Raw genomic sequence first — 72,089 nt, 5'->3', positions numbered from 1 at the left:
TAAGGGACTGTTCTTATTCCCTTCTTTTTGTTTAATGAACAATTATCCAAATAAGCCAATCCACATTGTTGATTTTCTTGGACTCGGATGTCACGCAGGTAGCTATAATCTCCCACGTGGTAAGGTCAATTGCTGCTGTAACCACAAATGCACGACTGACTTCTGTTGTTGATTTCATTCGTTTGTTATTTTCTTCAATGTTTCTCATTCTAACACTTTTCATCGTATTGCACAGGGACGAAAGCTTGACACACGTGTCTAAGGAAACCACTTTGGTATAAGGAACTGTTCTTACTTCATTCTTTCTGTATAATGATCAATTATCCAAGTAAGCCATTCCACATTGTTGATATTCTTGGACTCGGATGTCACGCAGGTAGCTATAATCTCCCACGTGGTAAGGTCAATTGCTGCTTTAACCACAAATGCACGACTGACTTCTAATGTTGATTTCATTTGTTCGTTATTTCCTTCAATGTTTCTCATTCTAACACTTTTCATCGTATTGCACAGGGACGAAAGCTTGACACACGTGTCTATGGAAACCACATCGGTATAAGGGACTGTTCTTATTCCCTTCTTTCTGTATGATGATCAATTATCCAAGTAAGCCATTCCACATTGTTGATTTTCTTGGACTCGGATGACACGCAGGTAGCTATAATCTGTAACGTGGTGAGGTCAATTGCTGCTGTAACCACAAATGCACGACTGACTTCTGTTGTTGATTTCATTTGTTTGTTATTTCCTTCAATGTTTCTCATTCTTACACTTTTCATCGTATTGCACAGGGACGAAAGCTTGACACACGTGTCTAAGGATACGACTTTGGTATAAGGGACTGTTCTTATTCAATTCTTTTTGTTTAATGAACAATTATCCAAGTAAGCCGTTCCACATTGTTGATTTTCTTGGACTCGGATGTCACGCAGGTAGCTATAATCTCCCACGTGGTAAGGTCAATTGCTGCTGTAACCACAAATGCACGACTGACTTCTGTTGTTGATTTCATTCGTTTGTTATTTTCTTCAATGTTCCTCATTCTAACACTTTTCATCGTAATGCACAGGGACGAAAGCTTGACACACGTGTCTATGGAAACCACATTGGTATAAGGGACTGTTCTTACTTCATTCTTTCTGTATAATGATCAATTATCCAAGTAAGCCATTCCACATTGTTGATTTTCTTGGACTCGGATGTCACGCAGGTAGCTATAATCTCCCACGTGGTAAGGTCAATTGCTGCTGTAACCACAAATGCACGACTGACTTCTAATGTTGATTTCATTTGTTTGTTATTTCCTTCAATGTTTCTCATTCTTACACTTTTCATCGTATTGCACAGGGACGAAAGCTTGACACACGTGTCTAAGGATACGACTTTGGTATAAGGGACTGTTCTTATTCAATTCTTTTTGTTTAATGAACAATTATCCAAGTAAGCCGTTCCACATTGTTGATTTTCTTGGACTCGGATGTCACGCAGGTAGCTATAATCTCCCACGTGGTAAGGTCAATTGCTGCTGTAACCACAAATGCACGACTGACTTCTGTTGTTGATTTCATTCGTTTGTTATTTTCTTCAATGTTTCTCATTCTAACACTTTTCATCGTAATGCACAGGGACGAAAGCTTGACACACGTGTCTATGGAAACCACATTGGTATAAGGGACTGTTCTTACTTCATTCTTTCTGTATAATGATCAATTATCCAAGTAAGCCATTCCACATTGTTGATTTTCTTGGACTCGGATGTCACGCAGGTAGCTATAATCTCCCACGTGGTAAGGTCAATTGCTGCTGTAACCACAAATGCACGACTGACTTCTGTTGTTGATTTGATTTGTTTGTTATTTCCTTCAATGTTTCTCATTGTAACACTTCTCATCGTATTGCACAGGGACGAAAGCTTGACACACGTGTCTATGGAAACCACATTGGTATAAGGGACTGTTCTTATTCCCTTCTTTCTGTATAATGATCAATTATCCAAGTAAGCCATTCCACATTGTTGATTTTCTTGGACTCGGATGTCACGCAGGTAGCTATAATCTCCCACGTGGTAAGGTCAATTGCTGCTGTAACCACAAATGCACGACTGACTTCTAATGTTGATTTCATTTGTTAGTTATTTCCTTCAATGTTTCTCATTCTTACACTTTTCGTCGTATTGCACAGGGACGAAAGCTTGACACGCGTGTCTAAGGAAACCACATTGGTATAAGGGACTGTTCTTATTCCCTTCTTTCTGTATAATGATCAATTATCCAAGTGAGCCATTCCACATTGTTGATTTTCTTGGACTCGGATGACACGCAGGTAGCTATTATCTTTTACGTGGTAAGGTCAATTGCTGCTGTAACCACAAATGCACGACTGACATCTGTTGTTTATTTCAGTTGTTTGTTATTTCCCCTTATGTTTCTCATTCTAACATTTTTCATCGTATTGCACAGGGACGAAAGCTTGACACACGTGTCTGAGGAAACCACTTTGGTATAAGGGACTGTACTTATTCCCTTCTTTTTGTTTAATGAACAATTATCCAAGTAAGCCGTTCCACATTGTTCATTTTCTTGGACTCGGATGTCACGCAGGTAGCTGTAATCTCCCACGTGGTAAGGTCAATCGCTGCTGTAACCACAAATGCACGACTGACTTCTGTTGTTGATTTCATTCGTTTGTTATTTTCTTCAATGTTTCTCATTCTAACACTTTTCATCGTATTGCACAGAGACGAAAGCTTGACACGCGTGTCTAAGGAAACCACTTTGGTATAAGGGACTGTTCTTATTCCCTTCTTTTTGTTTAATGAATAATTATCCAAATAAGCCATTCCACATTGTTGATTTTCTTGGACTCGGATGTCAAGCAGGTAGCTATAATCTCCCACGTGGTAAGGTAAATTGCTGCTGTAACCACAAATGCACGACTGACTTCTGTTGTTGATTTCATTCGTTTGTTATTTTCTTCAATGTTTCTCATTCTAACACTTTTCATCGTATTGCACAGGGACGAAAGCTTGACACACGTGTCTAAGGAAACCACTTTGGTATAAGGAACTATTCTTACTTCATTCTTTCTGTATAATGATCAATTATCCAAGTAAGCCATTCCACATTGTTGATTTTCTTGGACTCGGATGTCACGCAGGTAGCTATAATCTCCCACGTGGTAAGGTCAATTGCTGCTTTAACCACAAATGCACGACTGACTTCTAATGTTGATTTCATTTGTTTTTTATTTCCTTCAATGTTTCTCATTCTAACACTTTTCATCGTATTGCACAGGGACGAAAGCTTGACACACGTGTCTATGGAAACCACATCGGTATAAGGGACTGTTTATATTCCCTTCTTTCTGTATGATGATCAATTATCCAAGTAAGCCATTCCACATTGTTGATTTTCTTGGACTCGGATGACACGCAGGTAGCTATAATCTGTAACGTGGTGAGGTCAATTGCTGCTGTAACCACAAATGCACGACTGACTTCTGTTGTTGATTTCATTTGTTTGTTATTTCCTTCAATGTTTTTCATTCTAACACTTTTCATCGTATTGCACAGGGACGAAAGCTTGACACACGTGTCTAAGGATACGACTTTGGTATAAGGGACTGTTCTTATTCAATTCTTTTTGTTTAATGAACAATTATCCAAGTAAGCCGTTCCACATTGTTGATTTTTTTGGACTCGGATGTCACGCAGGTAGCTATAATCTCCCACGTGGTAAGGTCAATTGCTGCTGTAACCACAAATGCACGACTGACTTCTGTTGTTGATTTCATTCGTTTGTTATTTTCTTCAATGTTTCTCATTCTAACACTTTTCATCGTAATGCACAGGGACGAAAGCTTGACACACGTGTCTATGGAAACCACATTGGTATAAGGGACTGTTCTTACTTCATTCTTTCTGTATAATGATCAATTATCCAAGTAAGCCATTCCACATTGTTGATTTTCTTGGACTCGGATGTCACGCAGGTAGCTATAATCTCCCACGTGGTAAGGTCAATTGCTGCTGTAATCACAAATGCACGACTGACTTCTGTTGTTGATTTGATTTGTTTGTTATTTCCTTCAATGTTTCTCATTCTAACACTTCTCATCGTATTGCACAGGGACGAAAGCTTGACACACGTGTCTATGGAAACCACATTGGTATAAGGGACTGTTCTTATTCCCTTCTTTCTGTATAATGATCAATTATCCAAGTAAGCCATTCCACATTGTTGATTTTCTTGGACTCGGATGACACGCAGGTAGCTATTATCTTTTACGTGGTAAGGTCAATTGCTGCTGTAACCACAAATGCACGACTGACTTCTGTTGTTGATTTCATTTGTTTGTTATTTCCTTTTATGTTTCTCATTCTTACACTTTTCATCGTATTGCACAGGGACGAAAGCTTGACACGCGTGTCTAAGGAAACCACTTTGGTATAAGGGACTGTTCTCATTCCCTTCGTTTTGTTCAATCAACAATTCTCCAAGTAAGCCATTCCACATTGTTGATTTTCTTGGACTCGAATGTCACGCAGGTAGCTTTAATCTCCCACGTGGTAAGGTCAATTGCTGCTGTAACCACAAATGCACGACTGACTTCTGTTGTTGATTTCATTCGTTTGTTATTTTCTTCAATGTTTCTCATTCTAACACTTTTCATCGTATTGCACAGAGACGAAAGCTTGACACGCGTGTCTAAGGAAACCACTTTGGTATAAGGGACTGTTCTTATTCCCTTCTTTCTGTATAATGATCAATTATCCAAGTGAGCCATTCCACATTGTTGATTTTCTTGGACTCGGATGACACGCAGGTAGCTATTATCTTTTACGTGGTAAGGTCAATTGCTGCTGTAACCACAAATGCACGACTGACTTCTGTTGTTGATTTCATTTGTTTGTTATTTCCCCTTATGTTTCTCATTCTAACATTTTTCATCATTGCACAGGGACGAAAGCTTGACACACGTGTCTGAGGAAACCACTTTCGTATGAGGGACTGTACTTATTCCCTTCTTTTTGTTTAATGAACAATTATCCAAGTAAGCCGTTCCACATTGTTCATTTTCTTGGACTCGGATGTCACGCAGGTAGCTGTAATCTCCCACGTGGTAAGGTCAATCGCTGCTGTAACCACAAATGCACGACTGACTTCTGTTGTTGATTTCATTCGTTTGTTATTTTCTTCAATGTTTCTCATTCTAACACTTTTCATCGTATTGCACAGAGACGAAAGCTTGACACGCGTGTCTAAGGAAACCACTTTGGTATAAGGGACTGTTCTTATTCCCTTCTTTTTGTTTAATGAACAATTATCCAAATAAGCCATTCCACATTGTTGATTTTCTTGGACTCGGATGTCACGCAGGTAGCTATAATCTCCCACGTGGTAAGGTCAATTGCTGCTGTAACCACAAATGCACGACTGACTTCTGTTGTTGATTTCATTCGTTTGTTATTTTCTTCAATGTTTCTCATTCTAACAATTTTCATCGTATTGCACAGGGACGAAAGCTTGACACACGTGTCTAAGGAAACCACTTTGGTATAAGGAACTGTTCTTACTTCATTCTTTCTGTATAATGATCAATTATCCAAGTAAGCCATTCCACATTGTTGATTTTCTTGGACTCGGATTTCACGCAGGTAGCTATAATCTGTAACGTGGTGAGGTCAATTGCTGCTGTAACCACAAATGCACGACTGACTTCTGTTGTTGATTTCATTTGTTTGTTATTTCCTTCAATGTTTCTCATTCTAACACTTTTCATCGTATTGCACAGGGACGAAAGCTTGACACACGTGTCTAAGGATACGACTTTGGTATAAGGGACTGTTCTCATTCAATTCTTTTTGTTTAATGAACAATTATCCAAGTAAGCCGTTCCACATTGTTGATTTTCTTGGACTCGGATGTCACGCAGGTAGCTATAATCTCCCACGTGGTAAGGTCAATTGCTGCTGTAACCACAAATGCACGACTGACTTCTGTTGTTGATTTCATTCGTTTGTTATTTTCTTCAATGTTTCTCATTCTAACACTTTTCATCGTAATGCACAGGGACGAAAGCTTGACACACGTGTCTATGGAAACCACATTGGTATAAGGGACTGTTCTTACTTCATTCTTTCTGTATAATGATCAATTATCCAAGTAAGCCATTCCACATTGTTGATTTTCTTGAACTCGGATGTCACGCAGGTAGCTATAATCTCCCACGTGGTAAGGTCAATTGCTGCTGTAACCACAAATGCACGACTGACTTCTAATGTTGATTTCATTTGTTTGTTATTTCCTTCAATGTTTCTCATTCTAACACTTTTCATCGTATTGCACAGGGACGAAAGCTTGACACGCGTGTCTAAAGAAACCACTTTGGTATAAGGGACTGTTCTTATTCCCTTCGTTTTGTTTAATGAACAATTATCCAAGTAAGCCATTCCACATTGTTGATTTTCTTGGACTCGGATGTCACGCAGGTAGCTATAATCTCCCACGTGGTAAGGTCAATTGCTGCTGTAACCACAAATGCACGACTGACTTCTGTTGTTGATTTCATTTGTTTGTTATTTCCTTCTATGTTTCTCATTCTAACACTTTTCATCGTATTGCACAGGAACGAAAGCTTGACACAGGTGTCTAAGGAAACCACTTTGGTATGAGGGACTGTTCTTATTCCCTTCTTTTTGTTCAATGAACAATTATCCAAGTAAGCCATTCCACATTGTTGATTTTCTTGGACTCGGATGTCACGCAGGTAGCTATAATCTCCCACGTGGTAAGGTCAATTGCTGCTGTAACCACAAATGCACGACTGACTTCTGTTGTTGATTTCATTTGTTTGTTATTTCCTTCTATGTTTCTCATTCTAACACTTTTCATCGTATTGCACAGGAACGAAAGCTTGACACAGGTGTCTAAGGAAACCACTTTGGTATAAGGGACTGTTCTTATTCCCTTCTTTTTGTTTAATGAACAATTATCCAAGTAAGCCATTCCACATTGTTGATTATCTTGGACTCGGATGTCACGAAGGTAGCTATAATCTCCCACGTGGTAAGGTCAATTGCTGCTGTAACCACAAATGCACGACTGACTTCTAATGTTGATTTCATTTGTTTGTTATTTCCTTCTATGTTTCTCATTCTAACACTTTCCATCGTATTGCACAGGAACGAAAGCTTGACACAGGTGTCTAAGGAAACCACTTTGGTATAAGGGACTGTTCTTATTCCCTTCTTTTTGTTTAATGAACAATTATCCAAGTAAGCCATTCCTCATTGTTGATTATCTTGGACTCGGATGTCACGCAGGTAGCTATAATCTCCCACGTGGTAAGGTCAATTGCTGCTGTAACCACAAATGCACGACTGACTTCTGTTGTTGATTTCATTTGTTTGTTATTTCCTTCTATGTTTCTCATTCTAACACTTTTCATCGTATTGCACAGGGACGAAAGCTTGACACGCGTGTCTAAGGAAACCACTTTGGTATAAGGGACTGTTCTTATTCAATTCTTTTTGTTTAATAAACAATTATCCAAGTAAGCCGTTCCACATTGTTGATTTTCTTGGACTCGGATGTCACGCAGGTAGCTATAATCTCCCACGTGGTAAGGTCAATTGCTGCTGTAACCACAAATGCACGACTGACTTCTGTTGTTGATTTCATTCGTTTGTTATTTTCTTCAATGTTTCTCATTCTAACACTTTTCATCGTATTGCACAGGGACGAAAGCTTGACACACGTGTCTATGGAAACCACATTCGTATAAGGGACTGTTCTTACTTCATTCTTTCTGTATAATGATCAATTATCCAAGTAAGCCATTCCACATTGTTGATTTTCTTGGACTCGGATGTCACGCAGGTAGCTATAATCTCCCACGTGGTAAGGTCAATTGCTGCTGTAATCACAAATGCACGACTGACTTCTGTTGTTGATTTGATTTGTTTGTTATTTCCTTCAATGTTTCTCATTCTAACACTTCTCATCGTATTGCACAGGGACGAAAGCTTGACACACGTGTCTATGGAAACCACATTGGTATAAGGGACTGTTCTTATTCCCTTCTTTCTGTATAATGATCAATTATCCAAGTAAGCCATTCCACATTGTTGATTTTCTTGGACTCGGATGACACGCAGGTAGCTATTATCTTTTACGTGGTAAGGTCAATTGCTGCTGTAACCACAAATGCACGACTGACTTCTGTTGTTGATTTCATTTGTTTGTTATTTCCTTCTATGTTTCTCATTCTTACACTTTTCATCGTATTGCACAGGGACGAAAGCTTGACACGCGTGTCTAAGGAAACCACTTTGGTATAAGGGACTGTTCTCATTCCCTTCGTTTTGTTCAATCAACAATTCTCCAAGTAAGCCATTCCACATTGTTGATTTTCTTGGACTCGAATGTCACGCAGGTAGCTTTAATCTCCCACGTGGTAAGGTCAATTGCTGCTGTAACCACAAATGCACGACTGACTTCTGTTGTTGATTTCATTCGTTTGTTATTTTCTTCAATGTTTCTCATTCTAACACTTTTCATCGTATTGCACAGAGACGAAAGCTTGACACGCGTGTCTAAGGAAACCACTTTGGTATAAGGGACTGTTCTTATTCCCTTCTTTCTGTATAATGAACAATTATCCAAGTGAGCCATTCCACATTGTTGATTTTCTTGGACTCGGATGACACGCAGGTAGCTATTATCTTTTACGTGGTAAGGTCAATTGCTGCTGTAACCACAAATGCACGACTGACTTCTGTTGTTGATTTCATTTGTTTGTTATTTCCCCTTATGTTTCTCATTCTAACATTTTTCATCGTATTGCACAGGAACGAAAGCTTGACACAGGTGTCTAAGGAAACCACTTTGGTGTAAGGGACTGTTCTTATTCCCTTCTTTTTGTTTAATGAACAGTTATCCAAGTAAGCCATTCCTCATTGTTGATTATCTTGGACTCGGATGTCACGCAGGTAGCTATAATCTCCCACGTGGTAAGGTCAATTGCTGCTGTAACCACAAATGCACGACTGACTTCTGTTGTTGATTTCATTTGTTTGTTATTTCCTTCTATGTTTCTCATTCTAACACTTTTCATCGTATTGCACAGGGACAAAAGCTTGACACGCGTGTCTAAGGAAACCACTTTGGTATAAGGGACTGTTCTTATTCAATTCTTTTTGTTTAATAAACAATTATCCAAGTAAGCCGTTCCACATTGTTGATTTTCTTGGACTCGGATGTCACGCAGGTAGCTATAATCTCCCACGTGGTAAGGTCAATTGCTGCTGTAACCACAAATGCACGACTGACTTCTGTTGTTGATTTCATTCGTTTGTTATTTTCTTCAATGTTTCTCATTCTAACACTTTTCATCGTATTGCACAGGGACGAAAGCTTGACACACGTGTCTATGGAAACCACATTCGTATAAGGGACTGTTCTTACTTCATTCTTTCTGTATAATGATCAATTATCCAAGTAAGCCATTCCACATTGTTGATTTTCTTGGACTCGGATGTCACGCAGGTAGCTATAATCTCCCACGTGGTAAGGTCAATTGCTGCTGTAATCACAAATGCACGACTGACTTCTGTTGTTGATTTGATTTGTTTGTTATTTCCTTCAATGTTTCTCATTCTAACACTTCTCATCGTATTGCACAGGGACGAAAGCTTGACACACGTGTCTATGGAAACCACATTGGTATAAGGGACTGTTCTTACTTCATTCTTTCTGTATAATGATCAATTATCCAAGTAAGCCATTCCACATTGTTGATTTTCTTGGACTCGGATGTCACGCAGGTAGCTATAATCTCCCACGTGGTAAGGTCAATTGCTGCTGTAATCACAAATGCACGACTGACTTCTGTTGTTGATTTGATTTGTTTGTTATTTCCTTCAATGTTTCTCATTCTAACACTTCTCATCGTATTGCACAGGGACGAAAGCTTGACACATGTGTCTATGGAAACCACATTGGTATAAGGGACTGTTCTTATTCCCTTCTTTCTGTATAATGATCAATTATCCAAGTAAGCCATTCCACATTGTTGATTTTCTTGGACTCGGATGACACGCAGGTAGCTATTATCTTTTACGTGGTAAGGTCAATTGCTGCTGTAACCACAAATGCACGACTGACTTCTGTTGTTGATTTCATTTGTTTGTTATTTCCTTCTATGTTTCTCATTCTTACACTTTTCATCGTATTGCACAGGGACGAAAGCTTGACACGCGTGTCTAAGGAAACCACATTGGTATAAGGGACTGTTCTTATTCCCTTCTCTCTGTATAATGATCAATTATCCAAGTGAGCCATTCCACATTGTTGATTTTCTTGGACTCGGATGACACGCAGGTAGCTATTATCTTTTACGTGGTAAGGTCAATTGCTGCTGTAATCACAAATGCACGACTGACTTCTGTTGTTGATTTGATTTGTTTGTTATTTCCTTCAATGCTTCTCATTCTAACACTTCTCATCGTATTGCACAGGGACGAAAGCTTGACACACGTGTCTATGGAAACCACATTGGTATAAGGGACTGTTCTTATTCCCTTCTTTCTGTAAAATGATCAATTATCCAAGTAAGCCATTCCACATTGTTGATTTTCTTGGACTCGGATGTCACGCAGGTAGCTATAATCTCCCACTAGGTAAGGTCAATTGCTGCTGTAACCACAAATGCACGACTGACTTCTAATGTTGATTTCATTTGTTTGTTATTTCCTTCAATGTTTCTCATTCTTACACTTTTCGTCGTATTGCACAGGGACGAAAGCTTGACACGCGTGTCTAAGGAAACCACATTGGTATAAGGGACTGTTCTTATTCCCTTCTTTCTGTATAATGATCAATTATCCAAGTGAGCCATTCCACATTGTTGATTTTCTTGGACTCGGATGACACGCAGGTAGCTATTATCTTTTACGTGGTAAGGTCAATTGCTGCTGTAACCACAAATGCACGACTGACATCTGTTGTTGATTTCAGTTGTTTGTTATTTCCCCTTATGTTTCTCATTCTAACATTTTCATCGTATTGCACAGGGACGAAAGCTTGACACACGTGTCTGAGGAAACCACTTTGGTATAAGGGACTGTACTTATTCCCTTCTTTTTGTTCAATGAACAATTATCCAAGTAAGCCGTTCCACATTGTTCATTTTCTTGGACTCGGATGTCACGCAGGTAGCTGTAATCTCCCACGTGGTAAGGTCAATCGCTGCTGTAACCACAAATGCACGACTGACTTCTGTTGTTGATTTCATTCGTTTGTTATTTTCTTCAATGTTTCTCATTCTAACACTTTTCATCGTATTGCACAGGGACGAAAGCTTGACACGCGTGTCTAAGGAAACCACTTTGGTATAAGGGACTGTTCTTATTCCCTTCTTTTTGTTTAATGAACAATTATCCAAATAAGCCATTCCACATTGTTGATTTTCTTGGACTCGGATGTCACGCAGGTAGCTATAATCTCCCACGTGGTAAGGTCAATTGCTGCTGTAACCACAAATGCACGACTGACTTCTGTTGTTGATTTCATTCGTTTGTTATTTTCTTCAATGTTTCTCATTCTAACACTTTTCATCGTATTGCACAGGGACGAAAGCTTGACACACGTGTCTAAGGAAACCACTTTGGTATAAGGAACTGTTCTTACTTCATTCTTTCTGTATAATGATCAATTATCCAAGTGAGCCATTCCACATTGTTGATTTTCTTGGACTCGGATGTCACGCAGGTAGCTATAATCTCCCACGTGGTAAGGTCAATTGCTGCTTTAACCACAAATGCACGACTGACTTCTGATGTTGATTTCATTTGTTTGTTATTTCCTTCAATGTTTCTCATTCTAACACTTTTCATCGTATTGCACAGGGACGAAAGCTTGACACACGTGTCTATGGAAACCACATCGGTATAAGGGACTGTTCTTATTCCCTTCTTTCTGTATGATGATCAATTATCCAAGTAAGCCATTCCACATTGTTGATTTTCTTGGACTCGGATGACACGCAGGTAGCTATAATCTGTAACGTGGTGAGGTCAATTGCTGCTGTAACCACAAATGCACGACTGACTTCTGTTGTTGATTTCATTTGTTTGTTATTTCCTTCAATGTTTCTCATTCTAACACTTTTCATCGTATTGCACAGGGACGAAAGCTTGACACACGTGTCTAAGGATACGACTTTGGTATAAGGGACTGTTCTTATTCAATTCTTTTTGTTTAATGAACAATTATCCAAGTAAGCCGTTCCACATTGTTGATTTTCTTGGACTCGGATGTCACGCAGGTAGCTATAATCTCCCACGTGGTAAGGTCAATTGCTGCTGTCACCACAAATGCACGACTGTCTTCTGTTGTTGATTTCATTCGTTTGTTATTTTCTTCAATGTTTCTCATTCTAACACTTTTCATCGTAATGCACAGGGACGAAAGCTTGACACACGTGTCTATGGAAACCACATTGGTATAAGGGACTGTTCTTACTTCATTCTTTCTGTATAATGATCAATTATCCAAGTAAGCCATTCCACATTGTTGATTTTCTTGGACTCGGATGTCACGCAGGTAGCTATAATCTCCCACGTGGTAAGGTCAATTGCTGCTGTAATCACAAATGCACGACTGACTTCTGTTGTTGATTTGATTTGTTTGTTATTTCCTTCAATGTTTCTCATTCTAACACTTCTCATCGTATTGCACAGGGACGAAAGCTTGACACACGTGTCTATGGAAACCACATTGGTATAAGGGACTGTTCTTATTCCCTTCTTTCTGTATAATGATCAATTATCCAAGTAAGCCATTCCACATTGTTGATTTTCTTGGACTCGGATGACACGCAGGTAGCTATTATCTTTTACGTGGTAAGGTCAAATGCTGCTGTAACCACAAATGCACGACTGACTTCTGTTGTTGATTTCATTTGTTTGTTATTTCCTTCTATGTTTCTCATTCTTACACTTCTCATCGTATTGCACAGGGACGAAAGCTTGACACGCGTGTCTAAGGAAACCACTTTGGTATAAGGGACTGTTCTCATTCCCTTCGTTTTGTTCAATCAACAATTCTCCAAGTAAGCCATTCCACATTGTTGATTTTCTTGGACTCGAATGTAACGCAGGTAGCTTTAATCTCCCACGTGGTAAGGTCAATTGCTGCTGTAACCACAAATGCACGACTGACTTCTGTTGTTGATTTCATTCGTTTGTTATTTTCTTCAATGTTTCTCATTCTAACACTTTTCATCGTATTGCACAGAGACGAAAGCTTGACACGCGTGTCTAAGGAAACCACTTTGGTATAAGGGACTGTTCTTATTCCCTTCTTTCTGTATAATGATCAATTATCCAAATGAGCCATTCCACATTGTTGATTTTCTTGGACTCGGATGACACGCAGGTAGCTATTATCTTTTACGTGGTAAGGTCAATTGCTGCTGTAACCACAAATGCACGACTGACTTCTGTTGTTGATTTCATTTGTTTGTTATTTCCCCTTATGTTTCTCATTCTAACATTCTTCATCGTATTGCACAGGGACGAAAGCTTGACACACGTGTCTGAGGAAACCACTTTCGTATAAGGGACTGTACTTATTCCCTTCTTTTTGTTTAATGAACAATTATCCAAGTAAGCCGTTCCACATTGTTCATTTTCTTGGACTCGGATGTCACGCAGGTAGCTGTAATCTCCCACGTGGTAAGGTCAATCGCTGCTGTAACCACAAATGCACGACTGACTTCTGTTGTTGATTTCATTCGTTTGTTATTTTCTTCAATGTTTCTCATTCTAACACTTTTCATCGTAATGCACAGGGACGAAAGCTTGACACACGTGTCTATGGAAACCACATTGGTATAAGGGACTGTTCTTACTTCATTCTTTCTGTATAATGATCAATTATCCAAGTAAGCCATTCCACATTGTTGATTTTCTTGGACTCGGATGTCACGCAGGTAGCTATAATCTCCCACGTGGTAAGGTCAATTGCTGCTGTAATCACAAATGCAAGACTGACTTCTGTTGTTGATTTGATTTGTTTGTTATTTCCTTCAATGTTTCTCATTCTAACACTTCTCATCGTATTGCACAGGGACGAAAGCTTGACACACGTGTCTATGGAAACCACATTGGTATAAGGGACTGTTCTTATTCCCTTTTTTCTGTATAATGATCAATTATCCAAGTAAGCCATTCCACATTGTTGATTTTCTTGGACTCGGATGACACGCAGGTAGCTATTATCTTTTACGTGGTAAGTTCAATTGCTGCTGTAACCACAAATGCACGACTGACTTCTGTTGTTGATTTCATCTGTTTGTTATTTCCTTCTATGTTTCTCATTCTTACACTTTTCATCGTATTGCACAGGGACGAAAGCTTGACACGCGTGTCTAAGGAAACCACTCTGGTAAAAGGGACTGTTCTCATTCCCTTCGTTTTGTTCAATCAACAATTATCCAAGTAAGCCATTCCACATTGTTGATTTTCTTGGACTCGAATGTCACGCAGGTAGCTTTAATCTCCCACGTGGTAAGGTCAATTGCTGCTGTAACCACAAATGCACGACTGACTTCTGTTGTTGATTTGATTTGTTTGTTATTTCCTTCAATGTTTCTCATTCTAACACTTCTCATCGTATTGCACAGGGACGAAAGCTTGACACACGTGTCTATGGAAACCACATTGGTATAAGGGACTGTTCTTATTCCCTTCTTTCTGTATAATGATCAATTATCCAAGTAAGCCATTCCACATTGTTGATTTTCTTGGACTCGGATGACACGCAGGTAGCTATTATCTTTTACGTGGTAAGGTCAAATGCTGCTGTAACCACAAATGCACGACTGACTTCTGTTGTTGATTTCATTTGTTTGTTATTTCCTTCTATGTTTCTCATTCTTACACTTTTCATCGTATTGCACAGGGACGAAAGCTTGACACGCGTGTCTAAGGAAACCACTTTGGTATAAGGGACTGTTCTCATTCCCTTCGTTTTGTTCAATCAACAATTCTCCAAGTAAGCCATTCCACATTGTTGATTTTCTTGGACTCGAATGTAACGCAGGTAGCTTTAATCTCCCACGTGGTAAGGTCAATTGCTGCTGTAACCACAAATGCACGACTGACTTCTGTTGTTGATTTCATTCGTTTGTTATTTTCTTCAATGTTTCTCATTCTAACACTTTTCATCGTATTGCACAGAGACGAAAGCTTGACACGCGTGTCTAAGGAAACCACTTTGGTATAAGGGACTGTTCTTATTCCCTTCTTTCTGTATAATGATCAATTATCCAAGTGAGCCATTCCACATTGTTGATTTTCTTGGACTCGGATGACACGCAGGTAGCTATTATCTTTTACGTGGTAAGGTCAATTGCTGCTGTAACCACAAATGCACGACTGACTTCTGTTTTTGATTTCATTTGTTTGTTATTTCCCCTTATGTTTCTCATTCTAACATTCTTCATCGTATTGCACAGGGACGAGAGCTTGACACACGTGTCTGAGGAAACCACTTTCGTAAAAGGGACTGTACTTATTCCCTTCTTTTTGTTTAATGAACAATTATCCAAGTAAGCCGTTCCACATTGTTCATTTTCTTGGACTCGGATGTCACGCAGGTAGCTGTAATCTCCCACGTGGTAAGGTCAATCGCTGCTGTAACCACAAATGCACGACTGACTTCTGTTGTTGATTTCATTCGTTTGTTATTTTCTTCAATGTTTCTCATTCTAACACTTTTCATCGTAATGCACAGGGACGAAAGCTTGACACACGTGTCTATGGAAACCACATTGGTATAAGGGACTGTTCTTACTTCATTCTTTCTGTATAATGATCAATTATCCAAGTAAGCCATTCCACATTGTTGATTTTCTTGGACTCGGATGTCACGCAGGTAGCTATAATCTCCCACGTGGTAAGGTCAATTGCTGCTGTAATCACAAATGCACGACTGACTTCTGTTGTTGATTTGATTTGTTTGTTATTTCCTTCAATGTTTCTCATTCTAACACTTCTCATCGTATTGCACAGGGACGAAAGCTTGACACACGTGTCTATGGAAACCACATTGGTATAAGGGACTGTTCTTATTCCCTTTTTTCTGTATAATGATCAATTATCCAAGTAAGCCATTCCACATTGTTGATTTTCTTGGACTCGGATGACACGCAGGTAGCTATTATCTTTTACGTGGTAAGTTCAATTGCTGCTGTAACCACAAATGCACGACTGACTTCTGTTGTTGATTTCATCTGTTTGTTATTTCCTTCTATGTTTCTCATTCTTACACTTTTCATCGTATTGCACAGGGACGAAAGCTTGACACGCGTGTCTAAGGAAACCACTCTGGTAAAAGGGACTGTTCTCATTCCCTTCGTTTTGTTCAATCAACAATTATCCAAGTAAGCCATTCCACATTGTTGATTTTCTTGGACTCGAATGTCACGCAGGTAGCTTTAATCTCCCACGTGGTAAGGTCAATTGCTGCTGTAACCACAAATGCACGACTGACTTCTGTTGTTGATTTCATTTGTTTGTTATTTCCTTCTATGTTTCTCATTCTTACACTTTTCATCGTATTGCACAGGGACGAAAGCTTGACACGCGTGTCTAAGGATACGACTTTAGTATAAGGGACTGTTCTTATTCCCTTCGTTTTGTTTAATGAACAATTATCCAAGTAAGGCATTCCACATTGTTGATTTTCTTGGACTCGGATGTCACGCAGGTAGCTATAATCTCCCACGTGGTAAGGTCAATTGCTGCTGTAACCACAAATGCACGACTGAATTCTGTTGTTGATTTCATTTGTTTGTTATTTCCTTCTATGTTTCTCATTCTAACACTTTTCATCGTATTGCACAGGAACGAAAGCTTGACACAGGTGTCTAAGGAAACAACTTTGGTATAAGGGACTGTTCTTATTCCCTTCTTTTTGTTTAATGAACAATTATCCAAGTAAGCCGTTCCACATTGTTCATTTTCTTGGGCTCGGATGTCACGCAGGTAGCTGTAATCTCCCACGTGGTAAGGTCAATTGCTGCTGTAACCACAAATGCACGACTGACTTCTGTTTTTGATTTCATTCGTTTGTTATTTTCTTCAATGTTTCTCATTCTAACACTTTTCATCGTATTGCACAGGGACGAAAGCTTGACACGCGTGTCTAAGGAAACCACTTTGGTATAAGGGACTGTTCTTATTCCCTTCTTTTTGTTTAATGAACAATTATCCAAGTAAGCCATTCCACATTGTTGATTTTCTTGGACTCGGATGACACGCAGGTAGCTATTATCTTTTACGTGGTAAGGTCAATTGCTGCTGTAACCACAAATGCACGACTGACTTCTGTTGTTGATTTCATTCGTTTGTTATTTTCTTCAATGTTTCTCATTCTAACACTTTTCATCGTATTGCACAGGGACGAAAGCTTGACACGCGTGTCTAAGGAAACCACTTTGGTATAAGGGACTGTTCTTATTTCCTTCTTTTTGTTTAATGAACAATTATCCAAGTAAGCCATTCCACATTGTTGATTTTCTTGGACTCGGATGACACGCAGGTAGCTATTATCTTTCACGTGGTAAGGTCAATTGCTGCTGTAACCACAAATGCACGACTGACTTCTGTTGTTGATTTCATTTGTTTGTTATTTCCCCTTATGTTTCTCATTCTAACATTTTTCATCGTATTGCACAGGGACGAAAGCTTGACACACGTGTCTGAGGAAACCACTTTGGTATAAGGGACTGTACTTATTCCCTTCTTTTCGTTAATGAACAATTATCCAAGTAAGCCGTTCCACATTGTTCATTTTCTTGGTCTCGGATGTCACGCAGGTAGCTGTCCCACGTGGTAAGGTCAATCGCTGCTGTAACCACAAATGCACGACTGACTTCTGTTGTTGATTTCATTCGTTTGTTATTTTCTTCAATGTTTCTCATTCTAACACTTTTCATCGTATTGCACAGAGACGAAAGCTTGACACGCGTGTCTAAGGAAACCACTTTGGTATAAGGGACTGTTCTTATTCCCTTCTTTTTGTTTAATGAACAATTATCCAAATAAGCCATTCCACATTGTTGATTTTCTTGGACTCGGATGTCACGCAGGTAGCTATAATCTCCCACGTGGTAAGGTCAATTGCTGCTGTAACCACAAATGCACGACTGACTTCTGTTGTTGATTTCATTCGTTTGTTATTTTCTTCAATGTTTCTCATTCTAACACTTTTCATCGTATTGCACAGGGACGAAAGCTTGACACACGTGTCTAAGGAAACCACTTTGGTATAAGGAACTGTTCTTACTTTATTCTTTCTGTATAATGATCAATTATCCAAGTAAGCCATTCCACATTGTTGATTTTCTTGGACTCGGATGTCACGCAGGTAGCTATAATCTCCCACGTGGTAAGGTCAATTGCTGCTTTAACCACAAATGCACGACTGACTTCTAATGTTGATTTCATTTGTTTGTTATTTCCTTCAATGTTTCTCATTCTAACACTTTTCATCGTATTGCACAGGGACGAAAGCTTGACACACGTGTCTATGGAAACCACATCGGTATAAGGGACTGTTCTTATTCCCTTCTTTCTGTATGATGATCAATTATCCAAGTAAGCCATTCCACATTGTTGATTTTCTTGGACTCGGATGACACGCAGGTAGCTATAATCTGTAACGTGGTGAGGTCAATTGCTGCTGTAACCACAAATGCACGACTGACTTCTGTTGTTGATTTCATTTGTTTGTTATTTCCTTCAATGTTTCTCATTCTATCACTTTTCATCGTATTGCACAGGGACGAAAGCTTGACACACGTGTCTAAGGATACGACTTTGGTATAAATGACTGTTCTTATTCAATTCTTTTTGTTTAATGAACAATTATCCAAGTAAGCCGTTCCACATTGTTGATTTTCTTGGACTCGGATGTCACGCAGGTAGCTATAATCTCCCACGTGGTAAGGTCAATTGCTGCTGTAACCACAAATGCACGACTGACTTCAGTTGTTGATTTCATTTTTTTGTTATTTCCTTCAATGTTTCTCATTCTAACACTTCTCATCGTATTGCACAGGGACGAAAGCTTGACACACGTGTCTAAGGAAACCACTTCGGTATAAGGGACTGTTCTTATTCCCTTCTTTTTGTTTAATGAACAATTATCGAAGTAAGCCGTTCCACATTGTTGATTTTCTTGGACTCGGATGTCACGCAGGTAGCTATAAGCTCCCACGTGGTAAGGTCAATTGCTGCTGTAACCACAAATGCACGACTGACTTCTGTTGTTGATTTCATTTGTTTGTTATTTCCTTCAATGTTTCTCATTCTAACACTTCTCATCGTATTATTGCACAGGGACGAAAGCTTGACACACGTGTCTAAGGGAACAACTTTGGTATAAGGGACTGTTCTTATTTTTTTTTTTTTTAATCAACACTTATCCAAGTAGGCCATTCCACATTGTTGATTTTCTTGGACTCGGATGTCACGCAGGTAGCTATAAGCTCCCACGTGGTAAGGTCAATTGCTGCTGTAACCACAAATGCACGACTGACTTCTGTTGTTGATTTCATTTGTTTGTTATTTCCTTCAATGTTTCTCATTCTAACACTTCTCATCGTATTGCACAGGGACGAAAGCTTGACACACGTGTCTAAGGAAACCACTTTGGTATAAGGGACTGTTCTTATTTTTTTTTTTGTTTAATCAACACTTATCCAAGTAGGCCATTCCACATTGTTGATTTTCTTGGACTCGGATGTCACGCAGGTAGCTATAATCTCCCACGTGGTAAGGTCAATTGCTGCTGTAACCACAAATGCACGACTGACTTCTAATGTTGATTTCATTTGTTTGTTATTTCCTTCAATGTTTCTCATTCTAACATTTCTCATCGTATTGCACAGGGACGAAAGCTTGACACACGTGTCTAAGGAAACCACTTCGGTATAAGGGACTGTTCTTATTCCCTTCTTTTTGTTTAATGAACAATTATCCAAGTAAGCCATTCCACATTGTTGATTTTCTTGGACTCGAATGTCACGCAGGTAGCTATAATCTCCCACGTGGTAAGGTCAATTGCTGCTGTAACCACAAATGCACGACTGACTTCTAATATTGATTTCATTTGTTTGTTATTTTCTTCAATGTTTCTCATTCTAACACTTCTCATCTTATTGCACAGGGACGAAAGCTTGGCACACGTGTCTAAGGAAACCACTTTGGTATGAGGGACTGTTTTTATTCCCTTCTTTTTGTTCAATCAACAATTATCCTAGTAGGCCATTCCACATTGTTGATTATCTTGGACTCGGATGTCACGAAGGTAGCTATAATCTCCCACGTGGTAAGGTCAATTGCTGCTGTAACCACAAATGCACGACTGACTTCTGTTGTTGATTTCATTTGTTTGTTATTTCCTTCAATGTTTCTCATTCTAACACTTCTCATCGTATTGCACAGGGACGAAAGCTTGACACACGTGTCTAAGGGAACAACTTTGGTATAAGGGACTGTTCTTATTTTTTTTTTTGTTCAATCAACAATTATCCAAGTGAGCTATTCCACATTGTTGATTTTCTTGGACTCGGATGTCACGCAGGTAGCTATAATCTCCCACGTGGTAAGGTCAATTGCTGCTGTAACCACAAATGCACGACTGACTTCTAATGTTGATTTCATTTGTTTGTTATTTCCTTCAATGTTTCTCATTCTAACACTTCTCATCTTATTGCACAGGGACGAAAGCTTGACACACGTGTCTAAGGAAACCACTTTGGTATGAGGGACTGTTTTTATTCCCTTCTTTTTGTTCAATCAACAATTATCCAAGTAAGCCATTCCACATTGTTGATTTTCTTGGACTCGAATGTCACGCAGGTAGCTATTATCTCCCACGTGGTAAGGTCAATTGCTGCTGTAACCACAAATGCACGACTGACTTCTGTTGTTGATTTCATTTGTTTGTTATTTCCTTCTATGTTTCTCATTCTAACACATTTCATCGTATTGCACAGGGACGAAAGCTTGACACACGTGTCTAAGGAAACCACTTTGGTATAAGGGACTGTTGTTATTCTCTTTTTTTGTTTAATCAACAATTATCCAAGTAGGCCATTCCACATTGTTGATTATCTTGGACTCGGATGTCACGAAGGTAGCTATAATATCCCACGTGGTAAGGTCAATTGCTGCTGTAACCACAAATGCACGACTGACTTCTAATGTTGATTTCATTTGTTTGTTATTTCCTTCAATGTTTCTCATTCTAACACTTCTCATCGTATTGCACAGGGACGAAAGCTTGACACACGTGTCTAAGGAAACCACTTTGGTATAAGGGACTGTTCTTATTTTTTTTTTTGTTTAATCAACACTTATCCAAGTAGGCCATTCCACATTGTTGATTTTCTTGGACTCGGATGTCACGCAGGTAGCTATAATCTCCCACGTGGTAAGGTCAATTGCTGCTGTAACCACAAATGCACGACTGACTTCTGTTGTTGATTTCATTCGTTTGTTATTTTCTTCAATGTTTCTCATTCTAACACTTTTCATCGTATTGCACAGGGACGAAAGCTTGACACACGTGTCTATGGAAACCACATTGGTATAAGGGTTTGTTCTTACTTCATTCTTTCTGTATAATGATCAATTATCCAAGTATCCATTGTTGATTTTCTTGGACTCGGATGTCACGCAGCTAGCTATAATCTCCCACGTGGTAAGGTTAATTGCTGCTGTAATCACAAATGCACGACTGACTTCTGTTGTTGATTTGATTTGTTTGTTATTTCCTTCAATGTTTCTCATTCTAACACTTCTCATCGTATTGCACAGGGACGAAAGCTTGACACACGTGTCTATGGAAACCACATTGGTATAAGGGACTGTTCTTATTCCCTTCTTTCTGTATAATGATCAATTATCCAAGTAAGCCATTCCACATTGTTGATTTTCTTGGACTCGGATGACACGCAGGTAGCTATAATCTTTTACGTGGTAAGGTCAATTGCTGCTGTAACCACAAATGCACGACTGACTTCTGTTGTTGATTTCATTCGTTTGTTATTTTCTTCAATGTTTCTCATTCTAACACTTTTCATCGTATTGCACAGGGACGAAAGCTTGACACACGTGTCTATGGAAACCACATTGGTATAAGGGACTGTTCTTACTTCATTCTTTCTGTATAATGATCAATTATCCAAGTAAGCCATTCCACATTGTTGATTTTCTTGGACTCGGATGTTACGCAGGTAGCTATAATCTCCCACGTGGTAAGGTCAATTGCTGCTGTAACCACAAATGCACGACTGACTTCTGTTGTTGATTTCATTTGTTTGTTATTTCCTTCTATGTTTCTCATTCTAACACTTTTCATCGTATTGCACAGGGACGACAGCTTGACACGCGTGTCTAAGGAAACCACTTTGGTGTAAGGGACTGTTCTTATTCCCTTCGTTTTGTTTAATGAACAATTATCCAAGTAAGCCATTCCACATTGTTGATTTTCTTGGACTCGGATGTCACGCAGGTAGCTATAATCTCCCACGTGGTAAGGTCAATTGCTGCTGTAACCACAAATGCACGACTGACTTCTGTTGTTGATTTCATTTGTTTGTTATTTCCTTCTATGTTTCTCATTCTAACACTTTTCATCGTATTGCACAGGGACGAAAGCTTGACACACGTGTCTAAGGAAACCACATTGGTATAAGGGACTGTTCTTATTCCCTTCTTTCTGTATAATGATCAATTATCCAAGTAAGCCATTCCACATTGTTGATTTTCTTGGACTCGGATGACACGCAGGTAGCTATAATCTTTTACGTGGTTAGGTAAATTGCTGCTGTATCCACAAATGCACGACTGACTTCTGTTGTTGATTTCATTTGTTTGTTATTTCCTTTCTGTATGATGATCAATTATCCAAGTAAGCAATTCCACATTGTTGATTTTCTTGGACTCGGATGTCACGCAGGTAGCTATAATCTCCCACGTGGTAAGGTCAATTGCTGCTGTAACCACAATTGGACGGCTGACTTCTGTTGTTGATTTCATTTGTTTGTTATTTCCTTCAATGTTTCTCATTCTAACACTTCTCATCGTATTGCACAGGGACGAAAGCTTGACACACGTGTCTATGGAAACCACATTGGTATAAGGGACTGTTCTTATTCCCTTCTTTCTGTATGATGATCAATTATCCAAGTAAACCATTCCACATTGTTGATTTTCTTGGACTCGAATGTCACGCAGGTAGCTATAATCTCCCACGTGGTAAGGTCAATTGCTGCTGTAACCACAATTGGACGGCTGACTTCTGTTGTTGATTTCATTTGTTTGTTATTTCCTTCAATGTTTCTCATTCTAACACTTCTCATCGTATTGCACAGGGACGAAAGCTTGACACACGTGTCTATGGAAACCACATTGGTATTAGGGACTGTTCTTATTCCCTTCTTTCTGAATGATGATCAATTATCCAAGTAAACCATTCCACATTGTTGATTTTCTTGGACTCGGATGACACGCAGGTAGCTATAATCTCCCACGTGGTAAGGTCAATTGCTGCTGTAACCACAATTGGACGGCTGACTTCTGTTGTTGATTTCATTTGTTTGTTATTTCCTTCAATGTTTCTCATTCTAACACTTCTCATCGTATTGCACAGGGACGAAAGCTTGCCACACGTGTCTATGGAAACCACATTGGTATAAGGGACTGTTCTTATTCCCTTCTTTCTGTATGATGATCAATTATCCAAGTAAACCATTCCACATTGTTGATTTTCTTGGACTCGAATGTCACGCAGGTAGCTATAATCTCCCACGTGGTAAGGTCAATTGCTGCTGTAACCACAATTGGACGGCTGACTTCTGTTGTTGATTTCATTTGTTTGTTATTTCCTTCAATGTTTCTCATTCTAACACTTCTCATCGTATTGCACAGGGACGAAAGCTTGACACACGTGTCTATGGAAACCACATTGGTATTAGGGACTGTTCTTATTCCCTTCTTTCTGTATGATGATCAATTATCCAAGTAAACCATTCCACATTGTTGATTTTCTTGGACTCGGATGACACGCAGGTAGCTATAATCTGTTACGTGGTGAGGTCAATTGCTGCTGTAACCACAAATGCACGACTGACTTCTGTTGTTGATTTCATTTGTTTGTAATTTCCTTCAATGTTTCTCATTCTAACACTTCTCATCGTATTGCACAGGGACGAAAGCTTGACACACGTGTCTATGTAAACCACATTGGTATAAGGGACTGTTCTTATTCCCTTCTTTCTGTATGATGATCAATTATCCAAGTAAGCCATTCCACATTGTTGATTTTCTTGGACTCGGATGACACGCAGGTAGCTATAATCTGTAACGTGGTAAGGTCAATTGCTGCTGTAACCACAAATGCACGACTGACTTCTGTTGTTGATTTCATTTGTTTGTTATTTCCTTCAATGTTTCTCATTCTAACACTTTTCATCGTATTGCACAGGGACGAAAGCTTGACACACGTGTCTAAGGAAACCACTTTGGTATAAGGGACTGTTCTTATTCAATTCTTTTTGTTTAATGAACAATTATCCAAGTAAGCCGTTCCACATTGTTGATTTTCTTGGACTCGGATGTCACGCAGGTAGCTATAATCTCTCACGTGGTAAGGTCAATTGCTGCTGTAACCACAAATGCACGACTGACTTCTGTTGTTGATTTCATTCGTTTGTTATTTTCTTCAATGTTTCTCATTCTAACACTTTTCATCGTATTGCACAGGGACGAAAGCTTGACACACGTGTCTATGGAAACCACATTGGTATAAGGGACTGTTCTTACTTCATTCTTTCTGTATAATGATCAATTATCCAAGTAAGCCATTCCACATTGTTGATTTTCTTGGACTCGGATGTTACGCAGGTAGCTATAATCTCCCACGTGTTAAGGTCAATTGCTGCTGTAACCACAAATGCACGACTGACTTCTGTTGTTGATTTCATTTGTTTGTAATTTCCTTCAATGTTTCTCATTCTAACACTTCTCATCGTATTGCACAGGGACGAAAGCTTGACACACGTGTCTATGTAAACCACATTGGTATAAGGGACTGTTCTTATTCCCTTCTTTCTGTATGATGATCAATTATCCAAGTAAGCCATTCCACATTGTTGATTTTCTTGGACTCGGATGACACGCAGGTAGCTATAATCTTTTACGTGGTTAGGTAAATTGCTGCTGTATCCACAAATGCACGACTGACTTCTGTTGTTGATTTCATTTTTTTGTTATTTCCTTCTATGTTTCTCATTCTAACACTTTTCATCGTATTGCACAGGGACGAAAGCTTGACACGCGTGTCTAAGGAAACCACTTTGGTATAAGGGACTGTTCTTATTCCCTTCGTTTTGTTTAATGAACAATTATCCAAGTAAGCCATTCCACATTGTTGATTTTCTTGGAATCGGATGACACGCGGGTAGCTATAATCTCCCACGTGGTAAGGTCAATTGCTGCTGTAACCACAAATGCACGACTGACTTCTGTTGTTGATTTCATTTGTTTGTTATTTCCTTTTATGTTTCTCATTCTAACACTTTTCATCGTATTGCACAGGGACGAAAGCTTGACACGCGTGTCTAAGGAAACCACTTTGGTATAAGGGACTGTTCTTATTCAATTCTTTTTGTTTAATGAACAATTATCCAAGTAAGCCGTTCCACATTGTTGATTTTCTTGGACTCGGATGTCACGCAGGTAGCTATAATCTCCCACGTGGTAAGGTCAACTGCTGCTGTAACCACAAATGCACGACTGACTTCTGTTGTTGATTTCATTCGTTTGTTATTTTCTTCAATGTTTCTCATTCTAACACTTTTCATCGTATTGCACAGGGACGAAAGCTTGACACACGTGTCTATGGAAACCACATTGGTATAAGGGTTTGTTCTTACTTCATTCTTTCTGTATAATGATCAATTATCCAAGTAAGCCATTCCACATTGTTGATTTTCTTGGACTCGGATGTCACGCAGCTAGCTATAATCTCCCACGTGGTAAGGTCAATTGCTGCTGTAATCACAAATGCACGACTGACTTCTGTTGTTGATTTGATTTGTTTGTTATTTTCTTCAATGTTTCTCATTCTAACACTTCTCATCGTATTGCACAGGGACGAAAGCTTGACACACGTGTCTATGGAAACCACATTGGTATAAGGGACTGTTCTTATTCCCTTCTTTCTGTATAATGATCAATTATCCAAGTAAGCCATTCCACATTGTTGATTTTCTTGGACTCGGATGACACGCAGGTAGCTATAATCTTTTACGTGGTAAGGTCAATTGCTGCTGTAACCACAAATGCACGACTGACTTCTGTTGTTGATTTCATTCGTTTGTTATTTTCTTCAATGTTTCTCATTCTTACACTTTTCATCGTATTGCACAGGGACGAAAGCTTGACACACGTGTCTATGGAAACCACATTGGTATAAGGGACTGTTCTTACTTCATTCTTTCTGTATAATGATCAATTATCCAAGTAAGCCATTCCACATTGTTGATTTTCTTGGACTCGGATGTTACGCAGGTAGCTATAATCTCCCACGTGGTAAGGTCAATTGCTGCTGTAACCACAAATGCACGACTGACTTCTGTTGTTGATTTCATTTGTTTGTTATTTCCTTCTATGTTTCTCATTCTAACACTTTTCATCGTATTGCACAGGGACGACAGCTTGACACGCGTGTCTAAGGAAACCACTTTGGTATAAGGGACTGTTCTTATTCCCTTCGTTTTGTTTAATGAACAATTATCCAAGTAAGCCATTCCACATTGTTGATTTTCTTGGACTCGGATGTCACGCAGGTAGCTATAATCTCCCACGTGGTAAGGTCAATTGCTGCTGTAACCACAAATGCACGACTGACTTCTGTTGTTGATTTCATTTGTTTGTTATTTCCTTCTATGTTTCTCATTCTAACACTTTTCATCGTATTGCACAGAGACGAAAGCTTGACACACGTGTCTAAGGAAACCACATTGGTATAAGGGACTGTTCTTATTCCCTTCTTTCTGTATAATGATCAATTATCCAAGTAAGCCATTCCACATTGTTGATTTTCTTGGACTCGGATGACACGCAGGTAGCTATAATCTTTTACGTGGTTAGGTAAATTGCTGCTGTATCCACAAATGCACGACTGACTTCTGTTGTTGATTTCATTTGTTTGTTATTTCCTTTCTGTATGATGATCAATTATCCAAGTAAGCCATTCCACATTGTTGATTTTCTTGGACTCGGATGTCACGCAGGTAGCTATAATCTCCCACGTGGTAAGGTCAATTGCTGCTGTAACCACAATTGGACGGCTGACTTCTGTTGTTGATTTCATTTGTTTGTTATTTCCTTCAATGTTTCTCATTCTAACACTTCTCATCGTATTGCACAGGGACGAAAGCTTGACACACGTGTCTATGGAAACCACATTGGTATAAGGGACTGTTCTTATTCCCTTCTTTCTGTATGATGATCAATTATCCAAGTAAGCCATTCCACATTGTTGATTTTCTTGGACTCGAATGTCACGCAGGTAGCTATAATCTCCCACGTGGTAAGGTCAATTGCTGCTGTAACCACAATTGGACGGCTGACTTCTGTTGTTGATTTCATTTGTTTGTTATTTCCTTCAATGTTTCTCATTCTAACACTTCTCATCGTATTGCACAGGGACGAAAGCTTGACACACGTGTCTATGGAAACCACATTGGTATTAGGGACTGTTCTTATTCCCTTCTTTCTGAATGATGATCAATTATCCAAGTAAACCATTCCACATTGTTGATTTTCTTGGACTCGGATGACACGCAGGTAGCTATAATCTCCCACGTGGTAAGGTCAATTGCTGCTGTAACCACAATTGGACGGCTGACTTCTGTTGTTGATTTCATTTGTTTGTTATTTCCTTCAATGTTTCTCATTCTAACACTTCTCATCGTATTGCACAGGGACGAAAGCTTGACACACGTGTCTATGGAAACCACATTGGTATAAGGGACTGTTCTTATTCCCTTCTTTCTGTATGATGATCAATTATCCAAGTAAACCATTCCACATTGTTGATTTTCTTGGACTCGAATGTCACGCAGGTAGCTATAATCTCCCACGTGGTAAGGTCAATTGCAGCTGTAACCACAATTGGACGGCTGACTTCTGTTGTTGATTTCATTTGTTTGTTATTTCCTTCAATGTTTCTCATTCTAACACTTCTCATCGTATTGCACAGGGACGAAAGCTTGACACACGTGTCTATGGAAACCACATTGGTATTAGGGACTGTTCTTATTCCCTTCTTTCTGAATGATGATCAATTATCCAAATAAACCATTCCACATTGTTGATTTTCTTGGACTCGAATGTCACGCAGGTAGCTATAATCTCCCACGTGGTAAGGTCAATTGCTGCTGTAACCACAATTGGACGGCTGACTTCTGTTGTTGATTTCATTTGTTTGTTATTTCCTTCAATGTTTCTCATTCTAACACTTCTCATCGTATTGCACAGGGATGAAAGCTTGACACACGTGTCTATGGAAACCACATTGGTATTAGGGACTGTTCTTATTCCCTTCTTTCTGTATGATGATCAATTATCCAAGTAAACCATTCCACATTGTTGATTTTCTTGGACTCGGATGACACGCAGGTAGCTATAATCTGTAACGTGGTGAGGTCAATTGCTGCTGTAACCACAAATGCACGACTGACTTCTGTTGTTGATTTCATTTGTTTGTAATTTCCTTCAATGTTTCTCATTCTAACACTTCTCATCGTATTGCACAGGGACGAAAGCTTGACACACGTGTCTATGTAAACCACATTGGTATAAGGGACTGTTCTTATTCCCTTCTTTCTGTATGATGATCAATTATCCAAGTAAGCCATTCCACATTGTTGATTTTCTTGGACTCGGATGACACGCAGGTAGCTATAATCTGTAACGTGGTAAGGTCAATTGCTGCTGTAACCACAAATGCACGACTGACTTCTGTTGTTGATTTCATTTGTTTGTTATTTCCTTCAATGTTTCTCATTCTAACACTTTTCATCGTATTGCACAGGGACGAAAGCTTGACACACGTGTCTAAGGAAACCACTTTGGTATAAGGGACTGTTCTTATTCAATTCTTTTTGTTTAATGAACAATTATCCAAGTAAGCCGTTCCACATTGTTGATTTTCTTGGACTCGGATGTCACGCAGGTAGCTATAATCTCTCACGTGGTAAGGTCAATTGCTGCTGTAACCACAAATGCACGACTGACTTCTGTTGTTGATTTCATTCGTTTGTTATTTTCTTCAATGTTTCTCATTCTAACACTTTTCATCGTATTGCACAGGGACGAAAGCTTGACACACGTGTCTATGGAAACCACATTGGTATAAGGGACTGTTCTTACTTCATTCTTTCTGTATAATGATCAATTATCCAAGTAAGCCATTCCACATTGTTGATTTTCTTGGACTCGGATGTCACGCAGCTAGCTATAATCTCCCACGTGGTAAGGTCAATTGCTGCTGTAATCACAAATGCACGACTGACTTCTGTTGTTGATTTCATTTGTTTGTTATTTCCTCCAATGTTTCTCATTCTAACACTTCTCATCGTATTGCACAGGGACGAAAGCTTGACACACGTGTCTAAGGAAACCACTTTGGTATAAGGGACTGTTCTTATTTTTTTTTTTGTTCAATCAACAATTATCCAAGTAGGCTATTCCACATTGTTGATTTTCTTGGACTCGGATGTCACGCAGGTAGTTATAATCTCCCACGTGGTAAGGTCAATTGCTGCTGTAACCACAAATGCACGACTGACTTCTAATGTTGATTTCATTTGTTTGTTATTTCTTTCAATGTTTCTCATTCTAACACTTCTCATCGTATTGCACAGGGACGAAAGCTTGACACACGTGTCTAAGGAAACCACTTTGGTATAAGGGACTGTTCTTATTCTCTTTTTTTTGTTTAATCAACAATTATCCAAGTAGGCCATTCCACATTGTTGATTTTCTTGGACTCGGATGTCACGCAGGTAGCTATAATCTCCCACGTGGTAAGGTCAATTGCTGCTGTAACCACAAATGCACGACTGACTTCTGTTGTTGATTTCATTTGTTTGTTATTTCCTTCTATGTTACTCATTCTAACACTTTTCATCGTATTGCACAGGGACGAAAGCTTGACACACGTGTCTAAGGAAACCACATTGGTATAAGGGACTGTTCTTATTCCCTTCTTTCTGTATAATGATCAATTATCCAAGTAAGCCATTCCACATTGTTGATTTTCTTGGACTCGGATGACACGCAGGTAGCTATAATCTTTTACGTGGTTAGGTAAATTGCTGCTGTATCCACAAATGCACGACTGACTTCTGTTGTTGATTTCATTTGTTTGTTATTTCCTTCTATGTTTCTCATTCTAACACTTTTCATCGTATTGCACAGGGACGAAAGCTTGACACACGTGTCTATGTAAACCACATTGGTATAAGGGACTGTTCTTATTCCCTTCTTTCTGTATGATGATCAATTATCCAAGTAAGCCATTCCACATTGTTGATTTTCTTGGACTCGGATGACACGCAGGTAGCTATAATCTGTAACGTGGTAAGGTCAATTGCTGCTGTAACCACAAATGCACGACTGACTTCTGTTGTTGATTTCATTTGTTTGTTATTTCCTTCAATGTTTCTCATTCTAACACTTCTCATCGTATTGCACAGGGACGAAAGCTTGACACACGTGTCTATGTAAACCACATTGGTATAAGGGACTGTTCTTATTCCCTTCTTTCTGTATGATGATCAATTATCCAAGTAAGCCATTCCACATTGTTGATTTTCTTGGACTCGGATGACACGCAGGTAGCTATAATCTGTAACGTGGTAAGGTCAATTGCTGCTGTAACCACAAATGCACGACTGACTTCTGTTGTTGATTTCATTTGTTTGTTATTTCCTTCAATGTTTCTCATTCTAACACTTTTCATCGTATTGCACAGGGACGAAAGCTTGACACACGTTTCTAAGGAAACCACTTTGGTATAAGGGACTGTTCTTATTCAATTCTTTTTGTTTAATGAACAATTATCCAAGTAAGCCGTTCCACATTGTTGATTTTCTTGGACTTGGATGTCACGCAGGTAGCTATAATCTCCCACGTGGTAAGGTCAATTGCTGCTGTAACCACAAATGCACGACTGACTTCTGTTGTTGATTTCATTCGTTTGTTATTTTCTTCAATGTTTCTCATTCTAACACTTTTCATCGTATTGCACAGGGACGAAAGCTTGACACACGTGTCTATGGAAACCACATTGGTATAAGGGACTGTTCTAACTTCATTCTTTCTGTATAATGATCAATTATCCAAGTAAGCCATTCCACATTGTTGATTTTCTTGGACTCGGATGTCACGCAGCTAGCTATAATCTCCCACGTGGTAAGGTCAATTGCTGCTGTGATCACAAATGCACGACTGACTTCTGTTGTTGATTTGATTTGTTTGTTATTTCCTTCAATGTTTCTCATTCTAACACTTCTCATCGTATTGCACAGGGACGAAAGCTTGACACACGTGTCTATGGAAACCACATTGGTATAAGGGACTGTTCTTATTCCCTTCTTTCTGTATAATGATCAATTATCCAAGTAAGCCATTCCACATTGTTGATTTTCTTGGACTCGGATGACACGCAGGTAGCTATAATCTTTTACGTGGTAAGGTCAATTGCTGCTGTAACCACAAATGCACGACTGACTTCTGTTGTTGATTTCATTCGTTTGTTATTTTCTTCAATGTTTCTCATTCTAACACTTTTCATCGTATTGCACAGGGACGAAAGCTTGACACACGTGTCTATGGAAACCACATTGGTATAAGGGACTGTTCTTACTTCATTCTTTCTGTATAATGATCAATTATCCAAGTAAGCCATTCCACATTGTTGATTTTCTTGGACTCGGATGTTACGCAGGTAGCTATAATCTCCCACGTGGTAAGGTCAATTGCTGCTGTAACCACAAATGCACGACTGACTTCTGTTGTTGATTTCATTTGTTTGTAATTTCCTTCAATGTTTCTCATTCTAACACTTTTCATCGTATTGCACAGGGACGAAAGCTTGACACACGTTTCTAAGGAAACCACTTTGGTATAAGGGACTGTTCTTATTCAATTCTTTTTGTTTAATGAACAATTATCCAAGTAAGCCGTTCCACATTGTTGATTTTCTTGGACTGGGATGTCACGCAGGTAGCTATAATCTCCCACGTGGTAAGGTCAATTGCTGCTGTAACCACAAATGCACGACTGACTTCTGTTGTTGATTTCATTCGTTTGTTATTTTCTTCAATGTTTCTCATTCTAACACTTTTCATCGTATTGCACAGGGACGAAAGCTTGACACACGTGTCTATGGAAACCACATTGGTATAAGGGACTGTTTTTATTCCCTTCTTTCTGTATAATGATCAATTATCCAAGTAAGCCATTCCACATTGTTGATTTTCTTGGAATCGGATGACACGCGGGTAGCTATAATCTCCCACGTGGTAAGGTAAATTGCTGCTGTAACCACAATTGGACGGCTGACTTCTGTTGTTGATTTCATTTGTTTGTAATTTCCTTCAATGTTTCTCATTCTAACACTTCTCATCGTATTGCACAGGGACGAAAGCTTGACACACGTGTCTATGTAAACCACATTGGTATAAGGGACTGTTCTTATTCCCTTCTTTCTGTATGATGATCAATTATCCAAGTAAGCCATTCCACATTGTTGATTTTCTTGGACTCGGATGACACGCAGGTAGCTATAATCTGTAACGTGGTAAGGTCAATTGCTGCTGTAACCACAAATGCACGACTGACTTCTGTTGTTGATTTCATTTGTTTGTTATTTCCTTCAATGTTTCTCATTCTAACACTTTTCATCGTATTGCACAGGGACGAAAGCTTGACACACGTGTCTAAGGAAACCACTTTGGTATAAGGGACTGTTCTTATTCAATTCTTTTTGTTTAATGAACAATTATCCATGTAAGCCGTTCCACATTGTTGATTTTCTTGGACTTGGATGTCACGCAGGTAGCTATAATCTCCCACGTGGTAAGGTCAATTGCTGCTGTAACCACAAATGCACGACTGACTTCTGTTGTTGATTTCATTCGTTTGTTATTTTCTTCAATGTTTCTCATTCTAACACTTTTCATCGTATTGCACAGGGACGAAAGCTTGACACACGTGTCTATGGAAACCACATTGGTATAAGGGACTGTTCTTACTTCATTCTTTCTGTATAATGATCAATTATCCAAGTAAGCCATTCCACATTGTTGATTTTCTTGGACTCGGATGTCACGCAGCTAGCTATAATCTCCCACGTGGTAAGGTCAATTGCTGCTGTGATCACAAATGCACGACTGACTGCTGTTGTTGATTTGATTTGTTTGTTATTTCCTTCAATGTTTCTCATTCTAACACTTCTCATCGTATTGCACAGGGACGAAAGCTTGACACACGTGTCTATGGAAACCACATTGGTATAAGGGACTGTTCTTATTCCCTTCTTTCTGTATAATGATCAATTATCCAAGTAAGCCATTCCACATTGTTGATTTTCTTGGACTCGGATGACACGCAGGTAGCTATAATCTTTTACGTGGTAAGGTCAATTGCTGCTGTAACCACAAATGCACGACTGACTTCTGTTGTTGATTTCATTCGTTTGTTATTTTCTTCAATGTTTCTCATTCTAACACTTTTCATCGTATTGCACAGGGACGAAAGCTTGACACACGTGTCTATGGAAACCACATTGGTATAAGGGACTGTTCTTACTTCATTCTTTCTGTATAATGATCAATTATCCAAGTAAGCCATTCCACATTGTTGATTTTCTTGGACTCGGATGTTACGCAGGTAGCTATAATCTCCCACGTGGTAAGGTCAATTGCTGCTGTAACCACAAATGCACGACTGACTTCTGTTGTTGATTTCATTTGTTTGTAATTTCCTTCAATGTTTCTCATTCTAACACTTCTCATCGTATTGCACAGGGACGAAAGCTTGACACACGTGTCTATGTAAACCACATTGGTATAAGGGACTGTTCTTATTCCCTTCTTTCTGTATGATGATCAATTATCCAAGTAAGCCATTCCACATTGTTGATTTTCTTGGACTCGGATGACACGCAGGTAGCTATAATCTTTTACGTGGTTAGGTAAATTGCTGCTGTATCCACAAATGCACGACTGACTTCTGTTGTTGATTTCATTTGTTTGTTATTTCCTTCTATGTTTCTCATTCTAACACTTTTCATCGTATTGCACAGGGACGAAAGCTTGACACGCGTGTCTAAGGAAACCACTTTGGTATAAGGGACTGTTCTTATTCCCTTCGTTTTGTTTAATGAACAATTATCCAAGTAAGCCATTCCACATTGTTGATTTTCTTGGAATCGGATGACACGCGGGTAGCTATAATCTCCCACGTGGTAAGGTCAATTGCTGCTGTAACCACAATTGGACGGCTGACTTCTGTAGTTGATTTCATTTGTTTGTAATTTCCTTCAATGTTTCTCATTCTAACACTTCTCATCGTATTGCACAGGGACGAAAGCTTGACCACACGTGTCTATGTAAACCACATTGGTATAAGGGACTGTTCTTATTCCCTTCTTTCTGTTTGATGATCAATTATCAAAGTAAGCCATTCCACATTGTTGATTTTCTTGGACTCGGATGACACGCAGGTAGCTATAATCTGTTCTTTAAACAAAACGAAGGGAATAAGAACAGTCCCTTATACCAAAGTGGTTTCCTTAGACACGCGTGTCAAGCTTTCGTCCCTGTGCAATACGATGAAAAGTGTAAGAATGAGAAACATAGAAGGAAATAACAAACAAATGAAATCAACAACAGAAGTCAGTCGTGCATTTGTGGTAACAGCAGCAATTGACCTTACCACGTGGGAGATTAAAGCTACCTGCGTGACATTCGAGTCCAAGAAAATCAACAATGTGGAATGGCTTACTTGGATAATTGTTGATTGAACAAAACGAAGGGAATGAGAACAGTCCCTCATACCAAAGTGGTTTCCTTAGACACGCGTGTCAAGCTTTCGTCCCTGTGCAATACGATGAAAAGTGTAAGAATGAGAAACATAGAAGGAAATAACAAACAAATGAAATCAACAACAGAAGTCAGTCGTGCATTTGTGGTTACAGCAGCAATTGACCTTACCACGTAAAAGATAATAGCTACCTGCGTGTCATCCGAGTCCAAGAAAATCAACAATGTGGAATGGCTTACTTGGATAATTGATCATTATACAGAAAGAAGGGAATAAGAACAGTCCCTTATACCAATGTGGTTTCCATAGACACGTGTGTCAAGCTTTCGTCCCTGTGCAATACGATGAGAAGTGTTAGAATGAGAAACATTGAAGGAAATAACAAACAAATCAAATCAACAACAGAAGTCAGTCGTGCATTTGTGATTACAGCAGCAATTGACCTTACCACGTGGGAGATTATAGCTACCTGCGTGACATCCGAGTCCAAGAAAATCAACAATGTGGAATGGCTTACTTGGATAATTGATCATTATACAGAAAGAATGAAGTAAGAACAGTTCCTTATACCAAAGTGGTTTCCTTAGACACGTGTGTCAAGCTTTCGTCCCTGTGCAATACGATGAAAAGTGTTAGAATGAGAAACATTGAAGAAAATAACAAACGAATGAAATCAACAACAGAAGTCAGTCGTGCATTTGTGGTTACAGCAGCAATTGACCTTACCACGTGGGAGATTATAGCTACCTGCGTGACATCCGAGTCCAAGAAAATCAACAATGTGGAATGGCTTATTTGGATAATTGTTCATTAAACAAAAAGAAGGGAATAAGAACAGTCCCTTATACCAAAGTGGTTTCCTTAGACACGCGTGTCAAGCTTTCGTCTCTGTGCAATACGATGAAAAGTGTTAGAATGAGAAACATTGAAGAGAATAACAAACGAATGAAATCAACAACAGAAGTCAGTCGTGCATTTGTGGTTACAGCAGCGATTGACCTTACCACGTGGGAGATTACAGCTACCTGCGTGACATCCGAGTCCAAGAAAATGAACAATGTGGAACGGCTTACTTGGATAATTGTTCATTAAACAAAAAGAAGGGAATAAGTACAGTCCCTTATACCAAAGTGGTTTCCTCAGACACGTGTGTCAAGCTTTCGTCACTGTCCAATACGATGAAAAATGTTAGAATGAGAAACATAAGGGGAAATAACAAACAAATGAAATCAACAACAGAAGTCAGTCGTGCATTTGTGGTTACAGCAGCAATTGACCTTACCACGTAAAAGATAATAGCTACCTGCGTGTCATCCGAGTCCAAGAAAATCAACAATGTGGAATGGCTCACTTGGATAATTGATCATTATACAGAAAGAAGGGAATAAGAACAGTCCCTTATACCAATGTGGTTTCCTTAGACACGCGTGTCAAGCTTTCGTCCCTGTGCAATACGACGAAAAGTGTAAGAATGAGAAACATTGAAGGAAATAACAAACAAATGAAATCAACATTAGAAGTCAGTCGTGCATTTGTGGTTACAGCAGCAATTGACCTTACCACGTGGGAGATTATAGCTACCTGCGTGACATCCGAGTCCAAGAAAATCAACAATGTGGAATGGCTTACTTGGATAATTGATCATTATACAGAAAGAAGGGAATAAGAACAGTCCCTTATACCAATGTGGTTTCCATAGACACGTGTGTCAAGCTTTCGTCCCTGTGCAATACGATGAGAAGTGTAAGAATGAGAAACATAGAAGGAAATAACAAACAAATGAAATCAACAACAGAAGTCAGTCGTGCATTTGTGGTTACAGCAGCAATTGACCTTACCACGTAAAAGATAATAGCTACCTGCGTGTCATCCGAGTCCAAGAAAATCAACAATGTGGAATGGCTCACTTGGATAATTGATCATTATACAGAAAGAAGGGAATAAGAACAGTCCCTTATACCAATGTGGTTTCCTTAGACACGCGTGTCAAGCTTTCGTCCCTGTGCAATACGATGAAAAGTGTAAGAATGAGAAACATAGAAGGAAATAACAAACAAATGAAATCAACAACAGAAGTCAGTCGTGCATTTGTGGTTACAGCAGCAATTGACCTTACCACGTAAAAGATAATAGCTACCTGCGTGTCATCCGAGTCCAAGAAAATCAACAATGTGGAATGGCTCACTTGGATAATTGATCATTATACAGAAAGAAGGGAATAAGAACAGTCCCTTATACCAATGTGGTTTCCTTAGACACGCGTGTCAAGCTTTCGTCCCTGTGCAATACGACGAAAAGTGTAAGAATGAGAAACATTGAAGAAAATAACAAACGAATGAAATCAACAACAGAAGTCAGTCGTGCATTTGTGGTTACAGCAGCAATTGACCTTACCACGTGGGAGATTATAGCTACCTGCGTGACATCCGAGTCCAAGAAAATCAACAATGTGGAACGGCTTACTTGGATAATTGTTCATTAAACAAAAAGAATTGAATAAGAACAGTCCCTTATACCAAAGTCGTATCCTTAGACACGTGTGTCAAGCTTTCGTCCCTGTGCAATACGATGAAAAGTGTTAGAATGAGAAACATTGAAGGAAATAACAAACAAATGAAATCAACAACAGAAGTCAGTCGTGCATTTGTGGTTACAGCAGCAATTGACCTCACCACGTTACAGATTATAGCTACCTGCGTGTCATCCGAGTCCAAGCAAATCAACAATGTGGAATGGCTTACTTGGATAATTGATCATCATACAGAAAGAAGGGAATAAGAACAGTCCCTTATACCGATGTGGTTTCCATAGACACGTGTGTCAAGCTTTCGTCCCTGTGCAATACGATGAAAAGTGTTAGAATGAGAAACATTGAAGGAAATAACAAACAAATGAAATCAACATTAGAAGTCAGTCGTGCATTTGTGGTTAAAGCAGCAATTGACCTTACCACGTGGGAGATTATAGCTACCTGCGTGACATCCGAGTCCAAGAAAATCAACAATGTGGAATGGCTTACTTGGATAATTGATCATTATACAGAAAGAATGAAGTAAGAACAGTCCCTTATACCAATGTGGTTTCCTTAGACACGCGTGTCAAGCTTTCGTCCCTGTGCAATACGATGAAAAGTGTAAGAATGAGAAACATAGAAGGAAATAACAAACAAATGAAATCAACAACAGAAGTCAGTCGTGCATTTGTGGTTACAGCAGCAATTGACCTTACCACGTAAAAGATAATAACTACCTGCGTGTCATCCGAGTCCAAGAAAATCAACAATGTGGAATGGCTTACTTGGATAATTGATCATTATACAGAAAGAAGGGAATAAGAACAGTCCCTTATACCAATGTGGTTTCCATAGACACGTGTGTCAAGCTTTCGTCCCTGTGCAATACGATGAGAAGTGTTAGAATGAGAAACATTGAAGGAAATAACAAACAAATCAAATCAACAACAGAAGTCAGTCGTGCATTTGTGATTACAGCAGCAATTGACCTTACCACGTGGGAGATTATAGCTACCTGCGTGACATCCGAGTCCAAGAAAATCAACAATGTGGAATGGCTTACTTGGATAATTGATCATTATACAGAAAGAATGAAGTAAGAACAGTCCCTTATACCAATGTGGTTTCCATAGACACGTGTGTCAAGCTTTCGTCCCTGTGCATTACGATGAAAAGTGTTAGAATGAGAAACATTGAAGAAAATAACAAACGAATGAAATCAACAACAGAAGTCAGTCGTGCATTTGTGGTTACAGCAGCAATTGACCTTACCACGTGGGAGATTATAGCTACCTGCGTGACATCCGAGTCCAAGAAAATCAACAATGTGGAATGGCTTACTTGGATAATTGATCATTATACAGAAAGAATGAAGTAAGAAGAGTCCCTTATACCAATGTGGTTTCCATAGACACGTGTGTCAAGCTTTCGTCCCTGTGCATTACGATGAAAAGTGTTAGAATGAGAAACATTGAAGAAAATAACAAACGAATGAAATCAACAACAGAAGTCAGTCGTGCATTTGTGGTTACAGCAGCAATTGACCTTACCACGTGGGAGATTATAGCTACCTGCGTGACATCCGAGTCCAAGAAAATCAACAATGTGGAACGGCTTACTTGGATAATTGTTCATTAAACAAAAAGAATTGAATAAGAACAGTCCCTTATACCAATGTGGTTTCCTTAGACACGCGTGTCAAGCTTTCGTCCCTGTGCAATACGATGAAAAGTGTAAGAATGAGAAACATAGAAGGAAATAACAAACAAATGAAATCAACAACAGAAGTCAGTCGTGCATTTGTGGTTACAGCAGCAATTGACCTTACCACGTAAAAGATAATAGCTACCTGCGTGTCATCCGAGTCCAAGAAAATCAACAATGTGGAATGGCTCACTTGGATAATTGATCATTATACAGAAAGAAGGGAATAAGAACAGTCCCTTATACCAATGTGGTTTCCTTAGACACGCGTGTCAAGCTTTCGTCCCTGTGCAATACGATGAAAAGTGTAAGAATGAGAAACATAGAAGGAAATAACAAACAAATGAAATCAACAACAGAAGTCAGTCGTGCATTTGTGGTTACAGCAGCAATTGACCTTACCACGTAAAAGATAATAACTACCTGCGTGTCATCCGAGTCCAAGAAAATCAACAATGTGGAATGGCTTACTTGGATAATTGATCATTATACAGAAAGAAGGGAATAAGAACAGTCCCTTATACCAATGTGGTTTCCTTAGACACGCGTGTCAAGCTTTCGTCCCTGTGCAATACGATGAAAAGTGTAAGAATGAGAAACATAGAAGGAAATAACAAACAAATGAAATCAACAACAGAAGTCAGTCGTGCATTTGTGGTTACAGCAGCAATTGACCTTACCACGTAAAAGATAATAGCTACCTGCGTGTCATCCGAGTCCAAGAAAATCAACAATGTGGAATGGCTCACTTGGATAATTGATCATTATACAGAAAGAAGGGAATAAGAACAGTCCCTTATACCAATGTGGTTTCCTTAGACACGCGTGTCAAGCTTTCGTCCCTGTGCAATACGATGAAAAGTGTAAGAATGAGAAACATAGAAGGAAATAACAAACAAATGAAATCAACAACAGAAGTCAGTCGTGCATTTGTGGTTACAGCAGCAATTGACCTTACCACGTGGGAGATTATAGCTACCTGCGTGACATCCGAGTCCAAGAAAATCAACAATGTGGAATGGCTTACTTGGATAATTGATCATTATACAGAAAGAATGAAGTAAGAACAGTCCCTTATACCAATGTGGTTTCCATAGACACGTGTGTCAAGCTTTCGTCCCTGTGCATTACGATGAAAAGTGTTAGAATGAGAAACATTGAAGAAAATAACAAACGAATGAAATCAACAACAGAAGTCAGTCGTGCATTTGTGGTTACAGCAGCAATTGACCTTACCACGTGGGAGATTATAGCTACCTGCGTGACATCCGAGTCCAAGAAAATCAACAATGTGGAATGGCTTACTTGGATAATTGATCATTATACAGAAAGAATGAAGTAAGAAGAGTCCCTTATACCAATGTGGTTTCCATAGACACGTGTGTCAAGCTTTCGTCCCTGTGCATTACGATGAAAAGTGTTAGAATGAGAAACATTGAAGAAAATAACAAACGAATGAAATCAACAACAGAAGTCAGTCGTGCATTTGTGGTTAAAGCAGCAATTGACCTTACCACGTGGGAGATTATAGCTACCTGCGTGACATCCGAGTCCAAGAAAATCAACAATGTGGAATGGCTTACTTGGATAATTGATCATTATACAGAAAGAATGAAGTAAGAACAGTCCCTTATACCAATGTGGTTTCCTTAGACACGCGTGTCAAGCTTTCGTCCCTGTGCAATACGATGAAAAGTGTAAGAATGAGAAACATAGAAGGAAATAACAAACAAATGAAATCAACAACAGAAGTCAGTCGTGCATTTGTGGTTACAGCAGCAATTGACCTTACCACGTGGGAGATTATAGCTACCTGCGTGACATCCGAGTCCAAGAAAATCAACAATGTGGAATGGCTTACTTGGATAATTGATCATTATACAGAAAGAATGAAGTAAGAACAGTTCCTTATACCAAAGTGGTTTCCTTAGACACGTGTGTCAAGCTTTCGTCCCTGTGCAATACGATGAAAAGTGTTAGAATGAGAAACATTGAAGAAAATAACAAACGAATGAAATCAACAACAGAAGTCAGTCGTGCATTTGTGGTTACAGCAGCAATTGACCTTACCACGTGGGAGATTATAGCTACCTGCGTGACATCCGAGTCCAAGAAAATCAACAATGTGGAATGGCTTATTTGGATAATTGTTCATTAAACAAAAAGAAGGGAATAAGAACAGTCCCTTATACCAAAGTGGTTTCCTTAGACACGCGTGTCAAGCTTTCGTCTCTGTGCAATACGATGAAAAGTGTTAGAATGAGAAACATTGAAGAGAATAACAAACGAATGAAATCAACAACAGAAGTCAGTCGTGCATTTGTGGTTACAGCAGCGATTGACCTTACCACGTGGGAGATTACAGCTACCTGCGTGACATCCTAGTCCAAGAAAATGAACAATGTGGAACGGCTTACTTGGATAATTGTTCATTAAACAAAAAGAAGGGAATAATTACAGTCCCTTATACCAAAGTGGTTTCCTCAGACACGTGTGTCAAGCTTTCGTCCCTGTCCAATACGATGAAAAATGTTAGAATGAGAAACATAAGGGGAAATAACAAACAAATGAAATCAACAACAGAAGTCAGTCGTGCATTTGTGGTTACAGCAGCAATTGACCTTACCACGTAAAAGATAATAGCTACCTGCGTGTCATCCGAGTCCAAGAAAATCAACAATGTGGAATGGCTCACTTGGATAATTGATCATTATACAGAAAGAAGGGAATAAGAACAGTCCCTTATACCAATGTGGTTTCCTTAGACACGCGTGTCAAGCTTTCGTCCCTGTGCAATACGACGAAAAGTGTAAGAATGAGAAACATTGAAGGAAATAACAAACAAATGAAATCAACATTAGAAGTCAGTCGTGCATTTGTGGTTACAGCAGCAATTGACCTTACCACGTGGGAGATTATAGCTACCTGCGTGACATCCGAGTCCAAGAAAATCAACAATGTGGAATGGCTTACTTGGATAATTGATCATTATACAGAAAGAAGGGAATAAGAACAGTCCCTTATACCAATGTGGTTTCCATAGACACGTGTGTCAAGCTTTCGTCCCTGTGCAATACGATGAGAAGTGTAAGAATGAGAAACATAGAAGGAAATAACAAACAAATGAAATCAACAACAGAAGTCAGTCGTGCATTTGTGGTTACAGCAGCAATTGACCTTACCACGTAAAAGATAATAGCTACCTGCGTGTCATCCGAGTCCAAGAAAATCAACAATGTGGAATGGCTCACTTGGATAATTGATCATTATACAGAAAGAAGGGAATAAGAACAGTCCCTTATACCAATGTGGTTTCCTTAGACACGCGTGTCAAGCTTTCGTCCCTGTGCAATACGATGAAAAGTGTAAGAATGAGAAACATAGAAGGAAATAACAAACAAATGAAATCAACAACAGAAGTCAGTCGTGCATTTGTGGTTACAGCAGCAATTGACCTTACCACGTAAAAGATAATAACTACCTGCGTGTCATCCGAGTCCAAGAAAATCAACAATGTGGAATGGCTTACTTGGATAATTGATCATTATACAGAAAGAAGGGAATAAGAACAGTCCCTTATACCAATGTGGTTTCCATAGACACGTGTGTCAAGCTTTCGTCCCTGTGCAATACGATGAGAAGTGTTAGAATGAGAAACATTGAAGGAAATAACAAACAAATCAAATCAACAACAGAAGTCAGTCGTGCATTTGTGATTACAGCAGCAATTGACCTTACCACGTGGGAGATTATAGCTACCTGCGTGACATCCGAGTCCAAGAAAATCAACAATGTGGAATGGCTTACTTGGATAATTGATCATTATACAGAAAGAATGAAGTAAGAACAGTCCCTTATACCAATGTGGTTTCCATAGACACGTGTGTCAAGCTTTCGTCCCTGTGCATTACGATGAAAAGTGTTAGAATGAGAAACATTGAAGAAAATAACAAACGAATGAAATCAACAACAGAAGTCAGTCGTGCATTTGTGGTTACAGCAGCAATTGACCTTACCACGTGGGAGATTATAGCTACCTGCGTGACATCCGAGTCCAAGAAAATCAACAATGTGGAACGGCTTACTTGGATAATTGTTCATTAAACAAAAAGAATTGAATAAGAACAGTCCCTTATACCAAAGTCGTATCCTTAGACACGTGTGTCAAGCTTTCGTCCCTGTGCAATACGATGAAAAGTGTTAGAATGAGAAACATTGAAGGAAATAACAAACAAATGAAATCAACAACAGAAGTCAGTCGTGCATTTGTGGTTACAGCAGCAATTGACCTCACCACGTTACAAATTATAGCTACCTGCGTGTCATCCGAGTCCAAGAAAATCAACAATGTGGAATGGCTTACTTGGATAATTGATCATCCTACAGAAAGAAGGGAATAAGAACAGTCCCTTATACCGATGTGGTTTCCATAGACACGTGTGTCAAGCTTTCGTCCCTGTGCAATACGATGAAAAGTGTTAGAATGAGAAACATTGAAGGAAATAACAAACAAATGAAATCAACATTAGAAGTCAGTCGTGCATTTGTGGTTAAAGCAGCAATTGACCTTACCACGTGGGAGATTATAGCTACCTGCGTGACATCCGAGTCCAAGAAAATCAACAATGTGGAATGGCTTACTTGGATAATTGATCATTATACAGAAAGAATGAAGTAAGAACAGTTCCTTATACCAAAGTGGTTTCCTTAGACACGTGTGTCAAGCTTTCGTCCCTGTGCAATACGATGAAAAGTGTTAGAATGAGAAACATTGAAGAAAATAACAAACGAATGAAATCAACAACAGAAGTCAGTCGTGCATTTGTGGTTACAGCAGCAATTGACCTTACCACGTGGGAGATTATAGCTACCTGCGTGACATCCGAGTCCAAGAAAATCAACAATGTGGAATGGCTTATTTGGATAATTGTTCATTAAACAAAAAGAAGGGAATAAGAACAGTCCCTTATACCAAAGTGGTTTCCTTAGACACGCGTGTCAAGCTTTCGTCCCTGTGCAATACGATGAAAAGTGTAAGAATGAGAAACATAGAAGGAAATAACAAACAAATGAAATCAACAACAGAAGTCAGTCGTGCATTTGTGGTTACAGCAGCAATTGACCTTACCACGTAAAAGATAATAGCTACCTGCGTGTCATCCGAGTCCAAGAAAATCAACAATGTGGAATGGCTTACTTGGATAATTGATCATTATACAGAAAGAAGGGAATAAGAACAGTCCCTTATACCAATGTGGTTTCCATAGACACGTGTGTCAAGCTTTCGTCCCTGTGCAATACGATGAGAAATGTTAGAATGAGAAACATTGAAGGAAATAACAAACAAATCAAATCAACAACAGAAGTCAGTCGTGCATTTGTGATTACAGCAGCAATTGACCTTACCACGTGGGAGATTATAGCTACCTGCGTGACATCCGAGTCCAAGAAAATCAACAATGTGGAATGGCTTACTTGGATAATTGATCATTATACAGAAAGAATGAAGTAAGAACAGTCCCTTATACCAATGTGGTTTCCATAGACACGTGTGTCAAGCTTTCGTCCCTGTGCATTACGATGAAAAGTGTTAGAATGAGAAACATTGAAGAAAATAACAAACGAATGAAATCAACAACAGAAGTCCGTCGTGCATTTGTGGTTACAGCAGCAATTGACCTTACCACGTGGGAGATTATAGCTACCTGCGTGACATCCGAGTCCAAGAAAATCAACAATGTGGAACGGCTTACTTGGATAATTGTTCATTAAACAAAAAGAATTGAATAAGAACAGTCCCTTATACCAAAGTCGTATCCTTAGACACGTGTGTCAAGCTTTCGTCCCTGTGCAATACGATGAAAAGTGTTAGAATGAGAAACATTGAAGGAAATAACAAACAAATGAAATCAACAACAGAAGTCCGTCGTGCATTTGTGGTTACAGTAGCAATTGACCTTACCACGTGGGAGATTATAGCTACCTGCGTGACATCCGAGTCCAAGAAAATCAACAATGTGGAACGGCTTACTTGGATAATTGTTCATTAAACAAAAAGAATTGAATAAGAACAGTCCCTTATACCAAAGTCGTATCCTTAGACACGCGTGTCAAGCTTTCGTCTCTGTGCAATACGATGAAAAGTGTTAGAATGAGAAACATTGAAGAGAATAACAAACGAATGAAATCAACAACAGAAGTCAGTCGTGCATTTGTGGTTACAGCAGCGATTGACCTTACCACGTGGGAAATTACAGCTACCTGCGTGACATCCGAGTCCAAGAAAATGAACAATGTGGAACGGCTTACTTGGATAATTGTTCATTAAACAGAAAGAAGGGAATAAGTACAGTCCCTTATACCAAAGTGGTTTCCTCAGACACGTGTGTCAAGCTTTCGTCCCTGTCCAATACGATGAAAAATGTTAGAATGAGAAACATAAGGGGAAATAACAAACAAATGAAATCAACAACAGAAGTCAGTCGTGCATTTGTGGTTACAGCAGCAATTGACCTTACCACGTAAAAGATAATAGATACCTGCGTGTCATCCGAGTCCAAGAAAATCAACAATGTGGAATGGCTCACTTGGATAATTGATCATTATACAGAAAGAAGGGAATAAGAACAGTCCCTTATACCAAAGTGGTTTCCTTAGACACGCGTGTCAAGCTTTCGTCTCTGTGCAATACGATGAAAAGTGTTAGAATGAGAAACATTGAAGAAAATAACAAACGAATGAAATCAACAACAGAAGTCAGTCGTGCATTTGTGGTTACAGCAGCAATTGACCTTACCACGTGGGAGATTAAAGCTACCTGCGTGACATTCGAGTCCAAGAAAATCAACAATGTGGAATGGCTTACTTGGAGAATTGTTGATTGAACAAAACGAAGGGAATGAGAACAGTCCCTTATACCAAAGTGGTTTCCTTAGACACGCGTGTCAAGCTTTCGTCCCTGTGCAATACGATGAAAAGTGTAAGAATGAGAAACATAGAAGGAAATAACAAACAAATGAAATCAACAACAGAAGTCAGTCGTGCATTTGTGGTTACAGCAGCAATTGACCTTACCACGTAAAAGATAATAGCTACCTGCGTGTCATCCGAGTCCAAGAAAATCAACAATGTGGAATGGCTTACTTGGATAATTGATCATTATACAGAAAGAAGGGAATAAGAACAGTCCCTTATACCAATGTGGTTTCCATAGACACGTGTGTCAAGCTTTCGTCCCTGTGCAATACGATGAGAAGTGTTAGAATGAGAAACATTGAAGGAAATAACAAACAAATCAAATCAACAACAGAAGTCAGTTGTGCATTTGTGATTACAGCAGCAATTGACCTTACCACGTGGGAGATTATAGCTACCTGCGTGACATCCGAGTCCAAGAAAATCAACAATGTGGAATGGCTTACTTGGATAATTGATCATTATACAGAAAGAATGAAGTAAGAACAGTCCCTTATACCAATGTGGTTTCCATAGACACGTGTGTCAAGCTTTCGTCCCTGTGCATTACGATGAAAAGTGTTAGAATGAGAAACATTGATGAAAATAACAAACGAATGAAATCAACAACAGAAGTCCGTCGTGCATTTGTGGTTACAGCAGCAATTGACCTTACCACGTGGGAGATTATAGCTACCTGCGTGACATCCGAGTCCAAGAAAATCAACAATGTGGAACGGCTTACTTGGATAATTGTTCATTAAACAAAAAGAATTGAATAAGAACAGTCCCTTATACCAAAGTCGTATCCTTAGACACGTGTGTCAAGCTTTCGTCCCTGTGCAATACGATGAAAAGTGTTAGAATGAGAAACATTGAAGGAAATAACAAACAAATGAAATCAACAACAGAAGTCAGTCGTGCATTTGTGGTTACAGCAGCAATTGACCTCACCACGTTACAGATTATAGCTACCTGCGTGTCATCCGAGTCCAAGAAAATCAACAATGTGGAATGGCTTACTTGGATAATTGATCATCATACAGAAAGAAGGGAATAAGAACAGTCCCTTATACCGATGTGGTTTCCATAGACACGTGTGTCAAGCTTTCGTCCCTGTGCAATACGATGAAAAGTGTAAGAATGAGAAACATTGAAGGAAATAACAAACAAATGAAATCAACATTAGAAGTCAGTCGTGCATTTGTGGTTACAGCAGCAATTGACCTCACCACGTTACAGATTATAGCTACCTGCGTGTCATCCGAGTCCAAGAAAATCAACAATGTGGAATGGCTTACTTGGATAATTGATCATTATACAGAAAGAATGAAGTAAGGACAGTTCCTTATACCAAAGTGGTTTCCTTAGACACGTGTGTCAAGCTTTCGTCCCTGTGCAATACGATGAAAAGTGTAAGAATGAGAAACATTGAAGGAAATAACAAACAAATGAAATCAACATTAGAAGTCAGTCGTGCATTTGTGGTTACAGCAGCAATTGACCTTACCACGTGGGAGATTATAGCTACCTGCGTGACATCCGAGTCCAAGAAAATCAACAATGTGGAATGGCTTATTTGGATAATTGTTCATTAAACAAAAAGAAGGGAATAAGAACAGTCCCTTATACCAAAGTGGTTTCCTTAGACACGCGTGTCAAGCTTTCGTCTCTGTGCAATACGATGAAAAGTGTTAGAATGAGAAACATTGAAGAAAATAACAAACGAATGAAATCAACAACAGAAGTCAGTCGTGCATTTGTGGTTACAGCAGCGATTGACCTTACCACGTGGGAGATTACAGCTACCTGCGTGACATCCGAGTCCAAGAAAATGAACAATGTGGAACGGCTTACTTGGATAATTGTTAATTAAACAAAAAGAAGGGAATAAGTACAGTCCCTTATACCAAAGTGGTTTCCTCAGACACGTGTGTCAAGCTTTCGTCCCTGTGCAATACGATGAAAAATGTTAGAATGAGAAACATAAGGGGAAATAACAAACAAATGAAATCAACAACAGATGTCAGTCGTGCATTTGTGGTTACAGCAGCAATTGACCTTACCACGTAAAAGATGATAGCTACCTGCGTGTCATCCGAGTCCAAGAAAATCAACAATGTGGAATGGCTCACTTGGATAATTGATCATTATACAGAAAGAAGGGAATAAGAACAGTCCCTTATACCAATGTGGTTTCCTTAGACACGCGTGTCAAGCTTTCGTCCCTGTGCAATACGACGAAAAGTGTAAGAATGAGAAACATTGAAGGAAATAACAAACAAATGAAATCAACATTAGAAGTCAGTCGTGCATTTGTGGTTACAGCAGCAATTGACCTTACCACGTGGGAGATTATAGCTACCTGCGTGACATCCGAGTCCAAGAAAATCAACAATGTGGAATGGCTTACTTGGATAATTGATCATTATACAGAAAGAAGGGAATAAGAACAGTCCCTTATACCAATGTGGTTTCCATAGACACGTGTGTCAAGCTTTCGTCCCTGTGCATTACGATGAAAAGTGTTAGAATGAGAAACATTGATGAAAATAACAAACGAATGAAATCAACAACAGAAGTCCGTCGTGCATTTGTGGTTACAGCAGCAATTGACCTTACCACGTGGGAGATTATAGCTACCTGCGTGACATCCGAGTCCAAGAAAATCAACAATGTGGAACGGCTTACTTGGATAATTGTTCATTAAACAAAAAGAATTGAATAAGAACAGTCCCTTATACCAAAGTCGTATCCTTAGACACGTGTGTCAAGCTTTCGTCCCTGTGCAATACGATGAAAAGTGTTAGAATGAGAAACATTGAAGGAAATAACAAACAAATGAAATCAACAACAGAAGTCAGTCGTGCATTTGTGGTTACAGCAGCAATTGACCTCACCACGTTACAGATTATAGCTACCTGCGTGTCATCCGAGTCCAAGAAAATCAACAATGTGGAATGGCTTACTTGGATAATTGATCATCATACAGAAAGAAGGGAATAAGAACAGTCCCTTATACCGATGTGGTTTCCATAGACACGTGTGTCAAGCTTTCGTCCCTGTGCAATACGATGAAAAGTGTAAGAATGAGAAACATTGAAGGAAATAACAAACAAATGAAATCAACATTAGAAGTCAGTCGTGCATTTGTGGTTACAGCAGCAATTGACCTCACCACGTTACAGATTATAGCTACCTGCGTGTCATCCGAGTCCAAGAAAATCAACAATGTGGAATGGCTTACTTGGATAATTGATCATTATACAGAAAGAATGAAGTAAGGACAGTTCTATTACCAAAGTGGTTTCCTTAGACACGTGTGTCAAGCTTTCGTCCCTGTGCAATACGATGAAAAGTGTAAGAATGAGAAACATTGAAGGAAATAACAAACAAATGAAATCAACATTAGAAGTCAGTCGTGCATTTGTGGTTACAGCAGCAATTGACCTTACCACGTGGGAGATTATAGCTACCTGCGTGACATCCGAGTCCAAGAAAATCAACAATGTGGAATGGCTTATTTGGATAATTGTTCATTAAACAAAAAGAAGGGAATAAGAACAGTCCCTTATACCAAAGTGGTTTCCTTAGACACGCGTGTCAAGCTTTCGTCTCTGTGCAATACGATGAAAAGTGTTAGAATGAGAAACATTGAAGAAAATAACAAACGAATGAAATCAACAACAGAAGTCAGTCGTGCATTTGTGGTTACAGCAGCGATTGACCTTACCACGTGGGAGATTACAGCTACCTGCGTGACATCCGAGTCCAAGAAAATGAACAATGTGGAACGGCTTACTTGGATAATTGTTAATTAAACAAAAAGAAGGGAATAAGTACAGTCCCTTATACCAAAGTGGTTTCCTCAGACACGTGTGTCAAGCTTTCGTCCCTGTGCAATACGATGAAAAATGTTAGAATGAGAAACATAAGGGGAAATAACAAACAAATGAAATCAACAACAGATGTCAGTCGTGCATTTGTGGTTACAGCAGCAATTGACCTTACCACGTAAAAGATGATAGCTACCTGCGTGTCATCCGAGTCCAAGAAAATCAACAATGTGGAATGGCTCACTTGGATAATTGATCATTATACAGAAAGAAGGGAATAAGAACAGACCCTTATACCAATGTGGTTTCCTTAGACACGCGTGTCAAGCTTTCGTCCCTGTGCAATACGACGAAAAGTGTAAGAATGAGAAACATTGAAGGAAATAACAAACAAATGAAATCAACATTAGAAGTCAGTCGTGCATTTGTGGTTACAGCAGCAATTGATCTTACCACGTGGGAGATTATAGCTACCTGCGTGACATCCGAGTCCAAGAAAATCAACAATGTGGAATGGCTTACTTGGATAATTGATCATTATACAGAAAGAAGGGAATAAGAACAGTCCCTTATACCAATGTGGTTTCCATAGACACGTGTGTCAAGCTTTCGTCCCTGTGCAATACGATGAGAAGTGTTAGAATGAGAAACATTGAAGGAAATAACAAACAAATGAAATCAACAACAGATGTCAGTCGTGCATTTGTGGTTACAGCAGCAATTGACCTTACCACGTAAAAGATGATAGCTACCTGCGTGTCATCCGAGTCCAAGAAAATCAACAATGTGGAATGGCTCACTTGGATAATTGATCATTATACAGAAAGAAGGGAATGAGAACAGTCCCTTATACCAATGTGGTTTCCATAGACACGTGTGTCAAGCTTTCGTCCCTGTGCAATACGATGAAAAGTGTTAGAATGAGAAACATTGAAGGAAATAACAAACAAATCAAATCAACAACAGAAGTCAGTCGTGCATTTGTGATTACAGCAGCAATTGACCTTACCACGTGGGAGATTATAGCTACCTGCGTGACATCCGAGTCCAAGAAAATCAACAATGTGGAATGGCTTACTTGGATAATTGATCATTATACAGAAAGAATGAAGTAAGAACAGTCCCTTATACCAATGTGGTTTCCATAGACACGTGTGTCAAGCTTTCGTCCCTGTGCATTACGATGAAAAGTGTTAGAATGAGAAACATTGAAGAAAATAACAAACGAATGAAATCAACAACAGAAGTCCGTCGTGCATTTGTGGTTACAGCAGCAATTGACCTTACCACGTGGGAGATTATAGCTACCTGCGTGACATCCGAGTCCAAGAAAATCAACAATGTGGAACGGCTTACTTGGATAATTGTTCATTAAACAAAAAGAATTGAATAAGAACAGTCCCTTATACCAAAGTCGTATCCTTAGACACGTGTGTCAAGCTTTCGTCCCTGTGCAATACGATGAAAAGTGTTAGAATGAGAAACATTGAAGGAAATAACAAACAAATGAAATCAACAACAGAAGTCAGCCGTCCAATTGTGGTTACAGCAGCAATTGACCTCATCACGTTACAGATTATAGCTACCTGCGTGTCATCCGAGTCCAAGAAAATCAACAATGTGGAATGGCTTACTTGGATAATTGATCATCATACAGAAAGAAGGGAATAAGAACAGTCCCTTATACCGATGTGGTTTCCATAGACACGTGTGTCAAGCTTTCGTCCCTGTGCAATACGATGAAAAGTGTTAGAATGAGAAACATTGAAGGAAATAACAAACAAATGAAATCAACATTAGAAGTCAGTCGTGCATTTGTGGTTAAAGCAGCAATTGACCTTACCACGTGGGAGATTATAGCTACCTGCGTGACATCCGAGTCCAAGAAAATCAACAATGTGGAATGGCTTACTTGGATAATTGATCATTATACAGAAAGAATGAAGTAAGGACAGTTCCTTATACCAAAGTGGTTTCCTTAGACACGTGTGTCAAGCTTTCGTCCCTGTGCAATACGATGAAAAGTGTTAGAATGAGAAACATTGAAGAAAATAACAAACGAATGAAATCAACAACAGAAGTCAGTCGTGCATTTGTGGTTACAGCAGCAATTGACCTTACCACGTGGGAGATTATAGCTACCTGCGTGACATCCGTGTCCAAGAAAATCAACAATGTGGAATGGCTTATTTGGATAATTGTTCATTAAACAAAAAGAAGGGAATAAGAACAGTCCCTTATACCAAAGTGGTTTCCTTAGACACGCGTGTCAAGCTTTCGTCTCTGTGCAATACGATGAAAAGTGTTAGAATGAGAAACATTGAAGAAAATAACAAACGAATGAAATCAACAACAGAAGTCAGTCGTGCATTTGTGGTTACAGCAGCGATTGACCTTACCAGGTGGGAGATTACAGCTACCTGCGTGACATCCGAGTCCAAGAAAATGAACAATGTGGAACGGCTTACTTGGATAATTGTTCATTAAACAAAAAGAAGGGAATAAGTACAGTCCCTTATACCAAAGTGGTTTCCTCAGACACGTGTGTCAAGCTTTCGTCCCTGTGCAATACGATGAAAAATGTTAGAATGAGAAACATTGAAGAGAATAACAAACAAATGAAATCAACAACAGATGTCAGTCGTGCATTTGTGGTTACAGCAGCAATTGACCTTACCACGTAAAAGATGATAGCTACCTGCGTGTCATCCGAGTCCAAGAAAATCAACAATGTGGAATGGCTCACTTGGATAATTGATCATTATACAGAAAGAAGGGAATAAGAACAGTCCCTTATACCAATGTGGTTTCCTTAGACACGCGTGTCAAGCTTTCGTCCCTGTGCAATACGACGAAAAGTGTAAGAATGAGAAACATTGAAGGAAATAACAAACAAATGAAATCAACATTAGAAGTCAGTCGTGCATTTGTGGTTACAGCAGCAATTGACCTTACCACGTGGGAGATTATAGCTACCTGCGTGACATCCGAGTCCAAGAAAATCAACAATGTGGAATGGCTTACTTGGATAATTGATCATTATACAGAAAGAAGGGAATAAGAACAGTCCCTTATACCAATGTGGTTTCCATAGACACGTGTGTCAAGCTTTCGTCCCTGTGCAATACGATGAGAAGTGTTAGAATGAGAAACATTGAAGGAAATAACAAACAAATCAAATCAACAACAGAAGTCAGTCGTGCATTTGTGATTACAGCAGCAATTGACCTTACCACGTAAAAGATAATAGCTACCTGCGTGTCATCCGAGTCCAAGAAAATCAACAATGTGGAATGGCTCACTTGGATAATTGATCATTATACAGAAAGAAGGGAATAAGAACAGTCCCTTATACCAATGTGGTTTCCTTAGACACGCGTGTCAAGCTTTCGTCCCTGTGCAATACGACGAAAAGTGTAAGAATGAGAAACATTGAAGAAAATAACAAACGAATGAAATCAACAACAGAAGTCAGTCGTGCATTTGTGGTTACAGCAGCAATTGACCCTACCACGTGGGAGATTATAGCTACCTGCGTGACATCCGAGTCCAAGAAAATCAACAATGTGGAATGGCTTATTTGGATAATTGTTCATTAAACAAAAAGAAGGGAATAAGAACAGTCCCTTATACCAAAGTGGTTTCCTTAGACACGCGTGTCAAGCTTTCGTCTCTGTGCAATACGATGAAAAGTGTTAGAATGAGAAACATTGAAGAAAATAACAAACGAATGAAATCAACAACAGAAGTCAGTCGTGCATTTGTGGTTACAGCAGCGATTGACCTTACCACGTGGGAGATTACAGCTACCTGCGTGACATCCGAGTCCAAGAAAATGAACAATGTGGAACGGCTTACTTGGATAATTGTTCATTAAACAAAAAGAAGGGAATAAGTACAGTCCCTTATACCAAAGTGGTTTCCTCAGACACGTGTGTCAAGCTTTCGTCCCTGTGCAATACGATGAAAAATGTTAGAATGAGAAACATAAGGGGAAATAACAAACAAATGAAATCAACAACAGATGTCAGTCGTGCATTTGTGGTTACAGCAGCAATTGACCTTACCACGTAAAAGATAATAGCTACCTGCGTGTCATCCGAGTCCAAGAAAATCAACAATGTGGAATGGCTTACTTGGATAATTGATCATTATACAGAAAGAAGGGAATGAGAACAGTCCCTTATACCAATGTGGTTTCCATAGACACGTGTGTCAAGCTTTCGTCCCTGTGCAATACGATGAGAAGTGTTAGAATGAGAAACATTGAAGGAAATAACAAACAAATCAAATCAACAACAGAAGTCAGTCGTGCATTTGTGATTACAGCAGCAATTGACCTTACCACGTGGGAGATTATAGCTACCTGCGTGACATCCGAGTCCAAGAAAATCAACAATGTGGAATGGCTTACTTGGATAATTGATCATTATACAGAAAGAATGAAGTAAGAACAGTCCCTTATACCAATGTGGTTTCCATAGACACGTGTGTCAAGCTTTCGTCCCTGTGCATTACGATGAAAAGTGTTAGAATGAGAAACATTGAAGAAAATAACAAACGAATGAAATCAACAACAGAAGTCCGTCGTGCATTTGTGGTTACAGCAGCAATTGACCTTACCACGTGGGAGATTATAGCTACCTGCGTGACATCCGAGTCCAAGAAAATCAACAATGTGGAACGGCTTACTTGGATAATTGTTCATTAAACAAAAAGAATTGAATAAGAACAGTCCCTTATACCAAAGTCGTATCCTTAGACACGTGTGTCAAGCTTTCGTCCCTGTGCAATACGATGAAAAGTGTTAGAATGAGAAACATTGAAGGAAATAACAAACAAATGAAATCAACAACAGAAGTCAGTCGTGCATTTGTGGTTACAGCAGCAATTGACCTCACCACGTTACAGATTATAGCTACCTGCGTGTCATCCGAGTCCAAGAAAATCAACAATGTGGAATGGCTTACTTGGATAATTGATCATCATACAGAAAGAAGGGAATAAGAACAGTCCCTTATACCGATGTGGTTTCCATAGACACGTGTGTCAAGCTTTCGTCCCTGTGCAATACGATGAAAAGTGTTAGAATGAGAAACATTGAAGGAAATAACAAACAAATGAAATCAACATTAGAAGTCAGTCGTGCATTTGTGGTTAAAGCAGCAATTGACCTTACCACATGGGAGATTATAGCTACCTGCGTGACATCCGAGTCCAAGAAAATCAACAATGTGGAATGGCTTACTTGGATAATTGATCATTATACAGAAAGAATGAAGTAAGGACAGTTCCTTATACCAAAGTGGTTTCCTTAGACACGTGTGTCAAGCTTTCGTCCCTGTGCAATACGATGAAAAGTTTTAGAATGAGAAACATTGAAGAAAATAACAAACGAATGAAATCAACAACAGAAGTCAGTCGTGCATTTGTGGTTACAGCAGCAATTGACCTTACCACGTGGGAGATTATAGCTACCTGCGTGACATCCGAGTCCAAGAAAATCAACAATGTGGAATGGCTTATTTGGATAATTGTTCATTAAACAAAAAGAAGGGAATAAGAACAGTCCCTTATACCAAAGTGGTTTCCTTAGACACGCGTGTCAAGCTTTCGTCTCTGTGCAATACGATGAAAAGTGTTAGAATGAGAAACATTGAAGAAAATAACAAACGAATGAAATCAACAACAGAAGTTAGTCGTGCATTTGTGGTTACAGCAGCGATTGACCTTACCACGTGGGAGATTACAGCTACCTGCGTGACATCCGAGTCCAAGAAAATGAACAATGTGGAACGGCTTACTTGGATAATTGTTCATTAAACAAAAAGAAGGGAATAAGTACAGTCCCTTATACCAAAGTGGTTTCCTCAGACACGTGTGTCAAGCTTTCGTCCCTGTGCAATACGATGAAAAATGTTAGAATGAGAAACATAAGGGGAAATAACAAACAAATGAAATCAACAACAGATGTCAGTCGTGCATTTGTGGTTACAGCAGCAATTGACCTTACCACGTAAAAGATGATAGCTACCTGCGTGTCATCCGAGTCCAAGAAAATCAACAATGTGGAATGGCTCACTTGGATAATTGATCATTATACAGAAAGAAGGGAATAAGAACAGTCCCTTATACCAATGTGGTTTCCTTAGACACGCGTGTCAAGCTTTCGTCCCTGTGCAATACGACGAAAAGTGTAAGAATGAGAAACATTGAAGGAAATAACAAACAAATGAAATCAACATTAGAAGTCAGTCGTGCATTTGTGGTTACAGCAGCAATTGACCTTACCACGTGGGAGATTATAGCTACCTGCGTGACATCCGAGTCCAAGAAAATCAACAATGTGGAATGGCTTATTTGGATAATTGTTCATTAAACAAAAAGAAGGGAATAAGAACAGTCCCTTATACCAAAGTGGTTTCCTTAGACACGCGTGTCAAGCTTTCGTCTCTGTGCAATACGATGAAAAGTGTTAGAATGAGAAACATTGAAGGAAATAACAAACAAATCAAATCAACAACAGAAGTCAGTCGTGCATTTGTGATTACAGCAGCAATTGACCTTACCACGTAAAAGATAATAGCTACCTGCGTGTCATCCGAGTCCAAGAAAATCAACAATGTGGAATGGCTCACTTGGATAATTGATCATTATACAGAAAGAAGGGAATAAGAACAGTCCCTTATACCAATGTGGTTTCCTTAGACACGCGTGTCAAGCTTTCGTCCCTGTGCAATACGACGAAAAGTGTAAGAATGAGAAACATTGAAGAAAATAACAAACGAATGAAATCAACAACAGAAGTCAGTCGTGCATTTGTGGTTACAGCAGCAATTGACCTTACCACGTGGGAGATTATAGCTACCTGCGTGACATCCGAGTCCAAGAAAATCAACAATGTGGAATGGCTTATTTGGATAATTGTTCATTAAACAAAAAGAAGGGAATAAGAACAGTCCCTTATACCAAAGTGGTTTCCTTAGACACGCGTGTCAAGCTTTCGTCTCTGTGCAATACGATGAAAAGTGTTAGAATGAGAAACATTGAAGAAAATAACAAACGAATGAAATCAACAACAGAAGTCAGTCGTGCATTTGTGGTTACAGCAGCGATTGACCTTACCACGTGGGAGATTACAGCTACCTGCGTGACATCCGAGTCCAAGAAAATGAACAATGTGGAACGGCTTACTTGGATAATTGTTCATTAAACAAAAAGAAGGGAATAAGTACAGTCCCTTATACCAAAGTGGTTTCCTCAGACACGTGTGTCAAGCTTTCGTCCCTGTGCAATACGATGAAAAATGTTAGAATGAGAAACATAGAAGGAAATAACAAACAAATGAAATCAACAACAGAAGTCAGTCGTGCATTTGTGGTTACAGCAGCAATTGACCTCACCACGTTACAGATTATAGCTACCTGCGTGTCATCCGAGTCCAAGAAAATCAACAATGTGGAATGGCTTACTTGGATAATTGATCATCATACAGAAAGAAGGGAATAAGAACAGTCCCTTATACCGATGTGGTATCCATAGACACGTGTGTCAAGCTTTCGTCCCTGTGCAATACGATGAAAAGTGTTAGAATGAGAAACATCGAAGGAAATAACAAACAAATGAAATCAACATTAGAAGTCAGTCGTGCATTTGTGGTTAAAGCAGCAATTGACCTTACCACGTGGGAGATTATAGCTACCTGCGTGACATCCGAGTCCAAGAAAATCAACAATGTGGAATGGCTTACTTGGATAATTGATCATTATACAGAAAGAATGAAGTAAGAACAGTTCCTTATACCAAAGTGGTTTCCTTAGACACGTGTGTCAAGCTTTCGTCCCTGTGCAATACGATGAAAAGTGTTAGAATGAGAAACATTGAAGAAAATAACAAACGAATGAAATCAACAACAGAAGTCAGTCGTGCATTTGTGGTTACAGCAGCAATTGACCTTACCACGTGGGAGATTATAGCTACCTGCGTGACATCCGAGTCCAAGAAAATCAACAATGTGGAATGGCTTATTTGGATAATTGTTCATTGAACAAAAAGAAGGGAATAAGAACAGTCCCTTATACCAAAGTGGTTTCCTTAGACACGCGTGTCAAGCTTTCGTCTCTGTGCAATACGATGAAAAGTGTTAGAATGAGAAACATTGAAGAAAATAACAAACGAATGAAATCAACAACAGAAGTCAGTCGTGCATTTGTGGTTACAGCAGCGATTGACCTTACCACGTGGGAGATTACAGCTACCTGCGTGACATCCGAGTCCAAGAAAATGAACAATGTGGAACGGCTTACTTGGATAATTGTTCATTAAACAAAAAGAAGGGAATAAGTACAGTCCCTTATACCAAAGTGGTTTCCTCAGACACGTGTGTCAAGCTTTCGTCCCTGTGCAATACGATGAAAAATGTTAGAATGAGAAACATAAGGGGAAATAACAAACAAATGAAATCAACAACAGATGTCAGTCGTGCATTTGTGGTTACAGCAGCAATTGACCTTACCACGTAAAAGATAATAGCTACCTGCGTGTCATCCGAGTCCAAGAAAATCAACAATGTGGAATGGCTCACTTGGATAATTGATCATTATACAGAAAGAAGGGAATAAGAACAGTCCCTTATACCAATGTGGTTTCCTTAGACACGCGTGTCAAGCTTTCGTCCCTGTGCAATACGACGAAAAGTGTAAGAATGAGAAACATTGAAGGAAATAACAAACAAATGAAATCAACATTAGAAGTCAGTCGTGCATTTGTGGTTACAGCAGCAATTGACCTTACCACGTGGGAGATTATAGCTACCTGCGTGACATCCGAGTCCAAGAAAATCAACAATGTGGAATGGCTTACTTGGATAATTGATCATTATACAGAAAGAAGGGAATAAGAACAGTCCCTTATACCAATGTGGTTTCCATAGACACGTGTGTCAAGCTTTCGTCCCTGTGCAATACGATGAGAAGTGTTAAAATGAGAAATATTGAAGGAAATAACAAACAAATCAAATCAACAACAGAAGTCAGTCGTGCATTTGTGATTACAGCAGCAATTGACCTTACCACGTAAAAGATAATAGCTACCTGCGTGTCATCCGAGTCCAAGAAAATCAACAATGTGGAATGGCTCACTTGGATAATTGATCATTATACAGAAAGAAGGGAATAAGAACAGTCCCTTATACCAATGTGGTTTCCTTAGACACGCGTGTCAAGCTTTCGTCCCTGTGCAATACGATGAAAAGTGTAAGAATGAGAAACATAGAAGGAAATAACAAACAAATGAAATCAACAACAGAAGTCAGTCGTGCATTTGTGGTTACAGCAGCAATTGACCTTACCACGTAAAAGATAATAGCTACCTGCGTGTCATCCGAGTCCAAGAAAATCAACAATGTGGAATGGCTTACTTGGATAATTGATCATTATACAGAAAGAAGGGAATAAGAACAGTCCCTTATACCAATGTGGTTTCCATAGACACGTGTGTCAAGCTTTCGTCCCTGTGCAATACGATGAGAAGTGTTAGAATGAGAAACATTGAAGGAAATAACAAACAAATCAAATCAACAACAGAAGTCAGTCGTGCATTTGTGATTACAGCAGCAATTGACCTTACCACGTGGGAGATTATAGCTACCTGCGTGACATCCGAGTCCAAGAAAATCAACAATGTGGAATGGCTTACTTGGATAATTGATCATTATACAGAAAGAATGAAGTAAGAACAGTCCATTATACCAATGTGGTTTCCATAGACACGTCTGTCAAGCTTTCGTCCCTGTGCATTACGATGAAAAGTGTTAGAATGAGAAACATTGAAGAAAATAACAAACGAATGAAATCAACAACAGAAGTCAGTCGTGCATTTGTGGTTACAGCAGCAATTGACCTTACCACGTGGGAGATTATAGCTACCTGCGTGACATCCGAGTCCAAGAAAATCAACAATGTGGAACGGCTTACTTGGATAATTGATCATCATACAGAAAGAAGGGAATAAGAACAGTCCCTTATACCGATGTGGTTTCCATAGACACGTGTGTCAAGCTTTCGTCCCTGTGCAATACGATGAAAAGTGTTAGAATGAGAAACATTGAAGGAAATAACAAACAAATGAAATCAACATTAGAAGTCAGTCGTGCATTTGTGGTTAAAGCAGCAATTGACCTTACCACGTGGGAGATTATAGCTACCTGCGTGACATCCGAGTCCAAGAAAATCAACAATGTGGAATGGCTTACTTGGATAATTGATCATTATACAGAAAGAATGAAGTAAGAACAGTTCCTTATACCAAAGTGGTTTCCTTAGACACGTGTTTCAAGCTTTCGTCCCTGTGCAATACGATGAAAAGTGTTAGAATGAGAAACATCGAAGAAAATAACAAACGAATGAAATCAACAACAGAAGTCAGTCGTGCATTTGTGGTTACAGCAGCAATTGACCTTACCACGTGGGAGATTATAGCTACCTGCGTGACATCCGAGTCCAAGAAAATCAACAATGTGGAATGGCTTACTTGGATAATTGTTCATTAAACAAAAAGAATTGAATAAGAACAGTCCCTTATACCAAAGTCGTATCCTTAGACACGTGTGTCAAGCTTTCGTCCCTGTGCAATACGATGAAAAGTGTTAGAATGAGAAACATTGAAGGAAATAACAAACAAATGAAATCAACAACAGAAGTCAGTCGTGCATTTGTGGTTACAGCAGCAATTGACCTCACCACGTTACAGATTATAGCTACCTGCGTGTCATCCGAGTCCAAGAAAATCAACAATGTGGAATGGCTTACTTGGATAATTGATCATCATACAGAAAGAAGGGAATAAGAACAGTCCCTTATACCGATGTGGTTTCCATAGACACGTGTGTCAAGCTTTCGTCCCTGTGCAATACGATGAAAAGTGTTAGAATGAGAAACATTGAAGGAAATAACAAACAAATGAAATCAACATTAGAAGTCAGTCGTGCATTTGTGGTTAAAGCAGCAATTGACCTTACCACGTGGGAGATTATAGCTACCTGCGTGACATCCGAGTCCAAGAAAATCAACAATGTGGAATGGCTTACTTGGATAATTGATCATTATACAGAAAGAATGAAGTAAGAACAGTTCCTTATACCAAAGTGGTTTCCTTAGACACGTGTGTCAAGCTTTCGTCCCTGTGCAATACGATGAAAAGTGTTAGAATGAGAAACATTGAAGAAAATAACAAACGAATGAAATCAACAACAGAAGTCAGTCGTGCATTTGTGGTTACAGCAGCAATTGACCTTACCACGTGGGAGATTATAGCTACCTGCGTGACATCCGAGTCCAAGAAAATCAACAATGTGGAATGGCTTATTTGGATAATTGTTCATTAAACAAAAAGAAGGGAATAAGAACAGTCCCTTATACCAACGTGGTTTCCTTAGACACGCGTGTCAAGCTTTCGTCTCTGTGCAATACGATGAAAAGTGTTAGAATGAGAAACATTGAAGAGAATAACAAACGAATGAAATCAACAACAGAAGTCAGTCGTGCATTTGTGGTTACAGCAGCGATTGACCTTACCACGTGGGAGATTACAGCTACCTGCGTGACATCCGAGTCCAAGAAAATCAACAATGTGGAATGGCCTACTTGGATAAGTGTTGATTAAACAAAAAAAAAAATAAGAACAGTCCCTTATACCAAAGTGGTTTCCTTAGACACGTGTGTCAAGCTTTCGTCCCTGTGCAATAACATGAGAAGTGTTAGAATGAGAAACATTGAAGGAAATAACAAACAAATGAAATCAACATTAAAAGTCAGTCGTGCATTTGTGGTTACAGCAGCGATTGACCTTACCACGTGGGAGATTACAGCTACCTGCGTGACATCCGAGTCCAAGAAAATCAACAATGTGGAATGGCCTACTTGGATAAGTGTTGATTAAACAAAAAAAAAAATAAGAACAGTCCCTTATACCAAAGTGGTTTCCTTAGACACGTGTGTCAAGCTTTCGTCCCTGTGCATTACGATGAAAAGTGTTAGAATGAGAAACATTGAAGAAAATAACAAACGAATGAAATCAACAACAGAAGTCAGTCGTGCATTTGTGGTTACAGCAGCAATTGACCTTACCACGTGGGAGATTATAGCTACCTGCGTGACATCCGAGTCCAAGAAAATCAACAATGTGGAACGGCTTACTTGGATAATTGATCATCATACAGAAAGAAGGGAATAAGAACAGTCCCTTATACCGATGTGGTTTCCATAGACACGTGTGTCAAGCTTTCGTCCCTGTGCAATACGATGAAAAGTGTTAGAATGAGAAACATTGAAGGAAATAACAAACAAATGAAATCAACATTAGAAGTCAGTCGTGCATTTGTGGTTAAAGCAGCAATTGACCTTACCACGTGGGAGATTATAGCAACCTGCGTGACATCCGAGTCCAAGAAAATCAACAATGTGGAATGGCTTACTTGGATAATTGATCATTATACAGAAAGAATGAAGTAAGAACAGTTCCTTATACCAAAGTGGTTTCCTTAGACACGTGTGTCAAGCTTTCGTCCCTGTGCAATACGATGAAAAGTGTTAGAATGAGAAACATCGAAGAAAATAACAAACGAATGAAATCAACAACAGAAGTCAGTCGTGCATTTGTGGTTACAGCAGCAATTGACCTTACCACGTGGGAGATTATAGCTACCTGCGTGACATCCGAGTCCAAGAAAATCAACAATGTGGAATGGCTTACTTGGATAATTGTTCATTAAACAAAAAGAATTGAATAAGAACAGTCCCTTATACCAAAGTCGTATCCTTAGACACGTGTGTCAAGCTTTCGTCCCTGTGCAATACGATGAAAAGTGTTAGAATGAGAAACATTGAAGGAAATAACAAACAAATGAAATCAACAACAGAAGTCAGTCGTGCATTTGTGGTTACAGCAGCAATTGACCTCACCACGTTACAGATTATAGCTACCTGCGTGTCATCCGAGTCCAAGAAAATCAACAATGTGGAATGGCTTACTTGGATAATTGATCATCATACAGAAAGAAGGGAATAAGTACAGTCCCTTATACCAAAGTGGTTTCCTCAGACACGTGTGTCAAGCTTTCGTCCCTGTCCAATACGATGAAAAATGTTAGAATGAGAAACATAAGGGGAAATAACAAACAAATGAAATCAACAACAGAAGTCAGTCGTGCATTTGTGGTTACAGCAGCAATTGACCTTACCACGTAAAAGATAATAGCTACCTGCGTGTCATCCGAGTCCAAGAAAATCAACAATGTGGAATGGCTCACTTGAATAATTGATCATTATACAGAAAGAAGGGAATAAGAACAGTCCCTTATACCAATGTGGTTTCCTTAGACACGCGTGTCAAGCTTTCGTCCCTGTGCAATACGACGAAAAGTGTAAGAATGAGAAACATTGAAGGAAATAACAAACAAATGAAATCAACATTAGAAGTCAGTCGTGCATTTGTGGTTACAGCAGCAATTGACCTTACCACGTGGGAGATTATAGCTACCTGCGTGATATCCGAGTCCAAGAAAATCAACAATGTGGAATGGCTTACTTGGATAATTGATCATTATACAGAAAGAAGGGAATAAGAACAGTCCCTTATACCAATGTGGTTTCCATAGACACGTGTGTCAAGCTTTCGTCCCTGTGCAATACGATGAGAAGTGTTAGAATGAGAAACATTGAAGGAAATAACAAACAAATCAAATCAACAACAGAAGTCAGTCGTGCATTTGTGATTACAGCAGCAATTGACCTTACCACGTAAAAGATAATAGCTACCTGCGTGTCATCCGAGTCCAAGAAAATCAACAATGTGGAATGGCTCACTTGGATAATTGATCATTATACAGAAAGAAGGGAATAAGAACAGTCCCTTATACCAATGTGGTTTCCTTAGACACGCGTGTCAAGCTTTCGTCCCTGTGCAATACGATGAAAAGTGTAAGAATGAGAAACATAGAAGGAAATAACAAACAAATGAAATCAACAACAGAAGTCAGTCGTGCATTTGTGGTTACAGCAGCAATTGACCTTACCACGTAAAAGATAATAGCTACCTGCGTGTCATCCGAGTCCAAGAAAATCAACAATGTGGAATGGCTTACTTGGATAATTGATCATTATACAGAAAGAAGGGAATAAGAACAGTCCCTTATACCAATGTGGTTTCCATAGACACGTGTGTCAAGCTTTCGTCCCTGTGCAATACGATGAGAAGTGTTAGAATGAGAAACATTGAAGGAAATAACAAACAAATCAAATCAACAACAGAAGTCAGTCGTGCATTTGTGATTACAGCAGCAATTGACCTTACCACGTGGGAGATTATAGCTACCTGCGTGACATCCGAGTCCAAGAAAATCAACAATGTGGAATGGCTTACATGGATAATTGATCATTATACAGAAAGAATGAAGTAAGAACAGTCCCTTATACCAATGTGGTTTCCATAGACACGTGTGTCAAGCTTTCGTCCCTGTGCATTACGATGAAAAGTGTAAGAATGAGAAACATTGAAGAAAATAACAAACGAATGAAATCAACAACAGAAGTCAGTCGTGCATTTGTGGTTACAGCAGCAATTGACCTTACCACGTGGGAGATTATAGCTACCTGCATGACATCCGAGTCCAAGAAAATCAACAATGTGGAACGGCTTACTTGGATAATTGTTCATTAAACAAAAAGAATTGAATAAGAACAGTCCCTTATACCAAAGTCGTATCCTTAGACACGTGTGTCAAGCTTTCGTCCCTGTGCAATAGGATGAAAAGTGTTAGAATGAGAAACATTGAAGGAAATAACAAACAAATGAAATCAACAACAGAAGTCAGTCGTGCATTTGTGGTTACAGCAGCAATTGACCTCACCACGTTACAGATTATAGCTACCTGCGTGTCATCCGAGTCCAAGAAAATCAACAATGTGGAATGGCTTACTTGGATAATTGATCATCATACAGAAAGAAGGGAATAAGAACAGTCCCTTATACCGATGTGGTTTCCATAGACACGTGTGTCAAGCTTTCGTCCCTGTGCAATACGATGAAAAGTGTTAGAATGAGAAACATTGAAGGAAATAACAAACAAATGAAATCAACATTAGAAGTCAGTCGTGCATTTGTGGTTAAAGCAGCAATTGACCTTACCACGTGGGAGATTATAGCTACCTGCGTGACATCCGAGTCCAAGAAAATCAACAATGTGGAATGGCTTACTTGGATAATTGATCATTATACAGAAAGAATGAAGTAAGAACAGTTCCTTATACCAAAGTGGTTTCCTTAGACACGCGTGTCAAGCTTTCGTCTCTGTGCAATACGATGAAAAGTGTTAGAATGAGAAACATTGAAGAGAATAACAAACGAATGAAATCAACAACAGAAGTCAGTCGTGCATTTGTGGTTACAGCAGCGATTGACCTTACCACGTGGGAGATTACAGCTACCTGCGTGACATCCGAGTCCAAGAAAATGAACAATGTGGAACGGCTTACTTGGATAATTGTTCATTAAACAAAAAGAAGGGAATAAGTACAGTCCCTTATACCAAAGTGGTTTCCTCAGACACGTGTGTCAAGCTTTCGTCCCTGTCCAATACGATGAAAAATGTTAGAATGAGAAACATAAGGGGAAATAACAAACAAATGAAATCAACAACAGAAGTCAGTCGTGCATTTGTGGTTACAGCAGCAATTGACCTTACCACGTAAAAGATAATAGCTACCTGCGTGTCATCCGAGTCCAAGAAAATCAACAATGTGGAATGGCTCACTTGGATAATTGATCATTATACAGAAAGAAGGGAATAAGAACAGTCCCTTATACCAATGTGGTTTCCTTAGACACGCGTGTCGAGCTTTCGTCCCTGTGCAATACGACGAAAAGTGTAAGAATGAGAAACATTGAAGGAAATAACAAACAAATGAAATCAACATTAGAAGTCAGTCGTGCATTTGTGGTTACAGCAGCAATTGACCTTACCACGTGGGAGATTATAGCTACCTGCGTGACATCCGAGTCCAAGAAAATCAACAATGTGGAATGGCTTACTTGGATAATTGATCATTATACAGAAAGAAGGGAATAAGAACAGTCCCTTATACCAATGTGGTTTCCATAGACACGTGTGTCAAGCTTTCGTCCCTGTGCAATACGATGAGAAGTGTTAGAATGAGAAACATTGAAGGAAATAACAAACAAATCAAATCAACAACAGAAGTCAGTCGTGCATTTGTGATTACAGCAGCATTTGACCTTACCACGTAAAAGATAATAGCTACCTGCGTGTCATCCGAGTCCAAGAAAATCAACAATGTGGAATGGCTCACTTGGATAATTGATCATTATACAGAAAGAAGGGAATAAGAACAGTCCCTTATACCAATGTGGTTTCCTTAGACACGCGTGTCAAGCTTTCGTCCCTGTGCAATACGATGAAAAGTGTAAGAATGAGAAACATAGAAGGAAATAACAAACAAATGAAATCAACAACAGAAGTCAGTCGTGCATTTGTGGTTACAGCAGCAATTGACCTTACCACGTAAAAGATAATAGCTACCTGCGTGTCATCCGAGTCCAAGAAAATCAACAATGTGGAATGGCTTACTTGGATAATTGATCATTATACAGAAAGAAGGGAATAAGAACAGTCCCTTATACCAATGTGGTTTCCATAGACACGTGTGTCAAGCTTTCGTCCCTGTGCAATACGATGAAAAGTGTTAGAATGAGAAACATTGAAGGAAATAACAAACAAATCAAATCAACAACAGAAGTCAGTCGTGCATTTGTGATTACAGCAGCAATTGACCTTACCACGTGGGAGATTATAGCTACCTGCGTGACATCCGAGTCCAAGAAAATCAACAATGTGGAATGGCTTACTTGGATAATTGATCATTATACAGAAAGAATGAAGTAAGAACAGTCCCTTATACCAATGTGGTTTCCATAGACACGTGTGTCAAGCTTTCGTCCCTGTGCATTACGATGAAAAGTGTTAGAATGAGAAACATTGAAGAAAATAACAAACGAATGAAATCAACAACAGAAGTCAGTCGTGCATTTGTGGTTACAGCAGCAATTGACCTTACCACGTGGGAGATTATAGCTACCTGCGTGACATCCGAGTCCAAGAAAATCAACAATGTGGAACGGCTTACTTGGATAATTGTTCATTAAACAAAAAGAATTGAATAAGAACAGTCCCTTATACCAAAGTCGTATCCTTAGACACGTGTGTCAAGCTTTCGTCCCTGTGCAATACGATGAAAAGTGTTAGAATGAGAAACATTGAAGGAAATAACAAACAAATGAAATCAACAACAGAAGTCAGTCGTGCATTTGTGGTTACAGCAGCAATTGACCTCACCACGTTACAGATTATAGCTACCTGCGTGTCATCCCAGTCCAAAAAAATCAACAATGTGGAATGGCTTACTTGGATAATTGATCATCATACAGAAAGAAGGGAATAAGAACAGTCCCTTATATCGATGTGGTTTCCATAGACACGTGTGTCAAGCTTTCGTCCCTGTGCAATACGATGAAAAGTGTTAGAATGAGAAACATTGAAGGAAATAACAAACAAATGAAATCAACATTAGAAGTCAGTCGTGCATTTGTGGTTAAAGCAGCAATTGACCTTACCACGTGGGAGATTATAGCTACCTGCGTGACATCCGAGTCCAAGAAAATCAACAATGTGGAATGGCTTACTTGGATAATTGATCATTATACAGAAAGAATGAAGTAAGAACAGTTCCTTATACCAAAGTGGTTTCCTTAGACACGTGTGTCAAGCTTTCGTCCCTGTGCAATACGATGAAAAGTGTTAGAATGAGAAACATTGAAGAAAATAACAAACGAATGAAATCAACAACAGAAGTCAGTCGTGCATTTGTGGTTACAGCAGCAATTGACCTTACCACGTGGGAGATTATAGCTACCTGCGTGACATCCGAGTCCAAGAAAATCAACAATGTGGAATGGCTTATTTGGATAATTGTTCATTAAACAAAAAGAAGGGAATAAGAACAGTCCCTTATACCAAAGTGGTTTCCTTAGAGACGCGTGTCAAGCTTTCGTCTCTGTGCAATACGATGAAAAGTGTTAGAATGAGAAACATTGAAGAGAATAACAAACGAATGAAATCAACAACAGAAGACAGTCGTGCATTTGTGGTTACAGCAGCGATTGACCTTACCACGTGGGAGATTACAGCTACCTGCGTGACATCCGAGTCCAAGAAAATGAACAATGTGGAACGGCTTACTTGGATAATTGTTCATTAAACAAAAAGAAGGGAATAAGTACAGTCCCTTATACCAAAGTGGTTTCCTCAGACACGTGTGTCAAGCTTTCGTCCCTGTCCAATACGATGAAAAATGTTAGAATGAGAAACATAAGGTGAAATAACAAACAAATGAAATCAACAACAGAAGTCAGTCGTGCATTTGTGGTTACAGCAGCAATTGACCTTACCACGTAAAAGATAATAGCTACCTGCGTGTCATCCGAGTCCAAGAAAATCAACAATGTGGAATGGCTCACTTGGATAATTGATCATTATACAGAAAGAAGGGAATAAGAACAGTCCCTTATACCAAAGTGGTTTCCTTAGACACGCGTGTCAAGCTTTCGTCTCTGTGCAATACGATGAAAAGTGTTAGAATGAGAAACATTGAAGAAAATAACAAACGAATGAAATCAACAACAGAAGTCAGTCGTGCATTTGTGGTTACAGCAGCAATTGACCTTACCACGTGGGAGATTATAGCTACCTGCGTGACATCCGAGTCCAAGAAAATCAACAATGTGGAATGGCTTATTTGGATAATTGTTCATTAAACAAAAAGAAGGGAATAAGAACAGTCCCTTATACCAAAGTGGTTTCCTTAGACACGCGTGTCAAGCTTTCGTCTCTGTGCAATACGATGAAAAGTGTTAGAATGAGAAACATTGAAGAAAATAACAAACGAATGAAATCAACAACAGAAGTCAGTCGTGCATTTGTGGTTACAGCAGCGATTGACCTTACCACGTGGGAGATTACAGCTACCTGCGTGACATCCGAGTCCAAGAAAATGAACAATGTGGAACGGCTTACTTGGATAATTGTTCATTAAACAAAAAGAAGGGAATAAGTACAGTCCCTTATACCAAAGTGGTTTCCTCAGACACGTGTGTCAAGCTTTCGTCCCTGTGCAATACGATGAAAAATGTTAGAATGAGAAACATAAGGGGAAATAACAAACAAATGAAATCAACAACAGATGTCAGTCGTGCATTTGTGGTTACAGCAGCAATTGACCTTACCACGTAAAAGATAATAGCTACCTGCGTGTCATCCGAGTCCAAGAAAATCAACAATGTGGAATGGCTCACTTGGATAATTGATCATTATACAGAAAGAAGGGAATAAGAACAGTCCCTTATACCAATGTGGTTTCCTTAGACACGCGTGTCAAGCTTTCGTCCCTGTGCAATACGACGAAAAGTGTAAGAATGAGAAACATTGAAGAAAATAACAAACGAATGAAATCAACAACAGAAGTCAGTCGTGCATTTGTGGTTACAGCAGCAATTGACCTTACCACGTGGGAGATTATAGCTACCTGCGTGACATCCGAGTCCAAGAAAATCAACAATGTGGAATGGCTTATTTGGATAATTGTTCATTAAACAAAAAGAAGGGAATAAGAACAGTCCCTTATACCAAAGTGGTTTCCTTAGACACGCGTGTCAAGCTTTCGTCTCTGTGCAATACGATGAAAAGTGTTAGAATGAGAAACATTGAAGAAAATAACAAACGAATGAAATCAACAACAGAAGTCAGTCGTGCATTTGTGGTTACAGCAGCGATTGACCTTACCACGTGGGAGATTACAGCTACCTGCGTGACATCCGAGTCCAAGAAAATGAACAATGTGGAACGGCTTACTTGGATAATTGTTCATTAAACAAAAAGAAGGGAATAAGTACAGTCCCTTATACCAAAGTGGTTTCCTCAGACACGTGTGTCAAGCTTTCGTCCCTGTGCAATACGATGAAAAATGTTAGAATGAGAAACATAAGGGGAAATAACAAACAAATGAAATCAACAACAGATGTCAGTCGTGCATTTGTGGTTACAGCAGCAATTGACCTTACCACGTAAAAGATAATAGCTACCTGCGTGTCATCCGAGTCCAAGAAAATCAACAATGTGGAATGGCTTACTTGGATAATTGATCATTATACAGAAAGAAGGGAATAAGAACAGTCCCTTATACCAATGTGGTTTCCTTAGACACGCGTGTCAAGCTTTCGTCCCTGTGCAATACGATGAGAAGTGTTAGAATGAGAAACATTGAAGGAAATAACAAACAAATCAAATCAACAACAGAAGTCAGTCGTGCATTTGTGATTACAGCAGCAATTGACCTTACCACGTAAAAGATAATGGCTACCTGCGTGTCATCCGAGTCCAAGAAAATCAACAATGTGGAATGGCTCACTTGGATAATTGATCATTATACAGAAAGAAGGGAATAAGAACAGTCCCTTATACCAATGTGGTTTCCTTAGACACGCGTGTCAAGCTTTCGTTCCTGTGCAATACGATGAAAAGTGTTAGAATGAGAAACATAGAAGGAAATAACAAACAAATGAAATCAACAACAGAAGTCAGTCGTGCATTTGTGGTTACAGCAGCAATTGACCTTACCACGTGGGAGATTATAGCTACCTGCGTGACATCCGAGTCCAAGAAAATCAACAATGTGGAATGGCTTACTTGGATAATTGTTCATTAAACAAAACGAAGGGAATAAGAACAGTCCCTTATACCAAAGTGGTTTCCTTAGACACGCGTGTCAAGCTTTCGTCCCTGTGCAATACGATGAAAAGTGTAAGAATGAGAAACATACAGGGAAATAACAAACAAATGAAATCAACTACAGAAGTCAGTCGTGCATTTGTGGTAACAGCAGCAATTGACCTTACCACGTGGGAGATTAAAGCTACCTGCGTGACATTCGAGTCCAAGAAAATCAACAATGTGGAATGGCTTACTTGGATAATTGTTGATTGAGCAAAACGAAGGGAATGAGAACAGTCCCTTATACCAATGTGGTTTCCATAGACACGTGTGTCAAGCTTTCGTCCCTGTGCAATACGATGAGAAGTGTTAGAATGAGAAACATTGAAGGAAATAACAAACAAATCAAATCAACAACAGAAGTCAGTCGTGCATTTGTGATTACAGCAGCAATTGACCTTACCACGTGGGAGATTATAGCTACCTGCGTGACATCCGAGTCCAAGAAAATCAACAATGTGGAATGGCTTACTTGGATAATTGATCATTATACAGAAAGAATGAAGTAAGAACAGTCCCTTATACCAATGTGGTTTCCATAGACACGTGTGTCAAGCTTTCGTCCCTGTGCATTACGATGAAAAGTGTTAGAATGAGAAACATTGAAGAAAATAACAAACGAATGAAATCAACAACAGAAGTCAGTCGTGCATTTGTGGTTACAGCAGCAATTGACCTTACCACGTGGGAGATTATAGCTACCTGCGTGACATCCGAGTCCAAGAAAATCAACAATGTGGAACGGCTTACTTGGATAATTGTTCATTAAACAAAAAGAATTGAATGAGAACAGTCCCTTATACCAAAGTCGTATCCTTAGACACGTGTGTCAAGCTTTCGTCCCTGTGCAATACGATGAAAAGTGTTAGAATGAGAAACATTGAAGGAAATAACAAACAAATGAAATCAACAACAGAAGTCAGTCGTGCATTTGTGGTTACAGCAGCAATTGACCTCACCACGTTACAGATTATAGCTACCTGC

This window comes from Harmonia axyridis, chromosome 2 (assembly GCF_914767665.1).
Source record: "Harmonia axyridis chromosome 2, icHarAxyr1.1, whole genome shotgun sequence".
In the NCBI taxonomy this organism is placed as follows: Eukaryota; Metazoa; Arthropoda; class Insecta; order Coleoptera; family Coccinellidae; genus Harmonia; species Harmonia axyridis.
This window is presented reverse-complemented; position numbering follows the sequence as displayed.